Raw genomic sequence first — 72,089 nt, forward strand, 5'->3', positions numbered from 1 at the left:
GGATTCCCTGCATTGTCCTTCTAAATCAAGATACGTTTCTACGGAAACAATAGGATTTTCTTTGGGGTTCCGAGTATCTCTTTTCCGATGCATTATTCCTCCTTTACTGCTTCCCTCGCTCCCTCACATTGACGAATTAACACACAATTTGCGTCCATATGAAATACTCTAAATTCCCTGCATTGTCCTTCTAAATCGAGATACGTTTCTACGGAAACGACAGGATTTTCTTTGGGGTTCCGCGTATCTCTTTTCCGATGCAGTATTCCTCCTTTACTGCATCCCTCGCTCCCTCACATTGATGAATTAACACACAATTTGCGTCCATATGAAATACTCTGGATTCCCTGCATTGTCCTTCTAAATCGAGATACGTTTCTACGGAAACTATAGGATTTTCTTTGGGGTTCCGAGTATCTCTTTTCCGATGCATTATTCCTCCTTTACTGCATCCCTCGCTCCCTCACATTGACGAATTAACACACAATTTGCGGCCATATGAAATACTCGGGATTCCCTGCATTGTCCTTCTAAATCAAGATACGTTTCTACGGAAACTATAGGATTTTCTTTGGGGTTCCGAGTATCTCTTTTCCGATGCATTATTCCTCCTTTACTGCTTCCCTCGCTCCCTCACATTGACGAATTAACACACAATTTGCGTCCATATGAAATACTCTAAATTCCCTGCATTGTCCTTCTACATCGAGATACGTTTCTACGGAAACGATAGGATTTTCTTTGGGGTTCAGCGTATCTCTTTTCCGATGCATTATTCCTCCTTTACTGCATCCCTCGCTCCCTCACATTGACGAATTAACACACAATTTGCGTCCATATGAAATACTCGGGATTCCCTGCATTGTCCTTCTAAATCGAGATACGTTTCTACGGAAACGATAGGATTTTCTTTTGGGAGTCGAGTATCTCTTTTCCGATGCACTATTCCTCCTTTACCTCATCCCTCGCTCCCTCACATTGACGAATTAACACACAATTTGCGTCCAAATGAAATACTCTGGATTCCCTGCATTGTCCTTCTAAATCAAGATACGTTTCTACGGAAACAATAGGATTTTCTTTGGGGTTCCGAGTATCTCTTGTCCGATGCATTATTCCTCCTTTACTGCTTCCCTCGCTCCCTCACATTGACGAATTAACACACAATTTGCGTCCATATGAAATACTCTAAATTCCCTGCATTGTCCTTCTAAATCGAGATATGTTTCTACGGAAACGACAGGATTTTCTTTGGGGTTCCGCGTATCTCTTTTCCGATGAATTATTCCTCCTTTACTGCATCCCTCGCTCCCTCACATTGATGAATTAACACACAATTTGCGTCCATATGAAATACTCTGGATTCCCTGCATTGTCCTTCTAAATCGAGATACGTTTCTACGGAAACTATAGGATTTTCTTTGGGGTTCCGAGTATCTCTTTTCCGATGCATTATTCCTCCTTTACTGCATCCCTCACTCCCTCACATTGACGAATTAACACACAATTTGCGTCCATATGAAATACTCGGGATTCCCTGCATTGTCCTTGTAAATCGAGATACGTTTCTACGGAAACGATAGGATTTTCTTTTGGGAGTCGAGTATCTCTTTTCCGATGCATTATTCCTCCTTTACCTCATCCCTCGCTCCCTCACATTGACGAATTAACACACAATTTGCGTCCATATGAAATACTCTGGATTCCCTGCATTGTCCTTCTAAATCAAGATACGTTTCTACGGAAACAATAGGATTTTCTTTGGGGTTCCGAGTATCTCTTTTCCGATGCATTATTCCTCCTTTACTGCTTCCCTCGCTCCCTCACATTGACGAATTAACACACAATTTGCGTCCATATGAAATACACTAAATTCCCTGCATTGTCCTTCTAAATCGAGATACGTTTCTACGGAAACGATAGGATTTTCTTTGGGGTTCCGCGTATCTCTTTTGCGATGCATTATTCCTCCTTTACTGCATCCCTCGCTCCCTCACATTGACGAATTAACACACAATTTGCGTCCATATGAAATACTCGGGATTCCCTGCATTGTCCTTCTAAATCGAGATACGTTTCTACGGAAACGATAGGATTTTCTTTGGGGTTCCGAATATCTCTTTTCCGATGCATTATTCCTCTTTTACTGCATCCCTCGCTCCCTCACATTGACGAATTAACGCACAATTTGCGTCCATATGAAATACTCTGGATTCCCTGCATTGTCCTTCTAAATCAAGACACGTTTCTACGGAAACGATAGGATTATCTTTGGGGTTCCGAGTATCTCTTTTCCGATGCATTATTCCTCTTTACTGCATCCCTCGCTCCCTCACATTGACGAATTAACACACAATTTGCGTCCATATGAAATACTCTAAATTCCCTGCATTGTCCTTCTAAATCGAGATACGTTTCTACGGAAACGATAGGATTTTCTTTGGGGTTCCGCGTATCACTTTTCCGATGCATTATTCCTCCTTTACTGCATCCCTCGCTCCCTCACATTGATGAATTAACACACAATTTGCGTCCATATGAAATACTCTGGATTCCCTGCATTGTCCTTCTAAATCGAGATACGTTTCTACGGAAACTATAGGATTTTCTTTGGGGTTCCGAGTATCTCTTTTCCGATGCATTATTCCTCCTTTACTGCGTCCCCCGCTCCCTCACATTGCCGAATTAACACACAATTTGCGTCCATATGAAATACTCTGGGTTCCCTGCATTATCTTTCTAAAACGAGATACGTTTCTACGGAAACGATAGGATTTTCTTTTGGGAGTCGAGTATCTCTTTTCCGATGCATTATTCCTCCTTTACTGCATCTATTCCTCCTTTACTGCATCCCTCGCCCTCTCACATTGACGAATTAACACACAATTTGCGTCCATATGATATACTCCGGATTCCCTGCATTGTCCTTCTATATCGAGATATGTTTCTAAGGAAACGATAGGATTTTCTTTGGGGTTCCGAGTATCTCTTTTCCGATGCAATATTCATCCTTTACTGCATCCCTCGCTCCCTCACATTGACGAATTAACACACAATTTGCGTTCATATGAAATACTCTGGATTCCCTGTATTGTCCTTCTAAATCGAGATACGTTTCTACGGAAACGATAGGATTCTCTTTGGGGTTCCGAGTATCTCTTTTCCGATGCATTATTCCTCCTTTACTGCATCCCTCGCTCCCTCACATTGACGAATTAACACACAATTTGCGTTCATATGGAATATTCTGGATTCCCTGCATTGTCCTTCTAAATCGAGATACGTTTCTACAGAAACGACAGGATTTCCTTTGGGGTTCCGAGTATCTCTTTTCCGATGCATTATTCCTCCTATACTGCATCCCTCGCTAACTCACATTGACGAATTAACACACAATTTGCGTCCATATGAATTACTCTTGATTCCCTGCATTGTCCTTCTAAATCGAGATACGTTTCTACGGAAACGATAGGATTTTCTTTGGGGTTCCGAGTATTTCTTTTCCGATGCATTATTCCTCCTTTACTGCATCCCTCGTTCCCTCACATTGACGAATTAACACACAATTTGCGTCCATCTGAAATACTCTGGATTCCCTGCATTGTCCTTCTAAATCGGGATTCGTTTCTACGGAAACGATAGGATTTTCTTTGGGGTTCCGAGTATCTCTTTTCCGATGCATTATTCCTCCTTTACTGCATCCCTCGCTCCCTCACATTGCCGAATTAACACACAAATTGCGTCCATATGAAATACTCTGGGTTCCCTGCATTATCTTTCTAAAACGAGATACGTTTCTACGGAAACGATAGGATTTTCTTTTGGGAGTCGAGTATCTCTTTTCCGATGCATTATTCCTCCTTTACCTCATCCCTCGCTCCCTCACATTGACGAATTAACACACAATTTGCGTCCATATGAAATACTCTGGATTCCCTGCATTGTCCTTCTAAATCAAGATACGTTTCTACGGAAACAATAGGATTTTCTTTGGGGTTCCGAGTATCTCTTTTCCGTTGCATTATTCCTCCTTTACTGCTTCCCTCGCTCCCTCACATTGACGAATTAACACACAATTTGCGTCCATATGAAATACTCTAAATTCCATGCATTGTCCTTCTAAATCGAGATACGTTTCTACGGAAACGATAGGATTTTCTTTGGGGTTCCGCGTATCTCTTTTCCGATGCATTATTCCTCCTTTACTGCATCCCTCGCTCCCTCACATTGACGAATTAACACACAATTTGCGTCCATATGAAATACTCGGGATTCCCTGCATTGTCCTTCTAAATCGAGATACGTTTCTACGGAAACGATAGGATTTTCTTTGGGGTTCCGAATATCTCTTTTCCGATGCATTAATCCTCTTTTACTGCATCACTCGCTCCCTCACATTGACGAATTAACGCACAATTTGCGTCCATATGAAATACTATGGATTCCCTGCATTGTCCTTCTAAATCAAGACACGTTTCTACGGAAACGATAGGATTTTCTTTGGGGTTCCGAGTATCTCTTTTCCGAAGCATTATTCCACTTTACTGCATCCCTCGCTCCCTCACATTGACGAATTAACACACAATTTGCGTCCATATGAAATACTCTAAATTCCCTGCATTGTCCTTCTAAATCGAGATACGTTTCTACGGAAACGATAGGATTTTCTTTGGGGTTCCGCGTATCTCTTTTCCGATGCATTATTCCTCCTTTACTGCATCCCTCGCTCCCTCACATTGATGAATTAACACACAATTTGCGTCCATATGAAATACTCTGGATTCCCTGCATTGTCCTTCTAAATCGAGATACGTTTCTACGGAAACTATAGGATTTTCTTTGGGGTTCCGAGTATCTCTTTTCCGATGCATTATTCCTCCTTTACTGCGTCCCTCGCTCCCTCACATTGCCGAATTAACACACAATTTGCGTCCATATGAAATACTCTGGGTTCCCTGCATTATCTTTCTAAAACGAGATACGTTTCTACGGAAACGATAGGATTTTCTTTTGGGAGTCGAGTATCTCTTTTCCGATGCATTATTCCTCCTTGACTGCATCTATTCCTCCTTTACTGCATCCCTCGCTCCCTCACATTGACGAATTAACACACAATTTGCGTCCATATGATATACTCCGGATTCCCTGCATTGTCCTTCTATATCGAGATACGTTTCTAAGGAAACGATAGGATTTTCTTTGGGGTTCCGAGTATCTCTTTTCCGATGCAATATTCATCCTTTACTGCATCCCTCGCTCCCTCACATTGACGAATTAACACACAATTTGCGTCCATATGAAATACTCTGGATTCCCTGCATTGTCCTTCTAAATCGAGATACGTTTCTACGGAAACGATAGGATTTTCTTTGGGGTTCCGAGTATCTCTTTTCCGATGCATTATTCCTCCTTTACTGCATCCCTCGCCCCCTCACATTGACGAATTAACACACAATTTGCGTCCATATGAAATACTCTGGATTCCCTGCATTGTCCTTCTAAATCGAGATACGTTTCTACGGAAACGACAGGATTTCCTTTGGGGTTCCGACTATCTCTTTTCCGATGCATTATTCCTCCTATACTGCATCCCTCGCTAACTCACATTGACGAATTAACACACAATTTGCGTCCATATGAATTACTCTTGATTCCCTGCATTGTCCTTCTAAATCGAGATACGTTTCTACGGAAACGATAGGATTTTCTTTGGGGTTCCGAGTATCTCTTTTCCGATGCATTATTCCTCCTTTACTGCATCCCTCGTTCCCTCACATTGACGAATTAACACACAATTTGCGTCCATCTGAAATACTCTGGATTCCCTGCATTGTCCTTCTAAATCGGGTTTCGTTTCTACGGAAACGATAGGATTTTCTTTGGGGTTCCGAGTATCTCTTTTCCGATGCATTATTCCTCCTTTACTGCATCCCTCGCTCCCTCACATTGCCGAATTAACACACAAATTGCGTCCATATGAAATACTCTGGGTTCCCTGCATTATCTTTCTAAAACGAGATACGTTTCTACGGAAACGATAGGATTTTCTTTTGGGAGTCGAGTATCTCTTTTCCGATGCATTATTCCTCCTTTACCTCATCCCTCGCTCCCTCACATTGACAAATTAACACACAATTTGCGTCCATATGAAATCCTCTGGATTCCCTGCATTGTCCTTCTAAATCAAGATACGTTTCTACGGAAACAATAGGATTTTCTTTGGGGTTCCGAGTATCTCTTTACCGATGCATTATTCCTTCTTTACTGCTTCCCTCGCTCCCTCACATTGACGAATTAACACACAATTTGCGTCCATATGAAATACTCTAAATTCCCTGCATTGTCCTTCTAAATCGAGATACGTTTCTACGGAAACGATAGGATTTTCTTTGGGGTTCCACGTATCTCTTTTCCGATGCATTATTCCTCCTTTACTGCATCCCTCGCTCCCTCACATTGATGAATTAACACACAATTTGCGTCCATATGAAATACTCTGGATTCCCTGCATTGACCTTCTAAATCGAGATACGTTTCTACGGAAACTATAGGATTTTCTTTGGGGTTCCGAGTATCTCTTTTCCGATGCATTATTCCTCCTTTACTGCATCCCTCGCTCCCTCACATTGACGAATTAACACACAATTTGCGTCCATATGAAATACTCGGGATTCCCTGCATTGTCCTTCTAAATCGAGATACGTTTCTACGGAAACGATAGGATTTTCTTTGGGGTTCTGAGTATCTCTTTTCCGATGCATTATTCCTCCTTTACTGCATCCCTCGCTCCCTCACATTGACGAATTAGCGCACAATTTGCGTCCATATTAAATACTCTGGATTCCCTGCATTGTCCTTCTAAATCAAGACACGTTTCTACGGAAACGATAGGATTTTCTTTGGGGTTCCGAGTATCTCTTTTCCGATGCATTATTCCTCTTTACTGCATTCCTCGCTCCCTCACATTGACGAATTAACACACAATTTGCGTCCATATGAAATACTCTAAATTCCCTGCATTGTCCTTCTAAATCGAGATACGTTTCTACGGAAACGATAGGATTTTCTTTGGGGTTCCGCGTATCTCTTTTCCGATGCATTATTCCTCCTTTACTGCATCCCTCGCTCCCTCACATTGATGAATTAACACACAATTTGCGTCCATATGAAATACTCTGGATTCCCTGCATTGTCCTTCTAAATCGAGATACGTTTCTACCGAAACGATAGGATTTTCTTTGGGGTTCCGAGTATCTCTTTTCCGATGCATTATTCCTCCTTTACTGCGTCCCTCGCTCCCTCACATTGCCGAATTAACACACAATTTGCGTCCATATGAAATACTCTGGGTTCCCTGCATTATCTTTCTAAAACGAGATACGTTTCTACGGAAACGATAGGATTTTCTTTTGGGAGTCGAGTATCTCTTTTCCGATGCATTATTCCTCCTTTACTGCATCTATTCCACCTTTACTGCATCCCTCGCTCCCTCACATTGACGAATTAACACACAATTTGCGTCCATATGATATACTCCGGATTCCCTGCATTGTCCTTCTATATCGAGATACGTTTCTAAGGAAACGATAGGATTTTCTTTGGGGTTCCGAGTATCTCTTTTCCGATGCAATATTCATCCTTTACTGCATCCCTCGCTCCCTCACATTGACGAATTAACACACAATTTGCGTCCATATGAAATACTCTGGATTCCCTGCATTGTCCTTCTAAATCGAGATACGTTTCTACGGAAACGATAGGATTTTCTTTGGGGTTCCGAGTATCTCTTTTCCGATGCATTATTCCTCCTTTACTGCATCCCTCGCTCCCTCACATTGACGAATTAACACACAATTTGCGTCCATATGAAATACTCTGGATTCCCTGCATTGTCCTTCTAAATCGAGATACGTTTCTACGGAAACGACAGGATTTCCTTTGGGGTTCCGAGTATCTCTTTTCCGATGCATTATTCCTCCTATACTGCATCCCTCGCTAACTCACATTGACGAATTAACACACAATTTGCGTCCATATGAATTACTCTTGATTCCCTGCATTGTCCTTCTAAATCGAGATACGTTTCTACGGAAACGATAGGATTTTCTTTGGGGTTCCGAGTATCTCTTTTCCGATGCATTATTCCTCCTTTACTGCATCCCTCGTTCCCTCACATTGACGAATTAACACACAATTTGCGTCCATCTGAAATACTCTGGATTCCCTGCATTGTCCTTCTAAATCAGGATTCGTTTCTACGGAAACGATAGGATTTTCTTTGGGGTTCCGAGTATCTCTTTTCCGATGCATTATTCCTCCTTTACTGCATCCCTCGCTCCCTCACATTGCCGAATGAACACACAAATTGCGTCCATATGAAATACTCTGGGTTCCCTGCATTATCTTTCTAAAACGAGATACGTTTCTACGGAAACGATAGGATTTTCTTTTGGGAGTCGAGTATCTCTTTTCCGATGCATTATTCCTCCTTTACCTCATCCCTCGCTCCCTCACATTGACGAATTAACACACAATTTGCGTCCATATGAAATACTCTGGATTCCCTGCATTGTCCTTCTAAATCAAGATACGTTTCTACGGGAACAATAGGATTTTCTTTTGGGAGTCGAGTATCTCTTTTCCGATGCATTATTCCTCCTTAACCTCATCCCTCGCTCCCTCACATTGACGAATTAACACACAATTTGCGTCCATATGAAATACTCTGGATTCCCTGCATTGTCCTTCTAAATCAAGATACGTTTCTACGGAAACAATAGGATTTTCTTTGGGGTTCCGAGTATCTCTTTTCCGATGCATTATTCCTCCCTTACTGCTTCCCTCGCTCCCTCACATTGACGAATTAACACACAATTTGCGTCCATATGAAATACTCTAAATTCCCTGCATTGTCCTTCTAAATCGAGATACGTTTCTACGGAAACTATAGGATTTTCTTTGGGTTTCCGAGTATCTCTTATCCGATGCATTATTCCTCCTTTACTGCATCCCTCGCTCCCTCACATTGACGAATTAACACACAATTTGCGTCCATATGAAATACTCGGGATTCCCTGCATTGTCCTTCTAAATCGAGATAAGTTTCTGCGGAAACGATAGGATTTTCTTTGGGGTTCCGAGTATCTCTTTTCCGATGCATTATTCCTCCTTTACTGCATCCCTCGCTCCCTCACATTGACGAATTAACGCACAATTTGCGTCCATATTAAATACTCTGGATTCCCTGCATTGTCCTTCTAAATCAAGACACGTTTCTACGGAAACGATAGGATTTTCTTTGGGGTTCCGAGTATCTCTTTTCCGATGCATTATTCCTCTTTACTGCATTCCTCGCTCCCTCACATTGACGAATTAACACACAATTTGCGTCCATATGAAATACTCTAAATTCCCTCCATTGTCCTTCTAAATCGAGATACGTTTCTACGGAAACGATAGGATTTTCTTTGGGGTTCCGCGTATCTCTTTTCCGATGCATTATTCCTCCTTTACTGCATCCCTCGCTCCCTCACATTGATGAATTAACACACAATTTGCGTCCATATGAAATACTCTGGATTCCCTGCATTGTCCTTCTAAATCGAGATACGTTTCTACGGAAACTATAGGATTTTCATTGGGGTTCCGAGTATCTCTTTTCCGATGCATTATTCCTCCTTTACTGCGTCCCTCGCTCCCTCACATTGCCGAATTAACACACAATTTGCGTCCATATGAAATACTCTGGGTTCCCTGCATTATCTTTCTAAAACGAGATACGTTTCTACGGAAACGATAGGATTTTCTTTTGGGAGTCGAGTATCTCTTTTCCGATGCATTATTCCTCCTTTACCTCATCCCTCGCTCCCTCACATTGACGAATTAACACACAATTTGCGTCCATATGAAATACTCTGGATTCACTGCATTGTCCTTCTAAATCAAGATACGTTTCTACGGGAACAATAGGATTTTCTTTTGGGAGTCGAGTATCTCTTTTCCGATGCATTATTCCTCCTTTACCTCATCCCTCGCTCCCTCACATTGACGAATTAACACACAATTTGCGTCCATATGAAATACTCTGGGTTCCCTGCATTATCTTTCTAAAACGAGATACGTTTCTACGGAAACGATAGGATTTTCTTTTGGGAGTCGAGTATCTCTTTTCCGATGCATTATTCCTCCTTTACTGCATCTATTCCACCTTTACTGCATCCCTCGCTCCCTCACATTGACGAATTAACACACAATTTGCGTCCATATGATATACTCCGGATTCCCTGCATTGTCCTTCTATATCGAGATACGTTTCTAAGGAAACGATAGGATTTTCTTTGGGGTTCCGAGTATCTCTTTTCCGATGCATTATTCCTCCTTTACTGCATCCCTCGCTCCCTCACATTGACGAATTAACACACAATTTGCGTCCATGTGAAATACTCTGGATTCCCTGCATTGTCCTTCTAAATCGAGATACGTTTCTACGGAAACGATAGGATTTTCTTTGGGGTTCCGAGTATCTCTTTTCCGATGCATTATTCCTCCTTTACTGCATCCCTCGTTCCCTCACATTGACGAATTAACACACAATTTGCGTCCATCTGAAATACTCTGGATTCCCTGCATTGTCCTTCTAAATCAGGATTCGTTTCTACGGAAACGATAGGATTTTCTTTGGGGTTCCGAGTATCTCTTTTCCGATGCATTATTCCTCCTTTACTGCATCCCTCGCTCCCTCACATTGCCGAATGAACACACAAATTGCGTCCATATGAAATACTCTGGGTTCCCTGCATTATCTTTCTAAAACGAGATACGTTTCTACGGAAACGATAGGATTTTCTTTTGGGAGTCGAGTATCTCTTTTCCGATGCATTATTCCTCCTTTACCTCATCCCTCGCTCCCTCACATTGACGAATTAACACACAATTTGCGTCCATATGAAATACTCTGGATTCCCTGCATTGTCCTTCTAAATCAAGATACGTTTCTACGGGAACAATTGGATTTTCTTTTGGGAGTCGAGTATCTCTTTTCCGATGCATTATTCCTCCTTTACCTCATCCCTCGCTCCCTCACATTGACGAATTAACACACAATTTGCGTCCATATGAAATACTCTGGATTCCCTGCATTGTCCTTCTAAATCAAGATACGTTTCTACGGAAACAATAGGATTTTCTTTGGGGTTCCGAGTATCTCTTTTCCGATGCATTATTCCTCCCTTACTGCTTCCCTCGCTCCCTCACATTGACGAATTAACACACAATTTGCGTCCATATGAAATACTCTAAATTCCCTGCATTGTCCTTCTAAATCGAGATACGTTTCTACGGAAACGATAGGATTTTCTTTGGGGTTCCGCGTATCTCTTTTCCGATGCATTATTCCTCCTTTACTGCATCCCTCGCTCCCTCACATTGATGAATTAACACACAATTTGCGTCCATATGAAATACTCTGGATTCCTTGCATTGTCCTTCTAAATCGAGATACGTTTCTACGGAAACTATAGGATTTTCTTTGGGTTTCCGAGTATCTCTTATCCGATGCATTATTCCTCCTTTACTGCATCCCTCGCTCCCTCACATTGACGAATTAACACACAATTTGCGTCCATATGAAATACTCGGGATTCCCTGCATTGTCCTTCTAAATCGAGATAAGTTTCTGCGGAAACGATAGGATTTTCTTTGGGGTTCCGAGTATCTCTTTTCCGATGCATTATTCCTCCTTTACTGCATCCCTCGCTCCCTCACATTGACGAATTAACGCACAATTTGCGTCCATATTAAATACTCCGGATACCCTGCATTGTCCTTCTAAATCAAGACACGTTTCTACGGAAACGATAGGATTTTCTTTGGGGTTCCGAGTATCTCTTTTCCGATGCATTATTCCTCTTTACTGCATTCCTCGCTCCCTCACATTGACGAATTAACACACAATTTGCGTCCATATGAAATACTCTAAATTCCCTCCATTGTCCTTCTAAATCGAGATACGTTTCTACGGAAACGATAGGATTTTCTTTGGGGTTCCGCGTATCTCTTTTCCGATGCATTATTCCTCCTTTACTGCATCCCTCGCTCCCTCACATTGATGAATTAACACACAATTTGCGTCCATATGAAATACTCTGGATTCCCTGCATTGTCCTTCTATATCGAGATACGTTTCTAAGGAAACGATAGGATTTTCTTTGGGGTTCCGAGTATCTCTTTTCCGATGCATTATTCCTCCTTTACTGCATCCCTCGCTCCCTCACATTGACGAATTAACACACAAACAGCGTCCATGTGAAATACTCTGGATTCCCTGCATTGTCCTTCAAAATCGAGATACGTTTCTACGGAAACGACAGGATTTCCTTTGGGGTTCCGATTATCTCTTTTCCGATGCATTATTCCTCCTATACTGCATCCCTCGCTAACTCACATTGACGAATTAACACACAATTTGCGTCCATATGAATTACTCTTGATTCCCTGCATTGTCCTTCTAAATCGAGATACGTTTCTACGGAAACGATAGGATTTTCTTTGGGGTTCCGAGTATCTCTTTTCCGATGCATTATTCCTCCTTTACTGCATCCCTCGTTCCCTCACATTGACGAATTAACACACAATTTGCGTCCATCTGAAATACTCTGGATTCCGTGCATTGTCCTTCTAAATCGGGATTCGTTTCTACGGAAACGATAGGATTTTCTTTGGGGTTCCGAGTATCTCTTTTCCGATGCATTATTCCTCCTTTACTGCATCCCTCGCTCCCTCACATTGACGAATTAACACACAAATTGCGTCCATATGAAATACTCTGGGTTCCCTGCATTGTCTTTCTAAAACGAGATACGTTTCTACGGAAACGATAGGATTTTCTTTTGGGAGTCGAGTATCTCTTTTCCGATGCATTATTCCTCCTTTACCTCATCCCTCGCTCCCTCACATTGACGAATTAACACACAATTTGCGTCCATATGAAATACTCTGGATTCCCTGCATTGTCCTTCTAAATCAAGATACGTTTCTACGGAAACAATAGGATTTTCTTTGGGGTTCCGAGTATCTCTTTTCCGATGCATTATTCCTCTTTTACTGCTTCCCTCGCTCCCTCACATTGACGAATTAAAACACAATTTGCGTCCATATGAAATACTCTAAATTCCCTGCATTGTCCTTCTAAATCGAGATACGTTTCTACGGAAACGATAGGATTTTCTTTGGGGTTCCGCGTATCTCTTTTCCGATGCATTATTCCTCCTTTACTGCATCCCTCGCTCCCTCACATTGATGAATTAACACACAATTTGCGTCCATATGAAATACCCTGATTTCCCGGCATTGTCCTTCTAAATCGAGATACGTTTCTACGGAAACTATAGGATTTTCTTTGGGGTTCCGAGTATCTCTTTTCCGATGCATTATTCCTCCTTTACTGCATCCCTCGCTCCCTCACATTGACGAATTAACACACAATTTGCGTCCATATGAAATACTCGGGATTCCCTGCATTGTCCTTCTAAATCGAGATACGTTTCTACGGAAACGATAGGATTTTCTTTGGGGTTCCGAATATCTCTTTTCCGATGCATTATTCCTCCTTTACTGCATCCCTCGCTCCCTCACATTGACGAATTAACGCACAATTTGCGTCCATATGAAATACTCTGGATTCCTTGCATTGTCCTTCTAAATCGAGATACGTTTCTACGGAAACGATAGGATTTTCTTTGGGGTTCCGAGTATCTCTTTTCCGATGCATTATTCCTCCTTTACTGCATCCCTCGCTCCCTCACATTGACGAATTAACACACAATTTGCGTCCATATGAAATACTCTGGATTCCCTGCATTGTCCTTCTAAATCAAGATACGTTTCTACGGGAACAATAGGATTTTCTTTTGGGAGTCGAGTATCTCTTTTCCGATGCATTATTCCTCCTTTACCTCATCCCTCGCTCCCTCACATTGACGAATTAACACACAATTTGCGTCCATATGAAATACTCTGGGTTCCCTGCATTATCTTTCTAAAACGAGATACGTTTCTACGGAAACGATAGGATTTTCTTTTGGGAGTCGAGTATCTCTTTTCCGATGCATTATTCCTCCTTTACTGCATCTATTCCACCTTTACTGCATCCCTCGCTCCCTCACATTGACGAATTAACACACAATTTGCGTCCATATGATATACTCCGGATTCCCTGCATTGTCCTTCTATATCGAGATACGTTTCTAAGGAAACGATAGGATTTTCTTTGGGGTTCCGAGTATCTCTTTTCCGATGCATTATTCCTCCTTTACTGCATCCCTCGCTCCCTCACATTGACGAATTAACACACAATTTGCGTCCATGTGAAATACTCTGGATTCCCTGCATTGTCCTTCTAAATCGAGATACGTTTCTACGGAAACGATAGGATTTTCTTTGGGGTTCCGAGTATCTCTTTTCCGATGCATTATTCCTCCTTTACTGCATCCCTCGTTCCCTCACATTGACGAATTAACACACAATTTGCGTCCATCTGAAATACTCTGGATTCCCTGCATTGTCCTTCTAAATCAGGATTCGTTTCTACGGAAACGATAGGACTTTCTTTGGGGTTCCGAGTATCTCTTTTCCGATGCATTATTCCTCCTTTACTGCATCCCTCGCTCCCTCACATTGCCGAATGAACACACAAATTGCGTCCATATGAAATACTCTGGGTTCCCTGCATTATCTTTCTAAAACGAGATACGTTTCTACGGAAACGATAGGATTTTCTTTTGGGAGTCGAGTATCTCTTTTCCGATGCATTATTCCTCCTTTACCTCATCCCTCGCTCCCTCACATTGACGAATTAACACACAATTTGCGTCCATATGAAATACTCTGGATTCCCTGCATTGTCCTTCTAAATCAAGATACGTTTCTACGGGAACAATTGGATTTTCTTTTGGGAGTCGAGTATCTCTTTTCCGATGCATTATTCCTCCTTTACCTCATCCCTCGCTCCCTCACATTGACGAATTAACACACAATTTGCGTCCATATGAAATACTCTGGATTCCCTGCATTGTCCTTCTAAATCAAGATACGTTTCTACGGAAACAATAGGATTTTCTTTGGGGTTCCGAGTATCTCTTTTCCGATGCATTATTCCTCCCTTACTGCTTCCCTCGCTCCCTCACATTGACGAATTAACACACAATTTGCGTCCATATGAAATACTCTAAATTCCCTGCATTGTCCTTCTAAATCGAGATACGTTTCTACGGAAACGATAGGATTTTCTTTGGGGTTCCGCGTATCTCTTTTCCGATGCATTATTCCTCCTTTACTGCATCCCTCGCTCCCTCACATTGATGAATTAACACACAATTTGCGTCCATATGAAATACTCTGGATTCCTTGCATTGTCCTTCTAAATCGAGATACGTTTCTACGGAAACTATAGGATTTTCTTTGGGTTTCCGAGTATCTCTTATCCGATGCATTATTCCTCCTTTACTGCATCCCTCGCTCCCTCACATTGACGAATTAACACACAATTTGCGTCCATATGAAATACTCGGGATTCCCTGCATTGTCCTTCTAAATCGAGATAAGTTTCTGCGGAAACGATAGGATTTTCTTTGGGGTTCCGAGTATCTCTTTTCCGATGCATTATTCCTCCTTTACTGCATCCCTCGCTCCCTCACATTGACGAATTAACGCACAATTTGCGTCCATATTAAATACTCTGGATACCCTGCATTGTCCTTCTAAATCAAGACTCGTTTCTACGGAAACGATAGGATTTTCTTTGGGGTTCCGAGTATCTCTTTTCCGATGCATTATTCCTCTTTACTGCATTCCTCGCTCCCACACATTGACGAATTAACACACAATTTGCGTCCATATGAAATACTCTAAATTCCCTCCATTGTCCTTCTAAATCGAGATACGTTTCTACGGAAACGATAGGATTTTCTTTGGGGTTCCGCGTATCTCTTTTCCGATGCATTATTCCTCCTTTACTGCATCCCTCGCTCCCTCACATTGATGAATTAACACACAATTTGCGTCCATATGAAATACTCTGGATTCCCTGCATTGTCCTTCTAAATCGAGATACGTTTCTACGGAAACTATAGGATTTTCATTGGGGTTCCGAGTATCTCTTTTCCGATGCATTATTCCTCCTTTACTGCGTCCCTCGCTCCCTCACATTGCCGAATTAACACACAATTTGCGTCCATATGAAATACTCTGGGTTCCCTGCAGTATCTTTCTAAAACGAGATACGTTTCTACGGAAACGATAGGATTTTCTTTTGGGAGTCGAGTATCTCTTTTCCGATGCATTATTCCTCCTTTACTGCATCTATTCCACCTTTACTGCATCCCTCGCTCCCTCACATTGACGAATTAACACACAATTTGCGTCCATATGATATACTCCGGATTCCCTGCATTGTCCTTCTATATCGAGATACGTTTCTAAGGAAACGATAGGATTTTCTTTGGGGTTCCGAGTATCTCTTTTCCGATGCATTATTCCTCCTTTACTGCATCCCTCGCTCCCTCACATTGACGAATTAACACACAAACAGCGTCCATGTGAAATACTCTGGATTCCCTGCATTGTCCTTCAAAATCGAGATACGTTTCTACGGAAACGACAGGATTTCCTTTGGGGTTCCGATTATCTCTTTTCCGATGCATTATTCCTCCTATACTGCATCCCTCGCTAACTCACATTGACGAATTAACACACAATTTGCGTCCATATGAATTACTCTTGATTCCCTGCATTGTCCTTCTAAATCGAGATACGTTTCTACGGAAACGATAGGATTTTCTTTGGGGTTCCGAGTATCTCTTTTCCGATGCATTATTCCTCCTTTACTGCATCCCTCGTTCCCTCACATTGACGAATTAACACACAATTTGCGTCCATCTGAAATACTCTGGATTCCGTGCATTGTCCTTCTAAATCGGGATTCGTTTCTACGGAAACGATAGGATTTTCTTTGGGGTTCCGAGTATCTCTTTTCCGATGCATTATTCCTCCTTTACTGCATCCCTCGCTCCCTCACATTGACGAATTAACACACAAATTGCGTCCATATGAAATACTCTGGGTTCCCTGCATTGTCTTTCTAAAACGAGATACGTTTCTACGGAAACGATAGGATTTTCTTTTGGGAGTCGAGTATCTCTTTTCCGATGCATTATTCCTCCTTTACCTCATCCCTCGCTCCCTCACATTGACGAATTAACACACAATTTGCGTCCATATGAAATACTCTGGATTCCCTGCATTGTCCTTCTAAATCAAGATACGTTTCTACGGAAACGATAGGATTTTCTTTTGGGAGTCGAGTATCTCTTTTCCGATGCATTATTCCTCCTTTACCTCATCCCTCGCTCCCTCACATTGACGAATTAACACACAATTTGCGTCCATATGAAATACTCTGGATTCCCTGCATTGTCCTTCTAAATCAAGATACGTTTCTACGGGAACAATTGGATTTTCTTTTGGGAGTCGAGTATCTCTTTTCCGATGCATTATTCCTCCTTTACCTCATCCCTCGCTCCCTCACATTGACGAATTAACACACAATTTGCGTCCATATGAAATACTCTGGATTCCCTGCATTGTCCTTCTAAATCAAGATACGTTTCTACGGAAACAATAGGATTTTCTTTGGGGTTCCGAGTATCTCTTTTCCGATGCATTATTCCTCCCTTACTGCTTCCCTCGCTCCCTCACATTGACGAATTAACACACAATTTGCGTCCATATGAAATACTCTAAATTCCCTGCATTGTCCTTCTAAATCGAGATACGTTTCTACGGAAACGATAGGATTTTCTTTGGGGTTCCGCGTATCTCTTTTCCGATGCATTATTCCTCCTTTACTGCATCCCTCGCTCCCTCACATTGATGAATTAACACACAATTTGCGTCCATATGAAATACTCTGGATTCCTTGCATTGTCCTTCTAAATCGAGATACGTTTCTACGGAAACTATAGGATTTTCTTTGGGTTTCCGAGTATCTCTTATCCGATGCATTATTCCTCCTTTACTGCATCCCTCGCTCCCTCACATTGACGAATTAACACACAATTTGCGTCCATATGAAATACTCGGGATTCCCTGCATTGTCCTTCTAAATCGAGATAAGTTTCTGCGGAAACGATAGGATTTTCTTTGGGGTTCCGAGTATCTCTTTTCCGATGCATTATTCCTCCTTTACTGCATCCCTCGCTCCCTCACATTGACGAATTAACGCACAATTTGCGTCCATATTAAATACTCTGGATACCCTGCATTGTCCTTCTAAATCAAGACACGTTTCTACGGAAACGATAGGATTTTCTTTGGGGTTCCGAGTATCTCTTTTCCGATGCATTATTCCTCTTTACTGCATTCCTCGCTCCCTCACATTGACGAATTAACACACAATTTGCGTCCATATGAAATACTCTAAATTCCCTCCATTGTCCTTCTAAATCGAGATACGTTTCTACGGAAACGATAGGATTTTCTTTGGGGTTCCGCGTATCTCTTTTCCGATGCATTATTCCTCCTTTACTGCATCCCTCGCTCCCTCACATTGATGAATTAACACACAATTTGCGTCCATATGAAATACTCTGGATTCCCTGCATTGTCCTTCTAAATCGAGATACGTTTCTACGGAAACTATAGGATTTTCATTGGGGTTCCGAGTATCTCTTTTCCGATGCATTATTCCTCCTTTACTGCGTCCCTCGCTCCCTCACATTGCCGAATTAACACACAATTTGCGTCCATATGAAATACTCTGGGTTCCCTGCAGTATCTTTCTAAAACGAGATACGTTTCTAGGGAAACGATAGGATTTTCTTTTGGGAGTCGAGTATCTCTTTTCCGATGCATTATTCCTCCTTTACTGCATCTATTCCACCTTTACTGCATCCCTCGCTCCCTCACATTGACGAATTAACACACAATTTGCGTCCATATGATATACTCCGGATTCCCTGCATTGTCCTTCTATATCGAGATACGTTTCTAAGGAAACGATAGGATTTTCTTTGGGGTTCCGAGTATCTCTTTTCCGATGCATTATTCCTCCTTTACTGCATCCCTCGCTCCCTCACATTGACGAATTAACACACAAACAGCGTCCATGTGAAATACTCTGGATTCCCTGCATTGTCCTTCAAAATCGAGATACGTTTCTACGGAAACGACAGGATTTCCTTTGGGGTTCCGATTATCTCTTTTCCGATGCATTATTCCTCCTATACTGCATCCCTCGCTAACTCACATTGACGAATTAACACACAATTTGCGTCCATATGAATTACTCTTGATTCCCTGCATTGTCCTTCTAAATCGAGATACGTTTCTACGGAAACGATAGGATTTTCTTTGGGGTTCCGAGTATCTCTTTTCCGATGCATTATTCCTCCTTTACTGCATCCCTCGTTCCCTCACATTGACGAATTAACACACAATTTGCGTCCATCTGAAATACTCTGGATTCCGTGCATTGTCCTTCTAAATCGGGATTCGTTTCTACGGAAACGATAGGATTTTCTTTGGGGTTCCGAGTATCTCTTTTCCGATGCATTATTCCTCCTTTACTGCATCCCTCGCTCCCTCACATTGACGAATTAACACACAAATTGCGTCCATATGAAATACTCTGGGTTCCCTGCATTGTCTTTCTAAAACGAGATACGTTTCTACGGAAACGATAGGATTTTCTTTTGGGAGTCGAGTATCTCTTTTCCGATGCATTATTCCTCCTTTACCTCATCCCTCGCTCCCTCACATTGACGAATTAACACACAATTTGCGTCCATATGAAATACTCTGGATTCCCTGCATTGTCCTTCTAAATCAAGATACGTTTCTACGGAAACAATAGGATTTTCTTTGGGGTTCCGAGTATCTCTTTTCCGATGCATTATTCCTCCTTTACTGCTTCCCTCGCTCCCTCACATTGACGAATTAAAACACAATTTGCGTCCATATGAAATACTCTAAATTCCCTGCATTGTCCTTCTAAATCGAGATACGTTTCTACGGAGACGATAGGATTTTCTTTGGGGTTCCGCGTATCTCTTTTCCGATGCATTATTCCTCCTTTACTGCATCCCTCGCTCCCTCACATTGATGAATTAACACACAATTTGCGTCCATATGAAATACCCTGATTTCCCTGCATTGTCCTTCTAAATCGAGATACGTTTCTACGGAAACTATAGGATTTTCTTTGGGGTTCCGAGTATCTCTTTTCCGATGCATTATTCCTCCTTTACTGCATCCCTCGCTCCCTCACATTGACGAATTAACACACAATTTGCGTCCATATGAAATACTCGGGATTCCCTGCATTGTCCTTCTAAATCGAGATACGTTTCTACGGAAACGATAGGATTTTCTTTGGGGTTCCGAATATCTCTTTTCCGATGCATTATTCCTCCTTTACTGCATCCCTCGCTCCCTCACATTGACGAATTAACGCACAATTTGCGTCCATATGAAATACTCTGGATTCCTTGCATTGTCCTTCTAAATCGAGATACGTTTCTACGGAAACGATAGGATTTTCTTTGGGGTTCCGAGTATCTCTTTTCCGATGCATTATTCCTCCTTTACTGCATCCCTCGCTCCCTCACATTGACGAATTAACACACAATTTGCGTCCATATGAAATACTCTGGATTCCCTGCATTGTCCTTCTAAATCAAGATACGTTTCTACGGGAACAATAGGATTTTCTTTTGGGAGTCGAGTATCTCTTTTCCGATGCATTATTCCTCCTTTACCTCATCCCTCGCTCCCTCACATTGACGAATTAACACACAATTTGCGTCCATATGAAATACTCTGGGTTCCCTGCATTATCTTTCTAAAACGAGATACGTTTCTACGGAAACGATAGGATTTTCTTTTGGGAGTCGAGTATCTCTTTTCCGATGCATTATTCCTCCTTTACTGCATCTATTCCACCTTTACTGCATCCCTCGCTCCCTCACATTGACGAATTAACACACAATTTGCGTCCATATGATATACTCCGGATTCCCTGCATTGTCCTTCTATATCGAGATACGTTTCTAAGGAAACGATAGGATTTTCTTTGGGGTTCCGAGTATCTCTTTTCCGATGCATTATTCCTCCTTTACTGCATCCCTCGCTCCCTCACATTGACGAATTAACACACAATTTGCGTCCATGTGAAATACTCTGGATTCCCTGCATTGTCCTTCTAAATCGAGATACGTTTCTACGGAAACGATAGGATTTTCTTTGGGGTTCCGAGTATCTCTTTTCCGATGCATTATTCCTCCTTTACTGCATCCCTCGTTCCCTCACATTGACGAATTAACACACAATTTGCGTCCATCTGAAATACTCTGGATTCCCTGCATTGTCCTTCTAAATCAGGATTCGTTTCTACGGAAACGATAGGATTTTCTTTGGGGTTCCGAGTATCTCTTTTCCGATGCATTATTCCTCCTTTACTGCATCCCTCGCTCCCTCACATTGCCGAATGAACACACAAATTGCGTCCATATGAAATACTCTGGGTTCCCTGCATTATCTTTCTAAAACGAGATACGTTTCTACGGAAACGATAGGATTTTCTTTTGGGAGTCGAGTATCTCTTTTCCGATGCATTATTCCTCCTTTACCTCATCCCTCGCTCCCTCACATTGACGAATTAACACACAATTTGCGTCCATATGAAATACTCTGGATTCCCTGCATTGTCCTTCTAAATCAAGATACGTTTCTACGGGAACAATTGGATTTTCTTTTGGGAGTCGAGTATCTCTTTTCCGATGCATTATTCCTCCTTTACCTCATCCCTCGCTCCCTCACATTGACGAATTAACACACAATTTGCGTCCATATGAAATACTCTGGATTCCCTGCATTGTCCTTCTAAATCAAGATACGTTTCTACGGAAACAATAGGATTTTCTTTGGGGTTCCGAGTATCTCTTTTCCGATGCATTATTCCTCCCTTACTGCTTCCCTCGCTCCCTCACATTGACGAATTAACACACAATTTGCGTCCATATGAAATACTCTAAATTCCCTGCATTGTCCTTCTAAATCGAGATACGTTTCTACGGAAACGATAGGATTTTCTTTGGGGTTCCGCGTATCTCTTTTCCGATGCATTATTCCTCCTTTACTGCATCCCTCGCTCCCTCACATTGATGAATTAACACACAATTTGCGTCCATATGAAATACTCTGGATTCCTTGCATTGTCCTTCTAAATCGAGATACGTTTCTACGGAAACTATAGGATTTTCTTTGGGTTTCCGAGTATCTCTTATCCGATGCATTATTCCTCCTTTACTGCATCCCTCGCTCCCTCACATTGACGAATTAACACACAATTTGCGTCCATATGAAATACTCGGGATTCCCTGCATTGTCCTTCTAAATCGAGATAAGTTTCTGCGGAAACGATAGGATTTTCTTTGGGGTTCCGAGTATCTCTTTTCCGATGCATTATTCCTCCTTTACTGCATCCCTCGCTCCCTCACATTGACGAATTAACGCACAATTTGCGTCCATATTAAATACTCTGGATACCCTGCATTGTCCTTCTAAATCAAGACACGTTTCTACGAAAACGATAGGATTTTCTTTGGGGTTCCGAGTATCTCTTTTCCGATGCATTATTCCTCTTTACTGCATTCCTCGCTCCCTCACATTGACGAATTAACACACAATTTGCGTCCATATGAAATACTCTAAATTCCCTCCATTGTCCTTCTAAATCGAGATACGTTTCTACGGAAACGATAGGATTTTCTTTGGGGTTCCGCGTATCTCTTTTCCGATGCATTATTCCTCCTTTACTGCATCCCTCGCTCCCTCACATTGATGAATTAACACACAATTTGCGTCCATATGAAATACTCTGGATTCCCTGCATTGTCCTTCTAAATCGAGATACGTTTCTACGGAAACTATAGGATTTTCATTGGGGTTCCGAGTATCTCTTTTCCGATGCATTATTCCTCCTTTACTGCGTCCCTCGCTCCCTCACATTGCCGAATTAACACACAATTTGCGTCCATATGAAATACTCTGGGTTCCCTGCAGTATCTTTCTAAAACGAGATACGTTTCTACGGAAACGATAGGATTTTCTTTTGGGAGTCGAGTATCTCTTTTCCGATGCATTATTCCTCCTTTACTGCATCTATTCCACCTTTACTGCATCCCTCGCTCCCTCACATTGACGAATTAACACACAATTACGTCCATATGATATACTCCGGATTCCCTGCATTGTCCTTCTATATCGAGATACGTTTCTAAGGAAACGATAGGATTTTCTTTGGGGTTCCGAGTATCTCTTTTCCGATGCATTATTCCTCCTTTACTGCATCCCTCGCTCCCTCACATTGACGAATTAACACACAAACAGCGTCCATGTGAAATACTCTGGATTCCCTGCATTGTCCTTCAAAATCGAGATACGTTTCTACGGAAACGACAGGATTTCCTTTGGGGTTCCGATTATCTCTTTTCCGATGCATTATTCCTCCTATACTGCATCCCTCGCTAACTCACATTGACGAATTAACACACAATTTGCGTCCATATGAATTACTCTTGATTCCCTGCATTGTCCTTCTAAATCGAGATACGTTTCTACGGAAACGATAGGATTTTCTTTGGGGTTCCGAGTATCTCTTTTCCGATGCATTATTCCTCCTTTACTGCATCCCTCGTTCCCTCACATTGACGAATTAACACACAATTTGCGTCCATCTGAAATACTCTGGATTCCGTGCATTGTCCTTCTAAATCGGGATTCGTTTCTACGGAAACGATAGGATTTTCTTTGGGGTTCCGAGTATCTCTTTTCCGATGCATTATTCCTCCTTTACTGCATCCCTCGCTCCCTCACATTGACGAATTAAAACACAAATTGCGTCCATATGAAATACTCTGGGTTCCCTGCATTGTCTTTCTAAAACGAGATACGTTTCTACGGAAACGATAGGATTTTCTTTTGGGAGTCGAGTATCTCTTTTCCGATGCATTATTCCTCCTTTACCTCATCCCTCGCTCCCTCACATTGACGAATTAACACACAATTTGCGTCCATATGAAATACTCTGGATTCCCTGCATTGTCCTTCTAAATCAAGATACGTTTCTACGGAAACAATAGGATTTTCTTTGGGGTTCCGAGTATCTCTTTTCCGATGCATTATTCCTCCTTTACTGCTTCCCTCGCTCCCTCACATTGACGAATTAAAACACAATTTGCGTCCATATGAAATACTCTAAATTCCCTGCATTGTCCTTCTAAATCGAGATACGTTTCTACGGAAACGATAGGATTTTCTTTGGGGTTCCGCGTATCTCTTTTCCGATGCATTATTCCTCCTTTACTGCATCCCTCGCTCCCTCACATTGATGAATTAACACACAATTTGCGTCCATATGAAATACCCTGATTTCCCTGCATTGTCCTTCTCAATCGAGATACGTTTCTACGGAAACTATAGGATTTTCTTTGGGGTTCCGAGTATCTCTTTTCCGATGCATTATTCCTCCTTTACTGCATCCCTCGCTCCCTCACATTGACGAATTAACACACAATTTGCGTCCATATGAAATACTCGGGATTCCCTGCATTGTCCTTCTAAATCGAGATACGTTTCTACGGAAACGATAGGATTTTCTTTGGGGTTCCGAGTATCTCTTTTCCGATGCATTATTCCTCCTTTACTGCATCCCTCGTTCCCTCACATTGACGAATTAACACACAATTTGCGTCCATCTGAAATACTCTGGATTCCCTGCATTGTCCTTCTAAATCAGGATTCGTTTCTACGGAAACGATAGGATTTTCTTTGGGGTTCCGAGTATCTCTTTTCCGATGCATTATTCCTCCTTTACTGCATCCCTCGCTCCCTCACATTGCCGAATGAACACACAAATTGCGTCCATATGAAATACTCTGGGTTCCCTGCATTATCTTTCTAAAACGAGATACGTTTCTACGGAAACGATAGGATTTTCTTTTGGGAGTCGAGTATCTCTTTTCCGATGCATTATTCCTCCTTTACCTCATCCCTCGCTCCCTCACATTGACGAATTAACACACAATTTGCGTCCATATGAAATACTCTGGATTCCCTGCATTGTCCTTCTAAATCAAGATACGTTTCTACGGGAACAATTGGATTTTCTTTTGGGAGTCGAGTATCTCTTTTCCGATGCATTATTCCTCCTTTACCTCATCCCTCGCTCCCTCACATTGACGAATTAACACACAATTTGCGTCCATATGAAATACTCTGGATTCCCTGCATTGTCCTTCTAAATCAAGATACGTTTCTACGGAAACAATAGGATTTTCTTTGGGGTTCCGAGTATCTCTTTTCCGATGCATTATTCCTCCCTTACTGCTTCCCTCGCTCCCTCACATTGACGAATTAACACACAATTTGCGTCCATATGAAATACTCTAAATTCCCTGCATTGTCATTCTAAATCGAGATACGTTTCTACGGAAACGATAGGATTTTCTTTGGGGTTCCGCGTATCTCTTTTCCGATGCATTATTCCTCCTTTACTGCATCCCTCGCTCCCTCACATTGATGAATTAACACACAATTTGCGTCCATATGAAATACTCTGGATTCCTTGCATTGTCCTTCTAAATCGAGATACGTTTCTACGGAAACTATAGGATTTTCTTTGGGTTTCCGAGTATCTCTTATCCGATGCATTATTCCTCCTTTACTGCATCCCTCGCTCCCTCACATTGACGAATTAACACACAATTTGCGTCCATATGAAATACTCGGGATTCCCTGCATTGTCCTTCTAAATCGAGATAAGTTTCTGCGGAAACGATAGGATTTTCTTTGGGGTTCCGAGTATCTCTTTTCCGATGCATTATTCCTCCTTTACTGCATCCCTCGCTCCCTCACATTGACGAATTAACGCACAATTTGCGTCCATATTAAATACCCTGGATACCCTGCATTATCCTTCTAAATCAAGACACGTTTCTACGGAAACGATAGGATTTTCTTTGGGGTTCCGAGTATCTCTTTTCCGATGCATTATTCCTCTTTACTGCATTCCTCGCTCCCTCACATTGACGAATTAACACACAATTTGCGTCCATATGAAATACTCTAAATTCCCTCCATTGTCCTTCTAAATCGAGATACGTTTCTACGGAAACGATAGGATTTTCTTTGGGGTTCCGCGTATCTCTTTTCCGATCCATTATTCCTCCTTTACTGCATCCCTCGCTCCCTCACATTGATGAATTAACACACAATTTGCGTCCATATGAAATACTCTGGATTCCCTGCATTGTCCTTCTAAATCGAGATACGTTTCTACGGAAACTATAGGATTTTCATTGGGGTTCCGAGTATCTCTTTTCCGATGCATTATTCCTCCTTTACTGCGTCCCTCGCTCCCTCACATTGCCGAATTAACACACAATTTGCGTCCATATGAAATACTCTGGGTTCCCTGCAGTATCTTTCTAAAACGAGATACGTTTCTACGGAAACGATAGGATTTTCTTTTGGGAGTCGAGTATCTCTTTTCCGATGCATTATTCCTCCTTTACTGCATCTATTCCACCTTTACTGCATCCCTCGCTCCCTCACATTGACGAATTAACACACAATTACGTCCATATGATATACTCCGGATTCCCTGCATTGTCCTTCTATATCGAGATACGTTTCTAAGGAAACGATAGGATTTTCTTTGGGGTTCCGAGTATCTCTTTTCCGATGCATTATTCCTCCTTTACTGCATCCCTCGCTCCCTCACATTGACGAATTAACACACAAACAGCGTCCATGTGAAATACTCTGGATTCCCTGCATTGTCCTTCAAAATCGAGATACGTTTCTACGGAAACGACAGGATTTCCTTTGGGGTTCCGATTATCTCTTTTCCGATGCATTATTCCTCCTATACTGCATCCCTCGCTAACTCACATTGACGAATTAACACACAATTTGCGTCCATATGAATTACTCTTGATTCCCTGCATTGTCCTTCTAAATCGAGATACGTTTCTACGGAAACGATAGGATTTTCTTTGGGGTTCCGAGTATCTCTTTTCCGATGCATTATTCCTCCTTTACTGCATCCCTCGTTCCCTCACATTGACGAATTAACACACAATTTGCGTCCATCTGAAATACTCTGGATTCCGTGCATTGTCCTTCTAAATCGGGATTCGTTTCTACGGAAACGATAGGATTTTCTTTGGGGTTCCGAGTATCTCTTTTCCGATGCATTATTCCTCCTTTACTGCATCCCTCGCTCCCTCACATTGACGAATTAAAACACAAATTGCGTCCATATGAAATACTCTGGGTTCCCTGCATTGTCTTTCTAAAACGAGATACGTTTCTACAGAAACGATAGGATTTTCTTTTGGGAGTCGAGTATCTCTTTTCCGATGCATTATTCCTCCTTTACCTCATCCCTCGCTCCCTCACATTGACGAATTAACACACAATTTGCGTCCATATGAAATACTCTGGATTCCCTGCATTGTCCTTCTAAATCAAGATACGTTTCTACGGAAACAATAGGATTTTCTTTGGGGTTCCGAGTATCTCTTTTCCGATGCATTATTCCTCCTTTACTGCTTCCCTCGCTCCCTCACATTGACGAATTAAAACACAATTTGCGTCCATATGAAATACTCTAAATTCCCTGCATTGTCCTTCTAAATCGAGATACGTTTCTACGGAAACGATAGGATTTTCTTTGGGGTTCCGCGTATCTCTTTTCCGATGCATTATTCCTCCTTTACTGCATCCCTCGCTCCCTCACATTGATGAATTAACACACAATTTGCGTCCATATGAAATACCCTGATTTCCCTGCATTGTCCTTCTCAATCGAGATACGTTTCTACGGAAACTATAGGATTTTCTTTGGGGTTCCGAGTATCTCTTTTCCGATGCATTATTCCTCCTTTACTGCATCCCTCGCTCCCTCACATTGACGAATTAACACACAATTTGCGTCCATATGAAATACTCGGGATTCCCTGCATTGTCCTTCTAAATCGAGATACGTTTCTACGGAAACGATAGGATTTTCTTTGGGGTTCCGAATATCTCTTTTCCGATGCATTATTCCTCCTTTACTGCATCCCTCGCTCCCTCACATTGACGAATTAACGCACAATTTGCGTCCATATGAAATACTCTGGATTCCTTGCATTGTCCTTCTAAATCGAGATACGTTTCTACGGAAACGATAGGATTTTCTTTGGGGTTCCGAGTATCTCTTTTCCGATGCATTATTCCTCCTTTACTGCATCCCTCGCTCCCTCACATTGCCGAATTAACACACAATTTGCGTCCATGTGAAATACTCTGGATTCCCTGCATTGTCCTTCTAAATCGAGATACGTTTCTACGGAAACGACAGGATTTCCTTTGGGGTTCCGAGTATCTCTTTTCCGATGCATTATTCCTCCTTTACTGCATCTATTCCACCTTTACTGCATCCCTCGCTCCCTCACATTGACGAATTAACACACAATTTGCGTCCATATGATATACTCCGGATTCCCTGCATTGTCCTTCTATATCGAGATACGTTTCTAAGGAAACGATAGGATTTTCTTTGGGGTTCCGAGTATCTCTTTTCCGATGCAATATTCATTCTTTACTGCATCCCTCGCTCCCTCACATTGACGAATTAACACACAATTTGCGTCCATATGAAATACTCGGATTCCCTGCATTGTCCTTCTAAATCGAGATACGTTTCTACGGAAACGATAGGATTTTCTTTGGGGTTCCGAGTATCTCTTTTCCGATGCATTATTCCTCCTTTACTGCATCCCTCGCTCCCTCACATTGACGAATTAACACACAATTTGCGTCCATGTGAAATACTCTGGATTCCCTGCATTGTCCTTCTAAATCGAGATACGTTTCTACGGAAACGACAGGATTTCCTTTGGGGTTCCGAGTATCTCTTTTCCGATGCATTATTCCTCCTTTACTGCATCCCTCGCTCCCTCACATTGACGAATTAACACACAATTTGCGTCCATATGAATTACTCTTGATTCCCTGCATTGTCCTTCTAAATCGAGATACGTTTCTACGGAAACGATAGGATTTTCTTTGGGGTTCCGAGTATCTCTTTTCCGATGCATTATTCCTCCTTTACTGCATCCCTCGTTCCCTCACATTGACGAATTAACACACAATTTGCGTCCATCTGAAATACTCTGGATTCCGTGCATTGTCCTTCTAAATCGGGATTCGTTTCTACGGAAACGATAGGATTTTCTTTGGGGTTCCGAGTATCTCTTTTCCGATGCATTATTCCTCCTTTACTGCATCCCTCGCTCCCTCACATTGCCGAATTAACACACAAATTGCGTCCATATGAAATACTCTGGGTTCCCTGCATTGTCTTTCTTAAACGAGATACGTTTCTACGGAAACTATAGGATTTTCTTTTGGGAGTCGAGTATCTCTTTTCCGATGCATTATTCCTCCTTTACCTCATCCCTCGCTCCCTCACATTGACGAATTAACACACAATTTGCGTCCATATGAAATACTCTGGATTCCCTGCATTGTCCTTCTAAATCAAGATACGTTTCTACGGAAACAATAGGATTTTCTTTGGGGTTCCGAGTATCTCTTTTCCGATGCATTATTCCTCCTTTACTGCTTCCCTCGCTCCCTCACATTGACGAATTAAAACACAATTTGCGTCCATATGAAATACTCTAAATTCCCTGCATTGTCCTTCTAAATCGAGATACGTTTCTACGGAAACGATAGGATTTTCTTTGGGGTTCCGCGTATCTCTTTTCCGATGCATTATTCCTCCTTTACTGCATCCCTCGCTCCCTCACATTGATGAATTAACACACAATTTGCGTCCATATGAAATACTCTGAATTCCCTGCATTGTCCTTCTAAATCGAGATACGTTTCTACGGAAACTATAGGATTTTCTTTGGGGTTCCGAGTATCTCTTTTCCGATGCATTATTCCTCCTTTACTGCATCCCTCGCTCCCTCACATTGACGAATTAACACACAATTTGCGTCCATATGAAATACTCGGGATTCCCTGCATTGTCCTTCTAAATCGAGATACGTTTCTACGGAAACGATAGGATTTTCTTTGGGGTTCCGAATATCTCTTTTCCGATGCATTATTCCTCCTTTACTGCATCCCTCGCTCCCTCACATTGACGAATTAACGCACAATTTGCGTCCATATGAAATACTCTGGATTCCTTGCATTGTCCTTCTAAATCGAGATACGTTTCTACGGAAACGATAGGATTTTCTTTGGGGTTCCGAGTATCTCTTTTCCGATGCATTATTCCTCCTATACTGCATCCCTCGCTAACTCACATTGACGAATTAACACACAATTTGCGTCCATATGAATTACTCTTGATTCCCTGCATTGTCCTTCTAAATCGAGATACGTTTCTACGGAAACGATAGGATTTTCTTTGGGGTTCCGAGTATCTCTTTTCCGATGCATTATTCCTCCTTTACTGCATCCCTCGATCCCTCACATTGACGAATTAACACACAATTTGCGTCCATCTGAAATACTCTGGATTCCCTGCATTGTCCTTCTAAATCAGGATTCGTTTCTACGGAAACGATAGGATTTTCTTTGGGGTTCCGAGTATCTCTTTTCCGATGCATTATTCCTCCTTTACTGCATCCCTCGCTCCCTCACATTGCCGAATGAACACACAAATTGCGTCCATATGAAATACTCTGGGTTCCCTGCATTATCTTTCTAAAACGAGATACGTTTCTACGGAAACGATAGGATTTTCTTTTGGGAGTCGAGTATCTCTTTTCCGATGCATTATTCCTCCTTTACCTCATCCCTCGCTCCCTCACATTGACGAATTAACACACAATTTGCGTCCATATGAAATACTCTGGATTCCCTGCATTGTCCTTCTAAATCAAGATACGTTTCTACGGAAACAATAGGATTTTCTTTTGGGAGACGAGTATCTCTTTTCCGATGCATTATTCCTCCTTTACCTCATCCCTCGCTCCCTCACATTGACGAATTAACACACAAATTGCGTCCATATGAAATACTCTGGATTCCCTGCATTGTCCTTCTAAATCAAGATACGTTTCTACGGAAACAATAGGATTTTCTTTGGGGTTCCGAGTATCTCTTTTCCGATGCATTATTCCTCCCTTACTGCTTCCCTCGCTCCCTCACATTGACGAATTAACACACAATTTGCGTCCATATGAAATACTCTAAATTCCCTGCATTGTCCTTCTAAATCGAGATACGTTTCTACGGAAACGATAGGATTTTCTTTGGGGTTCCGCGTATCTCTTTTCCGATGCATTATTCCTCCTTTACTGCATCCCTCGCTCCCTCACATTGATGAATTAACACACAATTTGCGTCCATATGAAATACTCTGGATTCCCTGCATTGTCCTTCTAAATCGAGATACGTTTCTACGGAAACTATAGGATTTTCTTTGGGGTTCCGAGTATCTCTTATCCGATGCATTATTCCTCCTTTACTGCATCCCTCGCTCCCTCACATTGACGAATTAACACACAATTTGCGTCCATATGAAATACTCGGGATTCCCTGCATTGTCCTTCTAAATCGAGATAAGTTTCTGCGGAAACGATAGGATTTTCTTTGGGGTTCCGAGTATCTCTTTTCCGATGCATTATTCCTCCTTTACTGCATCCCTCGCTCCCTCACATTGACGAATTAACGCACAATTTGCGTCCATATTAAATACTCTGGATTCCCTGCATTGTCCTTCTAAATCAAGACACGTTTCTACGGAAACGATAGGATTTTCTTTGGGGTTCCGAGTATCTCTTTTCCGATGCATTATTCCTCTTTACTGCATTCCTCGCTCCCTCACATTGACGAATTAACACACAATTTGCGTCCATATGAAATACTCTAAATTCCCTGCATTGTCCTTCTAAATCGAGATACGTTTCTACGGAAACGATAGGATTTTCTTTGGGGTTCCGCGTATCTCTTTTCCGATGCATTATTCCTCCTTTACTGCATCCCTCGCTCCCTCACATTGATGAATTAACACACAATTTGCGTCCATATGAAATACTCTGGATTCCCTGCATTGTCCTTCTAAATCGAGATACGTTTCTACGGAAACTATAGGATTTTCATTGGGGTTCCGAGTATCTCTTTTCCGATGCATTATTCCTCCTTTACTGCGTCCCTCGCTCCCTCACATTGCCGAATTAACACACAATTTGCGTCCATATGAATTACTCTGGGTTCCCTGCATTATCTTTCTAAAACGAGATACGTTTCTACGGAAACGATTGGATTTTCTTTTGGGAGTCGAGTATCTCTTTTCCGATGCATTATTCCTCCTTTACTGCATCTATTCCACCTTTACTGCATCCCTCGCTCCCTCACATTGACGAATTAACACACAATTTGCGTCCATATGATATACTCCGGATTCCCTGCATTGTCCTTCTATATCGAGATACGTTTCTAAGGAAACGATAGGATTTTCTTTGGGGTTCCGAGTATCTCTTTTCCGATGCAATATTCATTCTTTACTGCATCCCTCGCTCCCTCACATTGACGAATTAACACACAATTTGCGTCCATATGAAATACTCGGATTCCCTGCATTGTCCTTCTAAATCGAGATACGTTTCTACGGAAACGATAGGATTTTCTTTGGGGTTCCGAGTATCTCTTTTCCGATGCATTATTCCTCCTTTACTGCATCCCTCGCTCCCTCACATTGACGAATTAACACACAATTTGCGTCCATGTGAAATACTCTGGATTCCCTGCATTGTCCTTCTAAATCGAGATACGTTTCTACGGAAACGACAGGATTTCCTTTGGGGTTCCGAGTATCTCTTTTCCGATGCATTATTCCTCCTATACTGCATCCCTCGCTCCCTCACATTGACCAGTTAACACACAATTTGCGTCCATATGAAATACTCTGGATTCCCTGAATTGTCCTTCAAAATCAAGATACTGTATGTTTCAACGGAAACGATAGGATTTTCTTTGGGGTTCCGAGTATCTCTTTTCTGATGCATTATTCCTCCTTTACTGCATACCTCGCTCTCTCACATTGACAAATTAACACACAATTTGGGTCCATATGAAATTCTCTGGATTCCCTGCATTGTCCTTCTAAATCGGGATTCGTTTCTACGGAAACGATAGGATTTTCTTTGGGGTTTCCGATTATCTCTTTTCCGATGCATTATTCCTCCTTTACTGCATCCCTCGCTCCCTCACATTGACGAATTAACACACAATTTGCGTCCATATGAAATACTCTGGATTCCCTGCATTGTCCTTCTAAATCGAGATACGATTCTACGGAAACGATAGGATTTTCTTTTGGGAGTCGAGTATCTCTTTTCCGATGCATTATTCCTCCTTTACCTCATCCCTCGCTCCCTCACATTGACGAATTAACACACAATTTGCGTCCATATGAAATACTCTGGATTCCCTGCATTGTCCTTCTAAATCAAGATACGTTTCTACGGAAACAATAGGATTTTCTTTGGGGTTCCGAGTATCTCTTTTCCGATGCATTATTCCTCCTTTACTGCTTCCCTCGCTCCCTCACATTGACGAATTAAAACACAATTTGCGTCCATATGAAATACTCTGGATTCCCTGCATTGTCCTTCTAAATCGAGATACGTTTCTACGGAAACGATAGGATTTTCTTTGGGGTTCCGCGTATCTCTTTTCCGATGCATTATTCCTCCTTTACTGCATCCCTCGCTCCCTCACATTGATGAATTAACACACAATTTGCGTCCATATGAAATACTCTGAATTCCCTGCATTGTCCTTCTAAATCGAGATACGTTTCTACGGAAACTATAGGATTTTCTTTGGGGTTCCGAGTATCTCTTTTCCAATGCATTATTCCTCCTTTACTGCATCCCTCGCTCCCTCACATTGACGAATTAACACACAATTTGCGTCCATATGAAGTACTCGGGATTCCCTGCATTGTCCTTCTAAATCGAGATACGTTTCTACGGAAACGATAGGATTTTCTTTGGGGTTCCGAATATCTCTTTTCCGATGCATTATTCCTCCTTTACTGCATCCCTCGCTCCCTCACATTGACGAATTAACGCACAATTTGCGTCCATATGAAATACTCTGGATTCCTTGCATTGTCCTTCTAAATCGAGATACGTTTCTACGGAAACGATAGGATTTTCTTTGGGGTTCCGAGTATCTCTTTTCCGATGCATTATTCCTCCTATACTGCATCCCTCGCTAACTCACATTGACGAATTAACACACAATTTGCGTCCATATGAATTACTCTTGATTCCCTGCATTGTCCTTCTAAATCGAGATACGTTTCTACGGAAACGATAGGATTTTCTTTGGGGTTCCGAGTATCTCTTTTCCGATGCATTATTCCTCCTTTACTGCATCCCTCGATCCCTCACATTGACGAATTAACACACAATTTGCGTCCATCTGAAATACTCTGGATTCCCTGCATTGTCCTTCTAAATAAGGATTCGTTTCTACGGAAACGATAGGATTTTCTTTGGGGTTCCGAGTATCTCTTTTCCGATGCATTATTCCTCCTTTTCTGCATCCCTCGCTCCCTCACATTGCCGAATGAACACACAAATTGCGTCCATATGAAATACTCTGGGTTCCCTGCATTATCTTTCTAAAACGAGATACGTTTCTACGGAAACGATAGGATTTTCTTTTGGGAGTCGAGTATCTCTTTTCCGATGCATTATTCCTCCTTTACCTCATCCCTCGCTCCCTCACATTGACGAATTAACACACAATTTGCGTCCATATGAAATACTCTGGATTCCCTACATTGTCCTTCTAAATCAAGATACGTTTCTACGGAAACAATAGGATTTTCTTTTGGGAGTCGAGTATCTCTTTTCCGATGCATTATTCCTCCTTTACCTCATCCCTCGCTCCCTCACATTGACGAATTAACACACAATTTGCGTCCATATGAAATACTCTGGATTCCCTGCATTGTCCTTCTAAATCAAGACACGTTTCTACGGAAACAATAGGATTTTCTTTGGGGTTCCGAGTATCTCTTTTCCGATGCATTATTCCTCCCTTACTGCTTCCCTCGCTCCCTCACATTGACGAATTAACACACAATTTGCGTCCATATGAAATACTCTAAATTCCCTGCATTGTCCTTCTAAATCGAGATACGTTTCTACGGAAACGATAGGATTTTCTTTGGGGTTCCGCGTATCTCTTTTCCGATGCATTATTCCTCCTTTACTGCATCCCTCGCTCCCTCACATTGATGAATTAACACACAATTTGCGTCCATATGAAATACTCTGGATTCCCTGCATTGTCCTTCTAAATCGAGATACGTTTCTACGGAAACTATAGGATTTTCTTTGGGGTTCCGAGTATCTCTTATCCGATGCATTATTCCTCCTTTACTGCATCCCTCGCTCCCTCACATTGACGAATTAACACACAATTTGCGTCCATATGAAATACTCGGGATTCCCTGCATTGTCCTTCTAAATCGAGATACGTTTCTGCCGAAACGATAGGATTTTCTTTGGGGTTCCGAGTATCTCTTTTCCGATGCATTATTCCTCCTTTACTGCATCCCTCGCTCCCTCACATTGACGAATTAACGCACAATTTGCGTCCATATTAAATACTCTGGATTCCCTGCATTGTCCTTCTAAATCAAGACACGTTTCTACGGAAACGATAGGATTTTATTTGGGTTTCCGAGTATCTCTTTTCCGATGCATTATTCCTCTTTACTGCATTCCTCGCTCCCTCACATTGACGAATTAACACACAATTTGCGTCCATATGAAATACTCTAAATTCCCTGCATTGTCCTTCTAAATCGAGATACGTTTCTACGGAAACGATAGGATTTTCTTTGGGGTTCCGCGTATCTCTTTTCCGATGTATTATTCCTACTTTACTGCATCCCTCGCTCCCTCACATTGATGAATTAACACACAATTTGCGTCCATATGAAATACTCTGGATTCCCTGCATTGTCCTTCTAAATCGAGATACGTTTCTACGGAAACTATAGGATTTCCTTTGGGGTTCCGAGTATCTCTTTTCCGATGCATTATTCCTCCTTTACTGCGTCCCTCGCTCCCTCACATTGCCGAATTAACACACAATTTGCGTCCATATGAAATACTCTGGGTTCCCTGCATTATCTTTCTAAAACGAGATACGTTTCTACGGAAACGATAGGATTTTCTTTTGGGAGTCGAGTATCTCTTTTCCGATGCATTATTCCTCCTTTACTGCATCTATTCCACCTTTACTGCATCCCTCGCTCCCTCACGTTGACGAATTAACACACAATTTGCGTCCATATGATATACTCCGGATTCCCTGCATTGTCCTTCTATATCGAGATACGTTTCTAAGGAAACGATAGGATTTTCTCTGGGGTTCCGAGTATCTCTTTTCCGATGCAATATTCATTCTTTACTGCATCCCTCGCTCCCTCACATTGACGAGTTAACACACAATTTGCGTCCATATGAAATACTCGGATTCCCTGCATTGTCCTTCTAAATCGAGATACGTTTCTACGGAAACGATAGGATTTTCTTTGGGGTTCCGAGTATCTCTTTTCCGATGCATTATTCCTCCTTTACTGCATCCCTCGCTCCCTCACATTGACGAATTAACACACAATTTGCGTCCATGTGAAATACTCTGGATTCCCTGCATTGTCCTTCTAAATCGAGATACGTTTCTACGGAAACGACAGGATTTCCTTTGGGGTTCCGAGTATCTCTTTTCCGATGCATTATTCCTCCTATACTGCATCCCTCGCTAACTCACATTGACGAATTAACACACAATTTGCGTCCATATGAATTACTCTTGATTCCCTGCATTGTCCTTCTAAATCGAGATACGTTTCTACGAAAACGATAGGATTTTCTTTGGGGTTCCGAGTATCTCTTTTCCGATGCATTATTCCTCCTTTACTGCATCCCTCGTTCCCTCACATTGACGAATTAACACACAATTTGCGTCCATCTGAAATACTCTGGATTCCGTGCATTGTCCTTCTAAATCGGGATTCGTTTCTACGGAAACGATAGGATTTTCTTTGGGGTTCCGAGTATCTCTTTTCCGATGCATTATTCCTCCTTTACTGCATCCCTCGCTCCCTCACATTGCCGAATTAACACACAAATTGCGTCCATATGAAATACTCTGGGTTCCCTGCATTATCTTTCTAAAACGAGATACGTTTCTACGGAAACGATAGGATTTTCTTTTGGGAGTCGAGTATCTCTTTTCCGATGCATTATTCCTCCCTTACCTCATCCCTCGCTCCCTCACATTGACGAATTAACACACAATTTGCGTCCATATGAAATACTCTGGATTCCCTGCATTGTCCTTCTAAATCAAGATACGTTTCTACGGAAACAATAGGATTTTCTTTGGGGTTCCGAGTATCTCTTTTCCGATGCATTATTCCTCCTTTACTGCTTCCCACGCTCCCTCACATTGACGAATTAACACACAATTTGCGTCCATATGAAATACTCTAAATTCCCTGCATTGTCCTTCTAAATCGAGATACGTTTCTACGGAAACGATAGGATTTTCTTTGGGGTTCCGCGTATCTCTTTTCCGATGCATTATTCCTCCTTTACTGCATCCCTCGCTCCCTCACATTGACGAATTAACACACAATTTGCGTCCATATGAAATACTCGGGATTCCCTGCATTGTCCTTCTAAATCGAGATACGTTTCTACGGAAACGATAGGATTTTCTTTGGGGTTCCGAATATCTCTTTTCCGATGCATTATTCCTCCTTTACTGCATCCCTCGCTCCCTCACATTGACGAATTAACGCACAATTTGCGTCCATATGAAATACTCTGGATTCCTTGCATTGTCCTTCTAAATCGAGATACGTTTCTACGGAAACGATAGGATTTTCTTTGGGGGTCCGAGTATCTCTTTTCCGATGTATTATTCCTCCCTTACTGCATCGCTCGCTCCCTCACATTGCCGAATTAACACACAATTTGCGTCCATATGAAATACTCTGGATTCGCTGCATTGTCCTTCTAAATCAAGATACGTTTCTACGGAAACTATAGGATTTTCTTTGGGGTTACGAGTATCTCTTTTCCGATGCATTATTCCTCCTTTACTGCATCCCTCGCTCCCTCACATTGACGAATTAACACACAATTTGCGTCCATATGAAATACTCTAAATTCCCTGCATTGTCCTTCTAAATCGAGATACGTTTCTACGGAAACGATAGTATTTCCTTTGGGGTTCCGAGTATCTCTTTTCCGATGCATTATTCCTCCTTTACTGCATCCCTCGCTCCCTCACATTGACGAATTAACACACAATTGGCGTCCATATGAAATACTCTGGATTCCCTGCATTGTCCTTCTAAATCAAGATACGTTTCTACGGAAACAATAGGATTTTCTTTGGGGTTCCGAGTATCTCTTTTCCGATGCATCATGCCTCCTTTACTGCGTCCCTCGCTCCCTCACATTGACGAATTAACACACAATTTGCGTCCATATGAAAGTCTCTAAATTCCCTGCATTGTCCTTCTAAATCGAGATACGTATCTAAAGAAACGATAGGATTTTCTTTGGGGTTCCGCGTATCTCTTTTCCGATGCATTATTCCTCCTTTACTGCATCCCTCGCTCCCTCACATTGATGAATTAACACACAATTTGCGTCCATATGAAATACTCTGGATTCCCTGCATTGTCCTTCTAAATCGAGGTACGTCTCTACGGAAACTAAAGGATTTTCTTTGGGGTTCCGAGTATCTCTTTTCCGAAGCATTATTCCTACTTTACTGCATCCCTCGCTCCCTCACATTGACGAATTAACACACAATTTGCGTCCATATGAAATACTCTGGATTCCCTGCTTTGTCCTTCTAAATCGAGATACGTTTCTACGGAAACGATAGGATTTTCTTTGGGGTTCCGAATATCTCTTTTCCGATGCATTATTCCTCCTTTACTGCATCCCTCGCTCCCTCACATTGACGAATTAACACACAATTTGCGTCCATATGAAATACTCTGGATTCCCTGCATTGTCCTTCTAAATCGAGATACGTTTCTATGGAAACGATAGGAATTTCTTTGGGGTTCCGTGTATCGCTTATCCGATGCATTATTCCTCCTTTACTGCATCCCTCGCTCCCTCACATTGACGAATTAACACACAATTTGCGTCCATATGGAATACTCTGGATTCCCGGCAATGTCCTTCTAAATCGAGATACGTTTCTACGGACACGATAGGATTTTCTTTGGGGTTCCGAGTATCTCTTTTCCGATGCATTATTCCCCCTTTACTGCATCCCTCGCTCCCTCACATTGACGAATTAACACACAATTTGCGTCCATATGAAATACTCTGGATTCCCTACATTGTCCTTCTAAATCGAGATACGTTTCTTCGGAAACGATAGGATTTTCTTTGGGGTTCCGAGTATCTCTTTTCCGATGCATTATTCCTCCTTTACTGCATCCCTCGCTCCCTCACATTGCCGAATTAACACACAATTTGCGTCCATATGAAATACTCTGGGTTCCCTGCATTATCTTTCTAAAACGAGATACGTTTCTACGGAAACGATAGGATTTTCTTTTGGGAGTCGAGTATCTCATTTCCGATGCATTATTCCTCCTTTACTGCATCTATTCCTCCTTCACAGCATCCCTCGCTCCCTCACATTGACGAATTAACACACAATTTGCGTCCATATGATATACTCCGGATTCCCTGCATTGTCCTTCTATATCGAGATACGTTTCTACGGAAACGATAGGATTTTCTTTGGGGTTCCGAGTATCTCTTTTCCGATGCATTATTCATCCTTTACTGCATCCCTCGCTCCCTCACATTGACGAATTAACACACAATTTGCGTCCATATGAAATACTCTGGATTCCCTGCATTCTCCTTCTAAATCGAGATACGTTTCTACGGAAACGACAGGATTTTATTTGGTGTTCCGAGTATCTCTTTTCCGATGCATTATTCCTCCTATACTGCATCCCTCGCTAACTCACATTGACGAATTAACACACAATTTGCATCCATATGAATTACTCTGGATTCCCCGCATTGTCCTTCTAAATCGAGATACGTTTCTACGGAAACGATAGGATTTTCTTTGGGGTTCCGAGTATCTCTTTTCCGATGCATTATTCCTCCTTTACTGCATCCCTCGTTCCCTCACATTGACGAATTAACACACAATTTGCGTCCATATGAAATACTCTGAATTCCCTGCATTGTCCTTCTAAATCGGGATTCGTTTCTACGGAAACGATAGGATTTTCTTTGGGGTTCCGAGTATCTCTTTTCCGATGCATTATTCCTCCTTTACTGCATCCCTCGCTCCCTCACATTGACAACTTAACACACAATTTGCGTCCATATGAAATACTCTGGATTCCCTGCATTGTCCTTCTAAATCGAGATACGTTTCTTCGGAAACGATAGGATTTTCTTTGGGGTTCCGAGTATCTCTTTTCCGATGCATTATTCCTCCTTTACAGCATCCCTCGCTCCCTCACATTGCCGAATTAACACACAATTTGCGTCCATATGAAATACTCTGGGTTCCCTGCATTATCTTTCTTAAACGAGATACGTTTCTACGGAAACGATAGGATTTTCTTTTGGGAGTCGAGTATCTCTTTTCCGATGCATTATTCCTCCTTTACTGCATCAATTCCTCCTTCACTGCATCCCTCGCTCCCTCACATTGACGAATTAGCACACAATTTGCGTCCATATGATATACTCCGGATTCCCTGCATTATCCTTCTATATCGAGATACGTTTCTACGGAAACGATAGGATTTTCTTTGGGGTTCCGAGTATCTCTTTTCCGATGCATTATTCATCCTTTACTGCATCCCTCGCTCCCTCACATTGACGAATTAACACACTATTTGCGTCCATATGAAATACTCTGGATCCCCTGCATTGTCCTTCTAAATCGAGATACGTTTCTACGGAAACGATAGGATTTTCTTTGGGGTTCCGTGTATCGCTTATCCGATGCATTATTCCTCCTTTACTGCATCCCTCGCTCCCTCACATTGACGAATTAACACACAATTTGCGTCCATATGGATTACTCTGGATTCCCGGCAATGTCCTTCTAAATCGAGATACGTTTCTACGGACACGATAGGATTTTCTTTGGGGTTCCGAGTATCTCCTTTCCGATGCATTATTCCCCCTTTACTGCATCCTTCGCTCCCTCACATTGACGAATTAACACACATTTTGCGTCCATATGAAATACTCTGGATTCAATGCATTGTCCTTCTAAATCGAGATATGTTTCTTCGGAAACGATAGGATTTTCTTTGGGGTTCCGAGTATCTCTTTTCCGATGCATTATTCCTCCTTTACTGCATCCCTCGCTCCCTCACATTGCCGAATTAACACACAATTTGCGTCCATATGAAATACTCTGGGTTCCCTGCATTATCTTTCTAAAACGAGATACGTTTCTACGGAAACGATCGGATTTTCTTTTGGGAGTCGAGTATCTCTTTTCCGATGCATTATTCCTCCTTTACTGCATCTATTCCTCCTTCACTGCATCCCTCGCTCCCTCACATTGACGAGTTAAGACACAATTTGCGTCCATATGATATACTCCGGATTCCTTGCATTGTCCTTCTATATCGAGATACGTTTCTACGGAAACGATAGGATTTTCTTTGGGGTTCCGAGTATCTCTTTTCCGATGCATTATTCATCCTTTACTGCATCCCTCGCTCCCTCACATTGCCGAATTAACACACAATTTGCGTCCATATGAAACACTCTGGATCCCCTGCATTGTCCTTCAAAATCGAGATACGTTTCTACGGATACGATAGGATTTTCTTTGGGGTTCTGAGTATCTCTTTTCCGATGCACTATTCCTCCTTTACTGCATCCCTCGCTCCCTCACATTGACGAATTAACACACAATTTGCGTCCATATGAAATACTCTGGATTCCCTGCATTGTCCTTCTAAATCGAGATACGTTTCTACGGAAACGACAGGATTTTATTTGGGGTTCCGAGTATCTCTTTTCCGATGAATTATTCCTCCTATACTGCATCCCTCGCTAACTCACATTGACGAATTAACACACAATTTGCGTCCATATGAATTACTCTGGATTCCCCGCATTGTCCTTCTAAATCGAGATACGTTTCTACGGAAACGATAGGATTTTCTGTGGGGTTCCGAGTATCTCTTTTCCGATGCATTATTCCTCCTTGAATGCATCCCTCGTTCCCTCACATTGACGAATTAACACACAATTTGCGTCCATATGAAATACTCTGGATTCCCTGCATTGTCCTTCTAAATCGGGATTCGTTTCTACGGAAATGATAGGATTTTCTTTGGGGTTCCGAGTATCTCTTTTCCGATGAATTATTCCTCCTTTACTGCATCCCTCGCTCCATCACATTGCCGAATTAACACACAAATTGCGTCCATATGAAATACTCTGGGTTCCCTGCATTATCTTTCTAAAACGAGATACGTTTCTACGGAAACGACAGGATTTTCTTTTGGGAGTCGAGTATCTCTTTTCCGATGCATTATTCCTCCTTTACTGCATCCCTTGCTCCCAGACATTGACGAATTAACACACAATTTGCGTCCATATGAAATACTCTGGATTCCCTGCATTGTCCTTGTAAATCGAGATACGTTTCTACGGAAACGATAGGATTTTCTTTGGGGTTCCGAGTATCTCTTTTCCGATGCATTATTCCTCCTTTACTGCATCCCTCGCTCCCTCACATTGACGAATTAACACACAATTTGCGTCCATATGAAATACTCTGGATTCCCTGCATTGTCCTTCTAAATCGAGATACGTTTCTTCGGAAACGATAGGATTTTCTTTGGGGTTCCGAGTATCTCTTTCCCGATGCATTATTCCTCCTTTACTGCATCCCTCGCTCCCTCACATTGCCGAATTAACTCACAATTTGCGTCCATATGAAATACTCTGGGTTCCCTGCATTATCTTTCTTAAACGAGATACGTTTCTACGGAAACGATAGGATTTTCTTTTGGGAGTCGAGTATCTCTTTTCCGATGCATTATTCCTTCTTTACTGCATCTATTCCTCCTTCACTGCATCCCTCGCTCCCTCACATTGACGAATTAACACACAATTTGCGTCCATATGATATACTCCGGATTCCCTGCATTGTCCTTCTATATCGAGATACGTTTCTACGGAAACGATAGGATTTTCTTTGGGGTTCCGAGTATCTCTTTTCCGATGCATTATTCATCCTTTACTGCGTCCCTCGCTCCCTCACATTGACGAATTAACACACAATTTGCGTCCATATGAAAGTCTCTAAATTCCCTGCATTGTCCTTCTAAATCGAGATACGTATCTACGGAAACGATAGGATTTTCTTTGGGTTTCCGCGTATCTCTTTTCCGATGCATTATTCCTCCTTTACTGCATCCCTCGCTCCCTCACATTGATGAATTAACACACAATTTGCGTCCATATGAAATACTCTGGATTCCCTGCATTGTCCTTCTAAATCGAGGTACGTTTCTACGGAAACTAAAGGATTTTCTTTGGGGTTCCGAGTATCTCTTTTCCGAAGCATTATTCCTACTTTACTGCATCCCTCGCTCCCTCACATTGACGAATTAACACACAATTTGCGTCCATATGAAATACTCTGGATTCCCTGCTTTGTCCTTCTAAATCGAGATACGTTTCTACGGAAACGATAGGATTTTCTTTGGGGTTCCGAATATCTCTTTTCCGATGCATTATTCCTCCTTTACTGCATCCCTCGCTCCCTCACATTGACGAATTAACACACAATTTGCGTCCATATGAAATACTCTGGATTCCCTGCATTGTCCTTCTAAAGCGAGATACGTTTCTACGGAAACGATAGGAATTTCTTTGGGGTACCGTGTATCGCTTATCCGATGCATTATTCCTCCTTTACTGCATCCCTCGCTCCCTCACATTGACGAATTAACACACAATTTGCGTCCATATGGAATACTCTGGATTCCCGGCAATGTCCTTCTAAATCGAGATACGTTTCTACGGACACGATATGATTTTCTTTGGGGTTCCGAGTATCTCTTTTCCGATGCATTATTCCCCCTTTACTGCATCCCTCGCTCCCTCACATTGACGAATTAACACACAATTTGCGTCCATATGAAATACTCTGGATTCCCTGCAGTGTCCTTCTAAATCGAGATACGTTTCTTCGGAAACGATAGGATTTTCTTTGGGGTTCCGAGTATCTCTTTTCCGATGCATTATTCCTCCTTTACTGCATCCCTCGCTCCCTCACATTGCCGAATTAACACACAATTTGCGTCCATATGAAATACTCTGGGTTCCCTGCATTATCTTTCTAAAACGAGATACGTTTCTACGGAAACGATAGGATTTTCTTTTGGGAGTCGAGTATCTTTTTTCCGATGCATTATTCCTCCTTTACTGCATCTATTCCTCCTTCACAGCATCCCTCGCTCCCTCACATTGACGAATTAACACACAATTTGCGTCCATATGATATACTCCGGATTCCCTGCATTGTCCTTCTATATCGAAATACGTTTCTATGGAAACGATAGGATTTTCTTTGGGGTTCCGAGTATCTCTTTTCCGATGCATTATTCATCCTTTACTGCATCCCTCGCTCCCTCACATTGACGAATTAACACACAATTTGCGTCCATATGAAATACTCTGGATTCCCTGCATTGTCCTTCTAAATCGAGATACGTTTCTACGGAAACGACAGGATTTTATTTGGTGTTCCGAGTATCTCTTTTCCGATGCATTATTCCTCCTATACTGCATCCCTCGCTAACTCACATTGACGAATTAACACACAATTTGCGTCCATATGAATTACTCTGGATTCCTCGCATTGTCCTTCTAAATCGAGATACGTTTCTACGGAAACGATAGGATTTTCTTTGGGGTTCCGAGTATCTCTTTTCCGATGCATTATTCCTCCTTTACTGCATCCCTCGTTCCCTCACATTGACGAATTAACACACAATTTGCGTCCATATGAAATACTCTGAATTCCCTGCATTGTCCTTCTAAATCGGGATTCGTTTCTACGGAAACGATAGGATTTTCATTGGGGTTCCGAGTATCTCTTTTCCGATGCTTTATTCCTCCTTTACTGCATCCCTCGCTCCCTCACATTGACGACTTAACACACAATTTGCGTCCATATGAAATACTCTTGATTCCCTGCATTGTCCTTCTAAATCGAGATACGGATCTTCGGAAACGATAGGATTTTCTTTGGGGTTCCGAGTATCTCTTTTCCGATGCATTATTCCTCCTTTACAGCATCCCTCGCTCCCTCACATTGCCGAATTAACACACAATTTGCGTCCATATGAAATACTCTGGGTTCCCTGCATTATCTTTCTAAAACGAGATACGTTTCTACGGAAACGACAGGATTTTCTTTTGGGAGTCGAGTATCTCTTTTCCGATGCATTATTCCTCCTTTACTGCATCCCTTGCTCCCAGACATTGACGAATTAACACACAATTTGCGTCCATATGAAATACTCTGGATTCCCTGCATTGTCCTTGTAAATCGAGATACGTTTCTACGGAAACGATAGGATTTTCTTTGGGGTTCCGAGTATCTCTTTTCCGATGCATTATTCCTCCTTTACTGCATCCCTCGCTCCCTCACATTGACGAATTAACACACAATTTGCGTCCATATGAAATACTCTGGATTCCCTGCATTGTCCTTCTAAATCGAGATACGTTTCTTCGGAAACGATAGGATTTTCTTTGGGGTTCCGAGTATCTCTTTTCCGATGCATTATTCCTCCTTTACTGCATCCCTCGCTCCCTCACATTGCCGAATTAACTCACAATTTGCGTCCATATGAAATACTCTGGGTTCCCTGCATTATCTTTCTTAAACGAGATACGTTTCTACGGAAACGATAGGATTTTCTTTTGGGAGTCGAGTATCTCTTTTCCGATGCATTATTCCTTCTTTACTGCATCTATTCCTCCTTCACTGCATCCCTCGCTCCCTCACATTGACGAATTAACACACAATTTGCGTCCATATGATATACTCCGGATTCCCTGCATTGTCCTTCTATATCGAGATACGTTTCTACGGAAACGATAGGATTTTCTTTGGGGTTCCGAGTATCTCTTTTCCGATGCATTATTCATCCTTTACTGCGTCCCTCGCTCCCTCACATTGACGAATTAACACACAATTTGCGTCCATATGAAAGTCTCTAAATTCCCTGCATTGTCCTTCTAAATCGAGATACGTATCTACGGAAACGATAGGATTTTCTTTGGGGTTCCGCGTATCTCTTTTCCGATGCATTATTCCTCCTTTACTGCATCCCTCGCTCCCTCACATTGATGAATTAACACACAATTTGCGTCCATATGAAATACTCTGGGTTCCCTGCATTATCTTTCTAAAACGAGATACGTTTCTACGGAAACGACAGGATTTTCTTTTGGGAGTCGAGTATCTCTTTTCCGATGCATTATTCCTCCTTTACTGCATCCCTTGCTCCCAGACATTGACGAATTAACACACAATTTGCGTCCATATGAAATACTCTGGATTCCCTGCATTGTCCTTGTAAATCGAGATACGTTTCTACGGAAACGATAGGTTTTTCTTTGGGGTTCCGAGTATCTCTTTTCCGATGCATTATTCCTCCTTTACTGCATCCCTCGCTCCCTCACATTGACGAATTAACACACAATTTGCGTCCATATGAAATACTCTGGATTCCCTGCATTGTCCTTCTAAATCGAGATACGTTTCTTCGGAAACGATAGGAATTTCTTTGGGGTTCCGAGTATCTCTTTTCCGATGCATTATTCCTCCTTTACTGCATTCCTCGCTCCCTCACATTCCCGAATTAACTCACAATTTGCGTCCATATGAAATACTCTGGGTTCCCTGCATTATCTTTCTTAAACGAGATACGTTTCTACGGAAACGATAGGATTTTCTTTTGGGAGTCGAGTATCTCTTTTCCGATGCATTATTCCTTCTTTACTGCATCTATTCCTCCTTCACTGCATCCCTCGCTCCCTCACATTGACGAATTAACACACAATTTGCGTCCATATGATATACTCCGGATTCCCTGCATTGTCCTTCTATATCGAGATACGTTTCTACGGAAACGATAGGATTTTCTTTGGGGTTCCGAGTATCTCTTTTCCGATGCATTATTCATCCTTTACTGCGTCCCTCGCTCCCTCACATTGACGAATTAACACACAATTTGCGTCCATATGAAAGTCTCTAAATTCCCTGCATTGTCCTTCTAAATCGAGATACGTATCTACGGAAACGATAGGATTTTCTTTGGGGTTCCGCGTATCTCTTTTCCAATGCATTATTCCTCCTTTACTGCATCCCTCGCTCCCTCACATTGATGAATTAACACACAATTTGCGTCCATATGAAATACTCTGGATTCCCTGCATTGTCCTTCTAAATCGAGGTACGTTTCTACGGAAACTAAAGGATTTTCTTTGGGGTTCCGAGTATCTCTTTTCCGAAGCATTATTCCTACTTTACTGCATCCCTCGCTCCCTCACATTGACGAATTAACACACAATTTGCGTCCATATGAAATACTCTGGATTCCCTGCATTGTCCTTCTAAATCGAGATACGTTTCTACGGAAACGATAGGATTTTCTTTGGGGTTCCGAGTATCTCTTTTCCGATGCATTATTCCTCCTTTACTGCATCCCTCGCTCCCTCACATTGACGAATTAACACACAATTAGCGTCCATATGAAATACTCTGGATTCCCTGCATTGTCCTTCTAAATCGAGATACGTTTCTTCGGAAACGATAGGATTTTCTTTGGGGTTCCGAGTATCTCTTTTCCGATGCATTATTCCTCCTTTACTGCATCCCTCGCTCCCTCACATTGCCGAATTAACTCACAATTTGCGTCCATATGAAATACTCTGGGTTCCCTGCATTATCTTTCTTAAACGAGATACGTTTCTACGGAAACGATAGGATTTTCTTTTGGGAGTCGAGTATCTCTTTTCCGATGCATTATTCCTTCTTTACTGCATCTATTCCTCCTTCACTGCATCCCTCGCTCCCTCACATTGACGAATTAACACACAATTTGCGTCCATATGATATACTCCGGATTCCCTGCATTGTCCTTCTATATCGAGATACGTTTCTACGGAAACGATAGGATTTTCTTTGGGGTTCCGAGTATCTCTTTTCCGATGCATTATTCATCCTTTACTGCGTCCCTCGCTCCCTCACATTGACGAATTAACACACAATTTGCGTCCATATGAAAGTCTCTAAATTCCCTGCATTGTCCTTCTAAATCGAGATACGTATCTACGGAAACGATAGGATTTTCTTTGGGGTTCCGCGTATCTCTTTTCCGATGCATTATTCCTCCTTTACTGCATCCCTCGCTCCCTCACATTGATGAATTAACACACAATTTGCGTCCATATGAAATACTCTGGGTTCCCTGCATTATCTTTCTAAAACGAGATACGTTTCTACGGAAACGACAGGATTTTCTTTTGGGAGTCGAGTATCTCTTTTCCGATGCATTATTCCTCCTTTACTGCATCCCTTGCTCCCAGACATTGACGAATTAACACACAATTTGCGTCCATATGAAATACTCTGGATTCCCTGCATTGTCCTTGTAAATCGAGATACGTTTCTACGGAAACGATAGGATTTTCTTTGGGGTTCCGAGTATCTCTTTTCCGATGCATTATTCCTCCTTTACTGCATCCCTCGCTCCCTCACATTGACGAATTAACACACAATTTGCGTCCATATGAAATACTCTGGATTCCCTGCATTGTCCTTCTAAATCGAGATACGTTTCTTCGGAAACGATAGGATTTTCTTTGGGGTTCCGAGTATCTCTTTTCCGATGCATTATTCCTCCTTTACTGCATTCCTCGCTCCCTCACATTGCCGAATTAACTCACAATTTGCGTCCATATGAAATACTCTGGGTTCCCTGCATTATCTTTCTTAAACGAGATACGTTTCTACGGAAACGATAGGATTTTCTTTTGGGAGTCGAGTATCTCTTTTCCGATGCATTATTCCTTCTTTACTGCATCTATTCCTCCTTCCCTGCATCCCTCGCTCCCTCACATTGACGAATTAACACACAATTTGCGTCCATATGATATACTCCGGATTCCCTGCATTGTCCTTCTAAATCGAGATACGTTTCTTCGGAAACGATAGGATTTTCTTTGGGGTTCCGAGTATCTCTTTTCCGATGCATTATTCCTCCTTTACTGCATCCCTCGCTCCCTCACATTGCCGAATTAACACACAATTTGCGTCCATATGAAATACTCTGGGTTCCCTGCATTATCTTTCTAAAACGAGATACGTTTCTACGGAAACGATAGGATTTTCTTTTGGTCGTCGAGTATCTCTTTTCCGATGCATTATTCCTCCTTTACTGAATCTATTCCTCCTTCACAGCATCCCTCGCTCCCTCACATTGACGAATTAACACACAATTTGCGTCCATATGATATACTCCGGATTCCCTGCATTGTCCTTCTATATCGAAATACGTTTCTATGGAAACGATAGGATTTTCTTTGGGGTTCCGAGTATCTCTTTTCCGATGCATTATTCATCCTTTACTGCATCCCTCGCTCCCTCACATTGACGAATTAACACACAATTTGCGTCCATATGAAATACTCTGGATTCCCTGCATTGTCCTTCTAAATCGAGATACGTTTCTACGGAAACGACAGGATTTTATTTGGTGTTCCGAGTATCTCTTTTCCGATGCATTATTCCTCCTATACTGCATCCCTCGCTAACTCACATTGACGAATTAACACACAATTTGCGTCCATATGAATTACTCTGGATTCCCCGCATTGTCCTTCTAAATCGAGATACGTTTCTACGGAAACGATAGGATTTTCTTTGGGGTTCCGAGTATCTCTTTTCCGATGCATTATTCCTCCTTTACTGCATCCCTCGTTCCCTCACATTGACGAATTAACACACAATTTGCGTCCATATGAAATACTCTGAATTCCCTGCATTGTCCTTCTAAATCGGGATTCGTTTCTACGGAAACGATAGGATTTTCATTGGGGTTCCGAGTATCTCTTTTCCGATGCATTATTCCTCCTTTACTGCATCCCTCGCTCCCTCACATTGACGACTTAACACACAATTTGCGTCCATATGAAATACTCTTGATTCCCTGCATTGTCCTTCTAAATCGAAATACGTTTCTTCGGAAACGATAGGATTTTCTTTGGGGTTCCGAGTATCTCTTTTCCGATGCATTATTCCTCCTTTACAGCATCCCTCGCTCCCTCACATTGCCGAATTAACACACAATTTGCGTCCATATGAAATACTCTGGGTTCCCTGCATTATCTTTCTTAAACGAGATACGTTTCTACGGAAACGATAGGATTTTCTTTTGGGAGTCGAGTATCTCTTTTCCGATGCATTATTCCTCCTTTACTGCATCAATTCCTCCTTCACTGCATCCCTCGCTCCCTCACATTGACGAATTAGCACACAATTTGCGTCCATATGATATACTCCGGATTCCCTGCATTATCCTTCTATATCGAGATACGTTTCTACGGAAACGATAGGATTTTCTTTGGGGTTCCGAGTATCTCTTTTCCGATGCATTATTCATCCTTTACTGCATCCCTCGCTCCCTCACATTGACGAATTAACACACTATTTGCGTCCATATGAAATACTCTGGATCCCCTGCATTGTCCTTCAAAATCGAGATACGTTTCTACGGAAACGATAGGATTTTCTTTGGGGTTCCGTGTATCGCTTATCCGATGCATTATTCCTCCTTTACTGCATCCCTCGCTCCCTCACATTGACGAATTAACACACAATTTGCGTCCATATGGAATACTCTGGATTCCCGGCAATGTCCTTCTAAATCGAGATACGTTTCTACGGACACGATAGGATTTTCTTTGGGGTTCCGAGTATCTCCTTTCCGATGCATTATTCCCCCTTTACTGCATCCTTCGCTCCCTCACATTGCCGAATTAACACACAATTTGCGTCCATATGAAATACTCTGGGTTCCCTGCATTATCTTTCTAAAACGAGATACGTTTCTACGGAAATGATCGGATTTTCTTTTGGGAGTCGAGTATCTCTTTTCCGATGCATTATTCCTCCTTTACTGCATCTATTCCTCCTTCACTGCATCCCTCGCTCCCTCACATTGACGAATTAACACACAATTTGCGTCCATATGATATACTCCGGATTCCTTGCATTGTCCATCTATATCGAGATACGTTTCTACGGAAACGATAGGATTTTCTTTGGGGTTCCGAGTATCTCTTTTCCGATGCATTATTCATCCTTTACTGCATCCCTCGCTCCCTCACATTGACGAATTAACACACAATTTGCGTCCATATGAAATACTCTGGATCCCCTGCATTGTCCTTCAAAATCGAGATACGTTTCTACGGATACGATAGGATTTTCTTTGGGGTTCTGAGTATCTCTTTTCCGATGCACTATTCCTCCTTTACTGCATCCCTCGCTCCCTCACATTGACGAATTAACACACAATTTGCGTCCGTATGAAATACTCTGGATTCCCTGCATTGTCCTTCTAAATCGAGATACGTTTCTACGGAAACGACAGGATTTTATTTGGGGTTCCGAGTATCTCTTTTCCGATGCATTATTCCTCCTATACTGCATCCCTCGCTAACTCACATTGACGAATTAACACACAATTTGCGTCCATATGAATTACTCTGGATTCCCCGCATTGTCCTTCTAAATCGAGATACGTTTCTACGGAAACGATAGGATTTTCTTTGGGGTTCCGAGTATCTCTTTTCCGATGCATTATTCCTCCTTGAATGCATCCCTCGTTCCCTCACATTGACGAATTAACACACAATTTGCGTCCATATGAAATACTCTGGATTCCCTGCATTGTCCTTCTAAATCGGGATTCGTTTCTACGGAAACGATAGGATTTTCTTTGGGGTTCCGAGTATCTCTTTTCCGATGCATTATTCCTCCTTTACTGCATCCCTCGCTCCATCACATTGCCGAATTAACACACAAATTGCGTCCATATGAAATACTCTGGGTTCCCTGCATTATCTTTCTAAAACGAGATACGTTTCTACGGAAACGACAGGATTTTCTTTTGGGAGTCGAGTATCTCTTTTCCGATGCATTATTCCTCCTTTACTGCATCCCTTGCTCCCAGACATTGACGAATTAACACACAATTTGCGTCCATATGAAATACTCTGGATTCCCTGCATTGTCCTTGTAAATCGAGATACGTTTCTACGGAAACGATAGGATTTTCTTTGGGGTTCCGAGTATCTCTTTTCCGATGCATTATTCCTCCTTTACTGCATCCCTCGCTCCCTCACATTGACGAATTAACACACAATTTGCGTCCATATGAAATACTCTGGATTCCCTGCATTGTCCTTCTAAATCGAGATACGTTTCTTCGGAAACGATAGGATTTTCTTTGGGGTTCCGAGTATCACTTTTCCGATGCATTATTCCTCCTTTACTGCATCCCTCGCTCCCTCACATTGCCGAATTAACACACAATTTGCGTCCATATGAAATACTCTGGGTTCCCTGCATTATCTTTCTTAAACGAGATACGTTTCTACGGAAACGATAGGATTTTCTTTTGGGAGTCGAGTATCTCTTTTCCGATGCATTATTCCTCCGTAACTGCATCTATTCCTCCTTCACTGCATCCCTCGCTCCCTCACATTGACGAATTAACACACAATTTGCGTCCATATGATATACTCCGGATTCCCTGCATTGTCCTTCTATATCGAGATACGTTTCTACGGAAACGATAGGATTTTCTTTGGGGTTCCGAGTATCTCTTTTCCGATGCATTATTCATCCTTTACTGCATCCCTCGCTCCCTCACATTGACGAATTAACACACAATTTGCGTCCATATGAAATACTCTGGATTCCCTGCATTGTCCTTCTAAATCGAGATACGTTTCTACGGAAACGACAGGATTTTATTTGGGGTTCCGAGTATCTCTTTTCCGATGCATTATTCCTCCTATACTGCATCAATCGCTAACTCACATTGACGAATTAACACACGATTTGCGTCCATATGAATTACTCTGGATTCCCCGCATTGTCCTTCTAAATCGAGATGCGTTTCTACGGAAACGATTGGATTTTCTTTGGGGTTCCGATTATCTCTTTTCCGATGCATTATTCCTCCTTTACTGCATCCATCGATCCCTCACATTGACGAATTAACACACAATTTGCGTCCATATGAATTACTCTGGATTCCCCGCATTGTCCTTCTAAATCGAGATACGTTTCTACGGAAACGATAGGATTTTCTTTGGGGTTCCGAGTATCTCTTTTCCGATGCATTATTCCTCCTTTACTGCATCCCTCGTTCCCTCACATTGACGAATTAACACACAATTTGCGTCCATATGAAATACTCTGAATTCCCTGCATTGTCCTTCTAAATCGGGATTCGTTTCTACGGAAACGATAGGATTTGTATTGGGGTTCCGAGTATCTCTTTTCCGATGCATTATTCCTCCTTTACTGCATCCCTCGCTCCCTCACATTGACGACTTAACACACAATTTGCGTCCATATGAAATACTCTTGATTCCCTGCATTGTCCTTCTAAATCGAGATACGTTTCTTCGGAAACGATAGGATTTTCTTTGGGGTTCCGAGTATCTCTTTTCCGATGCATTATTCCTCATTTACAGCATCCCTCGCTCCCTCACATTGCCGAATTAACACACAATTTGCGTCCATATGAAATACTCTGGGTTCCCTGCATTATCTTTCTTAAACGAGATACGTTTCTACGGAAACGATAGGATTTTCTTTTGGGAGTCGAGTATCTCTTTTCCGATGCATTATTCCTCCTTTACTGCATCAATTCCTCCTTCACTGCATCCCTCGCTCCCTCACATTGACGAATTAGCACACAATTTGCGTCCATATGATATACTCCGGATTCCCTGCATTATCCTTCTATATCGAGATACGTTTCTACGGAAACGATAGGATTTTCTTTGGGGTTCCGAGTATCTCTTTTCCGATGCATTATTCATCCTTTACTGCATCCCTCGCTCCCTCACATTGACGAATTAACACACTATTTGCGTCCATATGAAATACTCTGGATCCCCTGCATTGTCCTTCTAAATCGAGATACGTTTCTACAGAAACGATAGGATTTTCCTTGGGGTTCCGTGTATCGCTTATCCGATGCATTATTCCTCCTTTACTGCATCCCTCGCTCCCTCACATTGACGAATTAACACACAATTTGCGTCCATATGGAATACTCTGGATTCCCGGCAATGTCCTTCTAAATCGAGATACGTTTCTACGGACACAATAGGATTTTCTTTGGGGTTCCGAGTATCTCCTTTCCGATGCATTATTCCCCCTTTACTGCATCCCTCGCTCCCTCACATTGACGAATTAACACACAATTTGCGTCCATATGAAATACTCTGGATCCCCTGCATTGTCCTTCAAAATCGAGATACGTTTCTACGGATACGATAGGATTTTCTTTGGGGTTCTGAGTATCTCTTTTCCGATGCACTATTCCTCCTTTACTGCATCCCTCGCTCCCTCACATTGACGAATTAACACACAATTTGCGTCCATATGAAATACTCTGGATTCCCTGCATTGTCCTTCTAAATCGAGATACGTTTCTACGGAAACGACAGGATTTTATTTGGGGTTCCGAGTATCTCTTTTCCGATGCATTATTCCTCCTATACTGCATCCCTCGCTAACTCACATTGACGAATTAACACACAATTTGCGTCCATATGAATTACTCTGGATTCCCCGCATTGTCCTTCTAAATCGAGATACGTTTCTACGGAAACGATAGGATTTTCTTTGGGGTTCCGAGTATCTATTTTCCGATGCATTATTCCTCCTTGAATGCATCCCTCGTTCCCTCACATTGACGAATTAACACACAATTTGCGTCCATATGAAATACTCTGGATTCCCTGCATTGTCCTTCTAAATCGGGATTCGTTTCTACGGAAACGATAGGATTTTCTTTGGGGTTCCGAGTATCTCTTTTCCGATGCATTATTCCTCCTTTACTGCATCCCTCGCTCCATCACATTGCCGAATTAACACACAAATTGCGTCCATATGAAATACTCTGGGTTCCCTGCATTATCTTTCTAAAACGAGATACGTTTCTACGGAAACGACAGGATTTTCTTTTGGGAGTCGAGTATCTCTTTTCCGATGCATTATTCCTCCTTTACTGCATCCCTTGCTCCCAGACATTGACGAATTAACACACAATTTGCGTCCATATGAAATACTCTGGATTCCCTGCATTGTCCTTGTAAATCGAGATACGTTTCTACGGAAACGATAGGATTTTCTTTGGGGTTCCGAGTATCTCTTTTCCGATGCATTATTCCTCCTTTACTGCATCCCTCGCTCCCTCACATTGACGAATTAACACACAATTTGCGTCCATATGAAATACTCTGGATTCCCTGCATTGTCCTTCTAAATCGAGATACGTTTCTTCGGAAACGATAGGATTTTCTTTGGGGTTCCGAGTATCTCTTTTCCGATGCATTATTCCTCCTTTACTGCATCCCTCGCTCCCTCACATTGCCGAATTAACACACAATTTGCGTCCATATGAAATACTCTGGGTTCCCTGCATTATCTTTCTTAAACGAGATACGTTTCTACGGAAACGATAGGATTTTCTTTTGGGAGTCGAGTATCTCTTTTCCGATGCATTATTCCTCCTTAACTGCATCTATTCCTCCTTCACTGCATCCCTCGCTCCCTCACATTGACGAATTAACACACAATTTGCGTCCATATGATATACTCCGGATTCCCTGCATTGTCCTTCTATATCGAGATACGTTTCTACGGAAACGATAGGATTTTCTTTGGGGTTCCGAGTATCTCTTTTCCGATGCATTATTCATCCTTTACTGCATCCCTCGCTCCCTCACATTGACGAATTAACACACAATTTGCGTCCATATGAAATACTCTGGATTCCCTGCATTGTCCTTCTAAATCGAGATACGTTTCTATGGAAACGACAGGATTTTATTTGGGGTTCCGAGTATATCTTTTCCGATGCATTATTCCTCCTATACTGCATCAATTGCTAACTCACATTGACGAATTAACACACGATTTGCGTCCATATGAATTACTCTGCATTCCCCGCATTGTCCTTCTAAATCGAGATGCGTTTCTACGGAAACGATAGGATTTTCTTTGGGGTTCCGATTATCTCTTTTCCGATGCATTATTCCTCCTTTACTGCATCCATCGTTCCCTCACATTGACGAATTAACACACAATTTGCGTCCATATGAATTACTCTGGATTCCCCGCATTGTCCTTCTAAATCGAGATACGTTTCTACGGAAACGATAGGATTTTCTTTGGGGTTCCGAGTATCTCTTTTCCGATGCATTATTCCTCCTTTACTGCATCCCTCGTTCCCTCACATTGACGAATTAACACACAATTTGCGTCCATATGAAATACTCTGAATTCCCTGCATTGTCCTTCTAAATCGGGATTCGTTTCTACGGAAACGATAGGATTTTCATTGGGGTTCCGAGTATCTCTTTTCCGATGCATTATTCCTCCTTTACTGCATCCCTCGCTCCCTCACATTGACGACTTAACACACAATTTGCGTCCATATGAAATACTCTTGATTCCCTGCATTGTCCTTCTAAATCGAGATACGTTTCTTCGGAAACGATAGGATTTTCTTTGGGGTTCCAAGTATCTCTTTTCCGATGCATTATTCCTCCTTTACAGCATCCCTCGCTCCCTCACATTGCCGAATTAACACACAATTTGCGTCCATATGAAATACTCTGGGTTCCCTGCATTATCGTTCTTAAACGAGATACGTTTCTACGGAAACGATAGGATTTTCTTTTGGGAGTCGAGTATCTCTTTTCCGATGCATTATTCCTCCTTTACTGCATCAATTCCTCCTTCACTGCATCCCTCGCTCCCTCACATTGACGAATTAGCACACAATTTGCGTCCATATGATATACTCCGGATTCCCTGCATTATCCTTCTATATCGAGATACGTTTCTACGGAAACGATAGGATTTTCTTTGGGGTTCCGAGTATCTCTTTTCCGATGCATTATTCATCCTTTACTGCATCCCTCGCTCCCTCACATTGACGAATTAACACACTATTTGCGTCCATATGAAATACTCTGGATCCCCTGCATTGTCCTTCTAAATCGAGATACGTTTCTACGGAAACGATAGGATTTTCTTTGGGGTTCCGTGTATCGCTTATCCGATGCATTATTCCTCCTTTACTGCATCCCTCGCTCCCTCACATTGACGAATTAACACACAATTTGCGTCCATATGGAATACTCTGGATTCCCGGCAATGTCCTTCTAAATCGAGATACGTTTCTACGGACACGATAGGATTTTCTTTGGGGTTCCGAGTATCTCCTTTCCGATGCATTATTCCCCCTTTACTGCATCCTTCGCTCCCTCACATTGACGAATTAACACACATTTTGCGTCCATATGAAATACTCTGGATTCCCTGCATTGTCCTTCTAAATCGAGATACGTTTCTTCGGAAACGATAGGATTTTCTTTGGGGTTCCGAGTATCTCTTTTCCGATGCATTATTCCTCCTTTACTGCATCCCTCGCTCCCTCACATTGCCGAATTAACACACAATTTGCGTCCATATGAAATACTCTGGGTTCCCTGCATTATCTTTCTAAAACGAAATACGTTTCTACGGAAACGATCGGATTTTCTTTTGGGAGTCGAGTATCTCTTTTCCGATGCATTATTCCTCCTTTACTGCATCTATTCCTCCTTCACTGCATCCCTCGCTCCCTCACATTGACGAATTAACACACAATTTGCGTCCATATGATATACTCCGGATTCCTTGCATTGTCCATCTATATCGAGATACGTTTCTACGGAAACGATAGGATTTTCTTTGGGGTTCCGAGTATCTCTTTTCCGATGCATTATTCATCCTTTACTGCATCCCTCGCTCCCTCACATTGACGAATTAACACACAATTTGCGTCCATATGAAATACTCTGGATCCCCTGCATTGTCCTTCAAAATCGAGATACGTTTCTACGGATACGATAGGATTTTCTTTGGGGTTCCGAGTATCTCTTTTCCGATGCACTATTCCTCCTTTACTGCATCCCTCGCTCCCTCACATTGACGAATTAACACACAATTTGCGTCCATATGAAATACTCTGGATTCCCTGCATTGTCCTTCTAAATCGAGATACGTTTCTACGGAAACGACAGGATTTTATTTGGGGTTCCGAGTATCTCTTTTCCGATGCATTATTCCTCCTATACTGCATCCCTCGCTAACTCACATTGACGAATTAACACACAATTTGCGTCCATATGAATTACTCTGGATTCCCCGCATTGTCCTTCTAAATCGAGATACGTTTCTACGGAAACGATGGGATTTTCTTTGGGGTTCCGAGTATCTCTTTTCCTATGCATTATTCCTCCTTGAATGCATCCCTCGTTCCCTCACATTGACGAATTAACACACAATTTGCGTCCATATGAAATACTCTGGGTTCCCTGCATTATCTTTCTTAAACGAGATACGTTTCTACGGAAACGATAGGATTTTCTTTTGGGAGTCGAGTATCTCTTTTCCGATGCATTATTCCTCCTTAACTGCATCTATTCCTCCTTCACTGCATCCCTCGCTCCCTCACATTGACGAATTAACACACAATTTGCGTCCATATGAAATACTCTGGATTCCCTGCTTTGTCCTTCTAAAACGAGATACGTTTCTACGGAAACGATAGGATTTTCTTTGGGGTTCCGAGTATTTCTTTTCCGATGCATTATTCCTCCTTTACTGCATCCCTCGCTCCCTCACATTGACGAATTAACACACAATTTGCGTCCATATGATATACTCTGGATTCCCTGCATTGTCCTTCTAAATCGAGATACGTTTCTACGGAAACGATAGGATTTTCTGTGGGGTTCCGAGTATCTCTTTTCCGATGCATTATTCCTCCTTTACTGCATCCCTCGCTCCCTCACATTGACGAATTAACACACAATTTGCGTCCATATGAAATAATCTGGATTCCCTGCATTGTCCTTCTAAATCGAGATACGTTTCTATGGAAACGATAGGATTTTCTTTGGGGTTCCGAGTATCTCTTTTCCGATGCATTATTCCTCCTTTACTGCATCCCTCGCTCCCTCACATAGATGAATTAACACACAATTTGCGTCCATATGAAATACTCTGGATTCCCTGCATTGTCCTTCTAAATCGAGATACGTTTCTACGGAAACTATAGGATTTTCTTTGGGGTTCCGAGTATCTCTTTTCCGATGAATTATTCCTACTTTACTGCTTCCCTCGCTCCCTCACATTGACGAATTAACACACAATTTGCGTCCATATGAAATACTCTGGATTCCCTGCATTGTCCTTCTAAATCGAGATACGTTTCTACGGAAACGATAGGATTTTCTTTGGGGTTCCGAATATCTCTTTTCCGATGCATTATTCCTCCTTTACTGTATCCCTCGCTCCCTCACATTGACGAATCAACACACAATTTGCGTCGATATGAAATACTCTGGATTCCCTGCATTGTCCTTCTAAATCGGGATTCGTTTCTACGGAAACGATAGGAATTTCTTTGGGGTTCCGAGTATCTCTTTTCCGATGCATTATTCCTCCTTTACTGCATCCCTCGCTCCATCACATTGCCGAATTAACACACAGATTGCGTCCATATGAAATACTCTGGGTTCCCTGCATTATCTTTCTAAAACGAGATACGTTTCCACGGAAACGATAGGATTTTCTTTTGGGAGTCGAGTATCTCTTTTCCGATGCATTATTCCTCCTTTACTGCATCCCTTGCTCCCTGACATTGACGAATTAACACACAATTTGCGTCCATATGAAATACTCTGGATTCCCTGCATTGTCCTTGTAAATCGAGATACGTTTCTACGGAAACGATAGGATTTTCTTTGGGGTTTCGAGTATCTCTTTTCCGATGCATTATTCCTCCTTTACTGCATCCCTCGCTCCCTCACATTGACGAATTAACACACAATTTGCATCCATATGAAATACTCTGGATTCCCTGCATTGTCCTTCTAAATCGAGATACGTTTCTTCGGAAACGATAGGATTTTCTTTGGGGTTCCGAGTATCTCTTTTCCGATGCATTATTCCTCCTTTACTGCATCCCTCGCTCCCTCACATTGCCGAATTAACACACAAATTGCGTCCATATGAAATACTCTGGTTTCCCTGCATTATCTTTCTAAAACGAGATACGTTTCTACGGAAACGACAGGATTTTCTTTTGGGAGTCGAGTATCTCTTTTCCGATGCATTATTCCTCCTTTACTGCATCCCTTGCTCCCTGACATTGACGAATTAACACACAATTTGCGTCCATATGAAATACTCTGGATTCCCTGCATTGTCCTTGTAAATCGAGATACGTTTCTACGGAAACGATAGGATTTTCTTTGGGGTTCTGAGTATCTCTTTTCCGATGCACTATTCCTCCTTTACTGCATCCCTCGCTCCCTCACATTGACGAATTAACTCACAATTTGCGTCCATATGAAATACTCTGGATTCCCTGCATTGTCCTTCTAAATCGAGATACGTTTCTACGGAAACGACAGGATTTTATCTGGGGTTCCGAGTATCTCTTTTCCGATGCATTATTCCTCCTATACTGCATCCCTCGCTAACTCACATTGACGAATTAACACACAATTTGCGTCCATATGAATTACTCTGGATTCCCCGCATTGTCCTTCTAAATCGAGATACGTTTCTACGGAAACGATAGGATTTTCTTTGGGGTTCCGAGTATCTCTTTTCCGATGCATTATTCCTCCTTTAATGCATCCCTCGTTCCCTCACATTGACGAATTAACACACAATTTGCGTCCATATGAAATACTCTGGATTCCCTGCATTGTCCTTCTAAATCGGGATTCGTTTCTACGGAAACGATAGGATTTTCTTTGGGGTTCCGAGTATCTCTTTTCCGATGCATTATTCCTCCTTTACTGCATCCCTCGCTCCATCACATTGCCGAATTAACACACAAATTGCGTCCATATGAAATACTCTGGGTTCCCTGCATTATCTTTCTAAAACGAGATACGTTTCTACGGAAACGACAGGATTTTCTTTTGGGAGTCGAGTATCTCTTTTCCGATGCATTATTCCTCCTTTACTGCATCCCTTGCTCCCTGACATTGACGAATTAACACAGAATTTGCGTCCATATGAAATACTCTGGATTCCCTGCATTGTCCTTGTAAATCGAGATACGTTTCTACGGAAACGATAGGATTTTCTTTGGGGTTCCGAGTATCTCTTTTCCGATGCATTATTCCTCCTTTACTGCATCCCTCGCTCCCTCACATTGACGAATTAACACACAATTTGCGTCCATATGAAATACTCTGGATTCCCTGCATTGTCCTTCTAAATCGAGATACGTTTCTTCGGAAACGATAGGATTTTCTTTGGGGTTCCGAGTATCTCTTTTCCGATGCATTATTCCTCCTTTACTGCATCCCTCGCTCCCTCACATTGCCGAATTAACACACAATTTACGTCCATATGAAATACTCTGGGTTCCCTGCATTATCTTTCTTAAAAGAGATACGTTTCTACGGAAACGATAGGATTTTCTTTTGGGAGTCGAGTATCTCTTTTCCGATGCATTATTCCTCCTTTACTGCATCTATTCCTCCTTCACTGCATCCCTCGCTCCCTCACATTGACGAATTAACACACAATTTGCGTCCATATGATATACTCCGGATTCCCTGCATTGTCCTTCTATATCGAGATACGTTTCTACGGAAACGATAGGATTTTCTTTGGGGTTCCGAGTATCTCTTTTCCGATGCATTATTCATCCTTTACTGCATCCCTCGCTCCCTCACATTGACGAATTAACACACAATTTGCGTCCATATGAAATACTCTGGATTCCCTGCATTGTCCTTCTAAATCGAGATACGTTTCCACGGAACCGACAGGATTTTATTTGGGGTTCCGAGTATCTCTTTTCCGATGCATTATTCCTCCTATACTGCATCAATCGCTAACTCACATTGACGAATTAACACACAATTTGCGTCCATATGAATTACTCTGGATTCCCCGCATTGTCCTTCTAAATCGAGATGCGTTTCTACGGAAACGATAGGATTTTCTTTGGGGTTCCGATTATCTCTTTTCCGATGCATTATTCCTCCTTTACTGCATCCCTCGTTCCCTCACATTGACGAATTAACACACAATTTGCGTCCATATGAAATACTCTGGATTCCCTGCATTGTCCTTCTAAATCGGGATTCGTTTCTACTGAAACGATAGGATTTTCTTTGGGGTTCCGAGTATCTCTTTTCCGATGCATTATTCCTCCTTTACTGCATCCCTCGCTGCATCACATTGCCGAATTAACACACAAATTGCGTCCATATGAAATACTCCGGGTTCCCTGCATTATCTTTCTTAAACGAGATACGTTTCTACGTAAACGACAGGATTTTCTTTTGGGAGTCGAGTATCTCTTTTCCGATGCATTATTCCTCCTTTACTGCATCCCTTGCTCCCTGACATTGACAAATTAACACACAATTTGCGTCCATATGAAATACTCTGGATTCCCTGCATTGTCCTTCTAAATCGAGATACGTTTCTACGGAAACGATAGGATTTTCTTTGGGGTTCCGAGTATCTCTTTTCCGATGCATTATTCCTCCTTTACTGCATCCCTCGCTCCCTCACATCGACGAATTAACACCCAATTTGCGTCCATATGAAATACTCAGGATTCCCTGCATTGTCCTTCTAAATCGAGATACGTTTCTACGGAAACGATAGGATTTTCTTCGGGGTTCCGAGTATCTCTTTTCCGATGCATTATTCCTCCTTTACTGCATCCCTCGCCTCCTCACATTGACGAATTAACACACAATTTGCGTCCATATGAAATACTCTGGATTCCCTGCATTGTCCTTCTAAATCGAGATACGTTTCTACGGAAACGATAGGATTTTCTTTGGGGTTCCGACTATCTCTTTTCCGATGCATTATTCCTCCTTTACTGCATCCCTCGCTCCCTCACATTGACGAATTAACACACAATTTGCGTCCATATGAAATACTCTGGATTCCTTGCATTGTCCTTCTAAATCGAGATACGTTTCTTTGGAAACGATAGGATTTTCTTTGGGGTTCCGAGTATCTCTTTTCCGATGCATTATTCCTCCTTTTCTGCATCCCTCGCTCCCTCACATTGCCGAATTAACACACGATTTGCGTCCATATGAAATACTCTGGGTTCCCTGCATTATCTTTCTAAAACGAGATACGTTTCTACGGAAACGATAGTATTTTCTTTTGGGAGTCGAGTATCTCTTTTCCGATGCATTATTCCTCCTTTACTGCATCCCTCGCTCCCTCACATTGACGAATTAACACACAATTTGCGTCCATATGATATACTCTGGATTCCCTGCATTGCCCTTCTAAATCGAGATACGTTTCTACGGAAACGATAGGATTTTCTGTGGGGTTCCGAGTATCTCTTTTCCGATGCATTATTCCTCCTTTATTGCATCCCTCGTTCCCTCACATTGACGAATTAACACACAATTTGCGTCCATATGAAATACTCTGGATTCCCTGCATTGTCCTTCTAAATCGAGATACGTTTCTACGGAAACGATAGGATTTTCTTTGGGGTTCCGAGTATCTCTTTTCCGATGCATTATTCCTCCTTTACTGCATCCCTCGCTCCCTCACATAGGTGAATTAACACACAATTTGCGTCCATATGAAATACTCTGGATTCCCTGCATTGTCCTTCTAAATCGAGATACGTTTCTACGGAAACTATAGGATTTTCTTTGGGGTTCCGAGTATCTCTTTTCCGATGCATTATTCCTCCTTTACTGCATCCCTCGCTCCCTCACATTGACGAATTAACACACAATTTGAGTCCATATGAAATACTCTGGATTCCCTGCATTGTCCTTCTAAATCGAGATACGTTTCTGGAAACGATAGGATTTCCTTTGAGGTTCCGTGTATCGCTTATCCGATGCATTATTCCTCCTTTACTGGATCCCTCGCTCCCTCACATTGACGAATTAACACACAATTTGCGTCCATATGGAATGCTCTGGATTCTCGGCAATGTCCTTCTAAATCGAGATACGTTTCTACGGACACGATAGGATTTTCTTTGGGGTTCCGAGTATCTCTTTTCCGATGCATTATTCCCCCTTTACTGCATCCCTCGCTCCCCCACATTGACGAATTAACACACAATTTGCGTCCATATGAAATACTCTGGATTCCTTGCATTGTCCTTCTAAATCGAGATACGTTTCTTTGGAAACGATAGGATTTTCTTTGGGGTTCCGAGTATCTCTTTTCCGATGCATTATTCCTCCTTTTCTGCATCCCTCGCTCCCTCACATTGCCGAATTAACACACGATTTGCGTCCATATGAAATACTCTGGGTTCCCTGCATTATCTTTCTAAAACGAGATACGTTTCTACGGAAACGATAGTATTTTCTTTTGGGAGTCGAGTATCTCTTTTCCGATGCATTATTCCTCCTTTACTGCATCCCTCGCTCCCTCACATTGACGAATTAACACACAATTTGCGTCCATATGATATACTCTGGATTCCCTGCATTGCCCTTCTAAATCGAGATACGTTTCTACGGAAACGATAGGATTTTCTGTGGGGTTCCGAGTATCTCTTTTCCGATGCATTATTCCTCCTTTACTGCATCCCTCGTTCCCTCACATTGACGAATTAACACACAATTTGCGTCCATATGAAATACTCTGGATTCCCTGCATTGTCCTTCTAAATCGAGATACGTTTCTACGGAAACGACAGGATTTTATTTGGGGTTCCGAGTATCTCTTTTCCGATGCATTATTCCTCCTATACTGCATCAATCGCTAACTCACATTGACGAATTAACACACAATTTGCGTCCATATGAATTACTCTGGATTCCCCGCATTGTCCTTCTAAATCGAGATACGTTTCTACGGAAACGATAGGATTTTCTTTGGGGTTCCGATTATCTCTTTTCCGATGCATTATTCCTCCTTTACTGCATCCCTCGTTCCCTCACATTGACGAATTAACACACAATTTGCGTCCATATGAAATACTCTGGATTCCCTGCATTGTCCTTCTAAATCGGGATTCGTTTCTACTGAAACGATAGGATTTTCTTTGGGGTTCCGAGTATCTCTTTTCCGATGCATTATTCCTCCTTTACTGCATCCCTCGCTGCATCACATTGCCGAATTAACACACAAATTGCGTCCATATGAAATACTCCGGGTTCCCTGCATTATCTTTCTTAAACGAGATACGTTTCTACGTAAACGACAGGATTTTCTTTTGGGAGTCGAGTATCTCTTTTCCGATGCATTATTCCTCCTTTACTGCATCCCTTGCTCCCTGACATTGACAAATTAACACACAATTTGCGTCCATATGAAATACTCTGGATTCCCTGCATTGTCCTTCTAAATCGAGATACGTTTCTACGGAAACGATAGGATTTTCTTTGGGGTTCCGAGTATCTCTTTTCCGATGCATTATTCCTCCTTTACTGCATCCCTCGCTCCCTCACATCGACGAATTAACACCCAATTTGCGTCCATATGAAATACTCAGGATTCCCTGCATTGTCCTTCTAAATCGAGATACGTTTCTACGGAAACGATAGGATTTTCTTCGGGGTTCCGAGTATCTCTTTTCCGATGCATTATTCCTCCTTTACTGCATCCCTCGCCTCCTCACATTGACGAATTAACACACAATTTGCGTCCATATGAAATACTCTGGATTCCCTGCATTGTCCTTCTAAATCGAGATACGTTTCTACGGAAACGATAGGATTTTCTTTGGGGTTCCGACTATCTCTTTTCCGATGCATTATTCCTCCTTTACTGCATCCCTCGCTCCCTCACATTGACGAATTAACACACAATTTGCGTCCATATGAAATACTCTGGATTCCTTGCATTGTCCTTCTAAATCGAGATACGTTTCTTTGGAAACGATAGGATTTTCTTTGGGGTTCCGAGTATCTCTTTTCCGATGCATTATTCCTCCTTTTCTGCATCCCTCGCTCCCTCACATTGCCGAATTAACACACGATTTGCGTCCATATGAAATACTCTGGGTTCCCTGCATTATCTTTCTAAAACGAGATACGTTTCTACGGAAACGATAGTATTTTCTTTTGGGAGTCGAGTATCTCTTTTCCGATGCATTATTCCTCCTTTACTGCATCCCTCGCTCCCTCACATTGACGAATTAACACACAATTTGCGTCCATATGATATACTCTGGATTCCCTGCATTGCCCTTCTAAATCGAGATACGTTTCTACGGAAACGATAGGATTTTCTGTGGGGTTCCGAGTATCTCTTTTCCGATGCATTATTCCTCCTTTACTGCATCCCTCGTTCCCTCACATTGACGAATTAACACACAATTTGCGTCCATATGAAATACTCTGGATTCCCTGCATTGTCCTTCTAAATCGAGATACGTTTCTACGGAAACGATAGGATTTTCTTTGGGGTTCCGAGTATCTCTTTTCCGATGCATTATTCCGCCTTTACTGCATCCCTCGCTCCCTCACATAGATGAATTAACACACAATTTGCGTCCATATGAAATACTCTGGATTCCCTGCATTGTCCTTCTAAATCGAGATACGTTTCTACGGAAACTATAGGATTTTCTTTGGGGTTCCGAGTATCTCTTTTCCGATGCATTATTCCTCCTTTACTGCATCCCTCGCTCCCTCACATTGACGAATTAACACACAATTTGCGTCCATATGAAATACTCTGGATTCCCTGCATTGTCCTTCTAAATCGAGATACGTTTCTGGAAACGATAGGATTTCCTTTGAGGTTCCGTGTATCGCTTATCCGATGCATTATTCCTCCTTTACTGGATCCCTCGCTCCCTCACATTGACGAATTAACACACAATTTGCGTCCATATGGAATGCTCTGGATTCTCGGCAATGTCCTTCTAAATCGAGATACGTTTCTACGGACACGATAGGATTTTCTTTGGGGTTCCGAGTATCTCTTTTCCGATGCATTATTCCCCCTTTACTGCATCCCTCGCTCCCCCACATTGACGAATTAACACACAATTTGCGTCCATATGAAATACTCTGGATTCCCTGCATTGTCCTTCTAAATCGAGATACGTTTCTTCGGAAACGATAGGATTTTCTTTGGGGTTCCGAGTATCTCTTTTCCGATGCATTATTCCTCCTTTACTGCATCCCTCGCTCCCTCACATTGCCGAATTAACACACAATTTGCGTCCATATGAAATACTCTGGGTTCCCTGCATTATCTTTCTAAAACGAGATACGTTTCTACGGAAACGATAGGATTTTCTTTTGGGAGTCGAGTATCTCTTTTCCGATGCATTATTCCTCCTTTACTGCATCCCTCGCTCCCTGACATTGACGAATTAACACTTAATTTGTGTCCATATGAAATACTCTGGATTCCCTGCATTGTCCTTGTAAATCGAGATACGTTTCTAAGGAAACGATAGGATTTTCTTTGGGGTTCCGAGTATGTCTTTTCCGATGCATTATTCCTCCTTTACTGCATCCCTCGCTCCCTCACATTGACGAAATAACACACAATTTGCGTCCATATGAAATACTCTGGATTCCCTGCATTGTCCTTCTAAATCGAGATACGTTTCTACGGAAACGATAGGATTTTCTTCGGGGTTCCGTATATCTCTTTTCCGATGCATTATTCCTCCTTTACTGCATCCCTCGCTCCCTCACATTGACGAATTAACACACAATTTGCGTCCATATGAAATACTCTGGATTCCCTGCATTATCTTTCTAAAACGAGATACGTTTCTACGGAAACGATAGTATTTTCTTTTGGGAGTCGAGTATCTCTTTTCCGATGCATTATTCCTCCTTTACTGCATCCCTCGCTCCCTCACATTGACGAATTAACACACAATTTGCGTCCATATGATATACCCTGGATTCCCTGCATTGTCCTTCTAAATCGAGATACGTTTCTACGGAAACGATAGGATTTTCTGTGGGGTTCCGAGTATCTCTTTTCCAATGCATTATTCCTCCTTTACTGCATTTCTCGCTCCCTCACATTGATGAATTAACACACAATTTGCGTCCATATGAAATACTCTGGATTCCCTACATTGTCCTTCTAAATCGAGATACGTTTCTACGGAATCGATAGGATTTTCTTTGGGGTTCCGTGTATCGCTTATCCGATGCATTATTCCTCCTTTACTGCATCCCTCGCTCCCTCACATTGACGAATTAACACACAATTTGCGTCCATATGATATACTCCAGATTCCCTGCATTGTCCTTCTATATCGAGATACGTTTCTACGGAAACGATAGGATTTTCTTTGGGGTTCCGAGTATCTCTTTTCCGATGCATTATTCATCCTTTACTGCATCCCTCGCTCCCTCACATTGACGAATTAACACACAATTTGCGTCCATATGAAATACTCTGGATTCCCTGCATTGTCCTTCTAAATCGAGATACGTTTCTACGGAAACGACAGGATTTTATTTGGGGTTCCGGGTATCTCTTTTCCGATGCATTATTCCTCGTATACTGCATCAATCGCTAACTCACATTGACGAATTAACACACAATTTGCGTCCATATGAATTACTCTGGATTCCCCGCATTGTCCTTCTAAATCGAGATGCGTTTCTACGGAAACGATAGGATTTTCTTTGGGGTTCCGATTATCTCTTTTCCGATGCATTATTCCTCCTTTACTGCATCCCTCGTTCCCTCACATTGACGAATTAACACACAATTTGCGTCCATATGAAATAATCTGGATTCCCTGCATTGTCCTTCTAAATCGGGATTCGTTTCTACTGAAACGATAGGATTTTCTTTGGGGTTCCGAGTATCTCTTTTCCGATGCATTATTCCTCCTTTACTGCATCCCTCGCTGCATCACATTGCCGAATTAACACACAAATTGCGTCCATATGAAATACTCCGGGTTCCCTGCATTATCTTTCTTAAACGAGATACGTTTCTACGTAAACGACAGGATTTTCTTTTGGGAGTCGAGTATCTCTTTTCCGATGCATTATTCCTCCTTTACTGCATCCCTCGCTCCCTGACATTGACAAATTAACACATAATTTGCGTCCATATGAAATACTCTGGATTCCCTGCATTGTCCTTCTAAATCGAGATACGTTTCTACGGAAACGATAGGATTTTCTTTGGGGTTCCGAGTATCTCTTTTCCGATGCATTATTCCTCCTTTACTGCATCCCTCGCTCCCTCACATCGACGAATTAACACCCAATTTGCGTCCATATGAAATACTCAGGATTCCCTGCATTGTCCTTCTAAATCGAGATACGTTTCTACGGAAACGATAGGATTTTCTTCGGGGTTCCGAGTATCTCTTTTCCGATGCATTATTCCTCCTTTACTGCATCCCTCGCCTCCTCGCATTGACGAATTAACACACAATTTGCGTCCATATGAAATACTCTGGATTCCCTGCATTGTCCTTCTAAATCGAGATACGTTTCTACGGAAACGATAGGATTTTCTTTGGGGTTCCGACTATCTCTTTTCCGATGCATTATTCCTCCTTTACTGCATCCCTCGCTCCCTCACATTGACGAATTAACACACAATTTGCGTCCATATGAAATACTCTGGATTCCTTGCATTGTCCTTCTAAATCGAGATACGTTTCTTTGGAAACGATAGGATTTTCTTTGGGGTTCCGAGTATCTCTTTTCCGATGCATTATTCCTCCTTTTCTGCATCCCTCGCTCCCTCACATTGCCGATTTAACACACGATTTGCGTCCATATGAAATACTCTGGGTTCCCTGCATTATCTTTCTAAAACGAGATACGTTTCTACGGAAACGATAGTATTTTCTTTTGGGAGTCGAGTATCTCTTTTCCGATGCATTATTCCTCCTTTACTGCATCCCTCGCTCCCTCACATTGACGAATTAACACACAATTTGCGTCCATATGATATACTCTGGATTCCCTGCATTGCCCTTCTAAATCGAGATACGTTTCTACGGAAACGATAGGATTTTCTGTGGGGTTCCGAGTATCTCTTTTCCGATGCATTATTCCTCCTTTACTGCATCCCTCGCTCCCTCACATTGACGAATTAACACACAATTTGCGTCCATATGAAATACTCTGGATTCCCTGCATTGTCCTTCTAAATCGAGATACGTTTCTGGAAACGATAGGATTTCCTTTGAGGTTCCGTGTATCGCTTATCCGATGCATTATTCCTCCTTTACTGGATCCCTCGCTCCCTCACATTGACGAATTAACACACAATTTGCGTCCATATGATATACTCTGGATTCCCTGCATTGCCCTTCTAAATCGAGATACGTTTCTACGGAAACGATAGGATTTTCTGTGGGGTTCCGAGTATCTCTTTTCCGATGCATTATTCCTCCTTTACTGCATCCCTCGCTCCCTCACATTGACGAATTAACACACAATTTGCGTCCATATGAAATACTCTGGATTCCCTGCATTGTCCTTCTAAATCGAGATACGTTTCTGGAAACGATAGGATTTCCTTTGAGGTTCCGTGTATCGCTTATCCGATGCATTATTCCTCCTTTACTGGATCCCTCGCTCCCTCACATTGACGAATTAACACACAATTTGCGTCCATATGGAATGCTCTGGATTCTCGGCAATGTCCTTCTAAATCGAGATACGTTTCTACGGACACGATAGGATTTTCTTTGGGGTTCCGAGTATCTCTATTCCGATGCATTATTCCCCCTTTACTGCATCCCTCGCTCCCCCACATTGACGAATTAACACACAATTTGCGTCCATATGAAATACTCTGGATTCCCTGCATTGTCCTTCTAAATCGAGATACGTTTCTTCGGAAACGATAGGATTTTCTTTGGGGTTCCGAGTATCTCTTTTCCGATGCATTATTCCTCCTTTACTGCATCCCTCGCTCCCTCACATTGCCGAATTAACACACAATTTGCGTCCATATGAAATACTCTGGGTTCCCTGCATTATCTTTCTAAAACGAGATACGTTTCTACGGAAACGATAGGATTTTCTTTTGGGAGTCGAGTATCTCTTTTCCGATGCATTATTCCTCCTTTACTGCATCCCTCGCTCCCTGACATTGACGAATTAACACACAATTTGCGTCCATATGAAATACTCTGGATTCCCTGCATTGTCCTTGTAAATTGAGATACGTTTCTACGGAAACGATAGGATTTTCTTTGGGGTTCCGAGTATGTCTTTTCCGATGCATTATTCCTCCTTTACTGCATCCCTCGCTCCCTCACATTGACGAATTAACACACAATTTGCGTCCATATAAAATACTCTGGATTCCCTGCATTGTCCTTCTAAATCGAGATACGTTTCTACGGAAACGATAGGATTTTCTTCGGGGTTCCGTATATCTCTTTTCCGATGCATTATTCCTCCTTTACTGCATCCCTCGCTCCCTCACATTGACGAATTAACACACAATTTGCGTCCATATGAAATACTCTGGATTCCCTGCATTATCCTTCTAAATCGAGATATGTTTCTACGGGAACGATAGGATTTTCTTTGGGG

Source organism: Schistocerca nitens, chromosome 2 (genome assembly GCF_023898315.1).
Source record: "Schistocerca nitens isolate TAMUIC-IGC-003100 chromosome 2, iqSchNite1.1, whole genome shotgun sequence".
In the NCBI taxonomy this organism is placed as follows: Eukaryota; Metazoa; Arthropoda; class Insecta; order Orthoptera; family Acrididae; genus Schistocerca; species Schistocerca nitens.